Source organism: Eubalaena glacialis, chromosome 18 (assembly GCF_028564815.1).
Source record: "Eubalaena glacialis isolate mEubGla1 chromosome 18, mEubGla1.1.hap2.+ XY, whole genome shotgun sequence".
NCBI lineage: Eukaryota > Metazoa > Chordata > Mammalia > Artiodactyla > Balaenidae > Eubalaena > Eubalaena glacialis.
This window is the reverse complement of record NC_083733.1, coordinates 58,113,086-58,181,549: the sequence shown is the minus strand read 5'-3', so window position 1 is coordinate 58,181,549 and position 68,464 is coordinate 58,113,086. Positions and strand designations below refer to the sequence as shown.

The window sequence follows — 68,464 nt, the reverse complement described above, 5'->3', positions numbered from 1 at the left end:
CCCTGCACACAGTCAGTCCGTCCTGCACGCCTCTCTCAATGCCCGTAGGCCGTGTACACATGCACATGGCCGCCATGGTCTGACTGTACACTCCAGCCCCTCACTGCGCACTGACACCACACTCTCCCTTCCTGCCCTGGGGGAGGGGGCAAATTCGCCTTGCAGGATGGTAAGAGGCTAAAAGCTACTGAGTTAAGCGTCTCATTGGGTCTTTCCCTAAATCCAGGACCAGCTCCCTAACTCTGCAGGCCTCAGGATGGAGGGAAAGAGCGGGGAGTGGTCAGCAGGCCAGAGGCTTTCTCTTTGGATCTCTTACCTGGGGCGCAAAAGCTCTGAGGACCCTCTCAGCTGGACCCCCGCACAAACTGCCTCCCCTTTTCACTTCCCACTAGCCATCCGTGTCATTTTCTTCTCCGTCCACACCCTTCTCTCTCAGCGGGGCTGAGTCCAGAACCATGAGCCCTCACTTAAAGTCTTCCCCTCCCCCTGCCATGGCCCCAGTGAGCATCCAGCAGGACTTCTCCAGGAGGCCAGAGGAAATAGGGGGATGGCGCTAGAGCCCCCCCACCCGGGGCAGACCCAAGGCCCCAGCAGGGATAAAAGAGGGTAGAAATACATGGGTCTGCGGAATAAGGCTTAGGCTCTGGTGGGAACTTGGGGGAGTCCTGTCTTTGCACAGAGCCCCTCTCCCTGGCACGCTCGCTGTTCAAGCCGAATGCTACAAAAGTGATGAATAAATGAAACTGAGGGAGGGGGTAGAAAGGACGGGGCAACAGGGGAAATGAGTGGCAGGGAGGGAGACAGGGGGAAGGGGGAAAAGAGAGAAAAAGAAAGGGAGGGTGGAGAAAAGGAAGATGGCAAAAAAAGAAAACCTGAGGGGGTGGGGGGTAGTTTTTGTGGAGAGGAGGAAGAGACAGAGAAACTGGAAAACAGGGAGAAAGAGACACCAGCAAAGGAGATGGAGAAAAAGGAGCCCGAGGTAGGACATGAGAGGAAGAAAAGAGAAGGGAGCAAAGAGGCAGGAGGAGGCGGCCGAGGGGGTTCCCCAAGTTACAGACTTTGCCCAGAGAACTGAGGGGCGCACCCTGGCTCCCCAACATCGCTCCGGGGCCCTGGAGCTCCGCTGCCCACCTCTCCGGCCAGAGATGTCGATGCCTCTTGGAGCCCCGATCCCGGCTTCCACCCTTCTGGCAGTCCGAGGCACCCCGTTTCTTTCTCTTGCCCCTCATTCCCACCCCCAGCCCTTTCTCGTTCCCCGTGCCCTCTTACCTCTCCCCCCCATGCACCCTGCTTGCTTCCGAGCTTCAGACAGCATCACCAACCAATATCCTCACCATCATCACACTACACGGGCCCCCACACCCCCAGGAAAGGGAGGAAAAAAAAAACAAAACAGGCGGCACCGCCACCAGCCCTGACCCCCTCTCGCCTCATTTTCTCCACAGTCGCCCGTTCCCCAAATGCAGGGTCCAAAATGGGGATCCCGCCCAGCCCGGGGAGCCTCTCCAAAGCGCCGAACGAAGCCAGTCGGGCGCAGATGCCACCTTGTCTCTCCTCTCGCTCCTTTTTGTATATGATGGCCCCAGCCGCGATGTGGTTTATTTTCGTCTTTTTATTGGTGTTATTTTTTTCCTCTTTTTCTTTATATTTTTGGCCTGGGGGCGGCAGCGATGAAAGCGCCCACCGCCCCTCTCCTCCGCCAGCTCCCGGCCGGCCGCTCTTTCTCTAGTCTGCGCTCCTGGGCCTCCCTCCTTTCTCTTCTCTGTCTCCGCTCTGCTCCTCCGTCCTTTCAGCTCTGTCCCCAGTCGACTGCTCTCTCCTCTCTCTACTGCCTCCCCCTCCACGCCTCTCCTTTCCCCTTCCTTCTTGCCCCTTCTCCCCTTTTTCTCTCCCTCTTCACCTCCTCTGCGTCCCCATTTCTTCCCATCCCTCCCCCCCCAACCACGCACATCTCTCCTTTGGTTCCCTCGCTGCCACCAACAGTAAGCCGACCCCACACACACACCTCGCCCCCAAATAATAAAAATACCCAGCCAGGGGGCAAAGCCCCGACGCCGAGCGCCGGGAGGGAGGCGAGAGGGCCGGGGCCGCAGCGGCGGCGGGCAGCCCGAGCGCGGTGCGGAGCGAGCGGCGCCCGCCCGGCTCCCGCCCGGAGAGCTCTCTGCAATAGGCCGAGCCGGCTGCATTAAGCTTCTTGCAATCAATAAAGCGCGGGTCAGATTATGCAAAGCGCAGATATTAATATGCAAAGTTTTAAAGATTTTTAAATGGAAGGGCGAGCGCGGCGCGGGCGGGCAGGCAGGGGCTGCGAGGGGAGAGGGAGGAAGGGAGGGCGGGCGGGCGGCGCGCAGGCGAGCTGGGGAGAGGAGGAGGCTGCCCGCCGCCCGCCCGCCCGCCCGGCTGCGCCGCGCCGCCTTGCCTTACCGCTGCTCCCATCGGTAGGCGCCGCTGTCTTCGCCATGCGCGTCAGCTGCACGGCTCCGAGGGGATGGCCGAGGAGGAGCCGCCGCCGCCAACGCTACCCCCGCTCCCGCTCCCGCTCCCGCGCCCGCTCGCTGCCTGCTGCTGGCGCTGCTCTGGCCGCTGCTCCTCGCCTGAGCTGCCGGCGCGAGCCCAGGCGCGCGCCATCCCCGGCTCCCACCTTGTCCCCATGGCAACCCCGGGCCCAAGGATGCTCAGAGAGAGAGCGCGAGCGAGAGAGCGAGGGGGGAGAGAGGGAGAGGGAGAGGGCGGGGAGCGCAGGGGACACGGAGGCAGGGAGAGGCCCCAGACTCACAGAGACACAGAGATTCACAGAGACAGAGACACGCAGAGACACGCAGAGATAGGCTGAAACAGATAGAGATGCAGTAACAGAAAGAGGGGAGAGGCGTAGGGAATAGAGGGGGACACAGAGACAAGGAAAAGCACAGAGACCTACAGAGACACACAGAGATACACAGAGACATACAGAAAGAGACAGAGGGGAAAGGGAGGGGCAGGGAGCAGAGGGGGACTCAAAAGCAGGGAGGTGCCCTGAGGCCTGGAGACTCACAGAAACACCCAGAGACACAGAGACATCCAGAGACAGAGACAAGGGGGAAAAGGGAGAGGGAATAGGCAGGGAGCACAGAGGACTCAGAGGCAGGGAAAGACTCATAGAGACAAAGAGATGCCCAGAGACAGAGACATAGAGTCAGAGAGACACAGAGACACACAGAAACATATAAACACAGAGACAGAGCGAGAGGGGTGGGGAACAGAGGGGGACTCAAAGGCAGGGAGATGTCCTAAGACCCAGAGACTCAAAGAGACACCAGAGACACAGAATACAGGAAGGAAAGGGAGAGGGGAGAGGGTGGGAGTACAGGGGATACGGAGGCAGGGTGAGACTAACAGAAGCAGAGAGATGCCAGAGACACACAGAAACATGTAGACACAGGCATGGGCGGGTGGTAAGGAGAGAGGTGGGGAGAGCAGATGGGGACATGAAAGCAAAGAGAGGCACTTAGAACCAGAGACACTCAGAGACAAAGAGATAAGGAGAAGAGATCCATGCAGAGAGAGAGATGAAGAGTCAGAAAAACAGCCACAAAGAAGCAGACAGACAGCAGATGTGAATAGTCATAGAGAGAGACAGAGACAGAGACACGGATAAGAGAGAGAGACACGCAAGAATCAGAGATAGGAGAAAGAGCCACACTCAGAGAAAGAGGGAGGAAGAGGCAAGACAGAGCTGGAGAGATAGAGAGATAGGAAGACACAGAGACAGAGACAGGCACAGAGAGATAGACACAGAGATAAGAGAGACATGCAGAGTCAGAGAGATATGAAGAAAGAGCCAGAGAGAGGCAAAGCCAGAAAGACACTGACAGAGACCAAAAGATACAGAGACTGAGATAGAGAAAGAGAAAGAGGCGCAGAGAGAGAGGGGCAGAGGCAGACAAGGAGATAGATGACTAGTGAGATGTAGACAGAAACATAGAGAAACATAGGGATTCTGAGAGGGAACCTAAGAGACAGAGAGAAAGAAATGTGCAAAGAGAGACACAGAGGCCAAGATGGAAAAAGAGACAAGAAGAAATACAGACAGTGAGAGACAGAAAGCAAAGACAGAGATTTACAGAGGCAAAGTGATGATGCAGAGAAACACAGAGATAGAGACCTGGACAGAGACTGCAAGAGACAGAGGAGACATCTAAAGAGACAGAGAGAGATATGGTCGATGGAGACAGACAGACACTGGAAGAGGTGCCCTGGTGGACAGAAATCCATAGGGAGGTACAAGACAGAGACACCAAGAGATAAATGGAGAGTCCGAAATACAGAATGAGACTGGAAAAGGTGTGTGTGGTAGGGTGGGGGACAAAGAGGCAGAGCCTAGGGAAAGCAGAAAGGTGCAGGCTGGGGTGAGAGCAGAGACCAGGAGAGGGACAAGGGGGTCTAGGGGAGCGGAGGGGGAGAGAACAGGAGAGCAGGTTGGGGGAGACAAAAATAGCAGGGAGGGGAGGGAAGCAAGGAGGGCAGGACACGGTCACTGAACACCTCCCCTGTGCCCGACACAGTAAGGCTGGGGAGGGAGAGGAAGGAAAGGGAAGCTGAAGGGGAAGGGACCCTGGGCCCCGGGCAAAGTCCGCTCCGAGTCTGAGGAGGACACGTGGCCGCCAGCCCCGGCCGGCGGGGGCGCTGCGGTGCGGGGAGGAGGATGGGGCTGCGAGCGGTACCCAGACCGGGAAGGGGTTTGGGGAAGGAGGGCGCGGGCGCGCCGCGCGGTCTGGGCTCGGCAACAGCCTGTCGCTTTGTTACCCGTCATCCGGCTGCCCCGTGCCGACTGAATGGGCACACAGGATCGTCGCGTTGGGTGCGTGAGAGAAACATGAGAATCGCCAACTGCCCACGTGTACCGAGAGGGCTCCCGGGACCTACAATGCAAGTGCGTAACAGAAATAAATACAGGAAACACCTACCCCGCGGGCGTACAAAGTAAGTACACGGGACCGTGCAGCGTGCTTAACAGACACGGAAGTACCTACTACCCCGTGTGCGCAGCAGCCTCTTGGGACCCACACTGTGTGCACAAAACAAATAAATGCAAGAAATACTCACCGCGTGTGCATACAAAGTAGGTACAGGGACTTTCGCAGCCCGTGCATAAGAGACATGGAACCACTTAATACATCCTACACATCGCAGGCCCTCAGGCCCTCAGGCCCCACCCACACTGACTGTGCAGGACACAAATAAATACAGGAAATGCCTGCCCCACCTGCACACAGACTAGGCACACAAGACCTACAGGGAGGGCATGGCCATAGGAACCACATACCAAGCAGCTTGCCAGAATCCACACTGTGTATGCACAGCGCAAATGAACGCAGGGAGTACTGTTTGGCCTGTGCCTATAACGCAGGCGCATGACCTAATGGGCCTCCCTAGTGTCAACGTGAGAGAGGCCCATGAGCAGGTTCTGGAGACCCACAACATGAGTAGAACACAAGTTACTATAAGAAACTCCCACTCCGTTTGCAGACAAAGGCACATGGGTCCCGCTAGTAAGAAGGAAACCCAAAAAAGGTGTGTGTGTAATGACAACACAGGAATGGCCCACCCTGGAAAGAGCAAGAAGGAACACGGACCCTGCAATGAACGTACCCAACAGACCCCGGTGTGTGTGTGCACAACAGACAGAGGATGACTGCCAGAAGGGAGGTTCCAGGCCAGGGCTGGGGCCAAGGACAAGGATGGGCTGTGCTCTGCCTCACCCCCCAGCACCTAAAAGGACGGCATGTGGTGAGGGCTCATCCCTTCTAAGAATGACCAAGTATGCGATAATTACGTGTATGATGAATACACACTAAGGACACGAGTACCAGTGTTAAGGATCCAAAAACATTGATTTGCTACGTGGGAAGTCCATTTCAGATGCTCACTAGACAGGATGTTGAGTGGCCCACGTAGGATAGGTATCCCCTAATTATCCAGAATATCCATATCAAGCAGAAGCTGACATTCCTCATGTACGTACCAGAAGCAGATGCGGGAGGACAGCCCTGGGGGCAGGTTGTCCTAAATGCTCTCGAGGGCTCCACCCAGCCCTGAGTCATAACCCTGGGAGGGTTGAGGCAGCCACCAGGCACGTTCGAAGATGTATGGGGGACATGGCACACAACGCTGGGAAAATGTGCGTGCTCTCCCTGCTTCTGAAAGAGCCCTGATTCCAGAAGTGTGGATTCCTCTGAAGAGTGTGTGTGTGGGGGGGGGTCTGAGTGAGGGCCGTGTCTGGGTACAGATATGCATGCACGCAGTTCTTCCCCTGTGAGTGAACTTGTGTGCTTAGCTCTCACCCTTCCTCGTTCGGCCCATTCACATTTCAGAAACTTGTGTAAAAATAACGGTACCTGGTGTTATAAATGCAATATGTTGTAAGCTATGGATACTTACAATTGTGTCTGCATATCTGAACGCACCTCTGGATAGAGGCACATGCTCGCTAATGCAACGTGTCTGTTCACGCATCTGTGGCCACGTGTGTGTGTGTGTGTGTCTATCTTTGTGTCTGGCTCCCAAGTCTTGGGTCTCCCTTACACCCCTGAGGGTAAAGGGGGTAAGATATGGGAAATGGAGGCACATGGGGTGGAGGAAGGAAACTGGGAGAAGGAGGAGAGAAGTGGTACAAGAAGAAGGGGGGGAAAAAGAGAAGTAGAAGTGGAATGGGACCTCGGGAGAAAGGAAGGAGGAAGGAAGGAAGGAGGCCGTGGGGACAGAGGCAGACGGGAGACAGTGGATGAGAAAGGGGGGAGCACAGGGACAGCAGGTAAATGGATGGAGAGAATGGAGGGGAGACTGGAGGAGAAAGGAGGTAAGTGGGGCGGACAGGAGACCAGCGAGAAGAGAGTGGGCTAAGGGTGTCAAGAAGAGGGACCTAGACTGGGGAGAGGAGAAACGAGATGAGAGATGGAGGGAAGGAGGAGAGGGAAAGAAATCAGAGAGACAGAGGTTTTTCTGGCCAGTACAAAATTCAGAGATTCCCCCAAGGTCCTCCCATGGGAAGGTGTTTGAGTGGGGCATGAAGGGGGTGGCAGGAAGTAGAAGAGAGGAGGGAAGAGAAATCGTAACTCAGCATCCCGGGATGGGGCAGAGAGCTGCCTCCAGCATCCCAAAAGGAGCTCAGAGAGAAGGGCTCCTGGGGCACAGAGAATGGTACCCAAAGCCAGCCCGAGGTGTGGAGGCAGCTGCAGGGGGAGGGTCCAGGAGGCAGTGGGAGGAGGAGCTGGCAGACTCAAGGAGGTGAGGGCTCCGTGGTACAGAGGTTTCCAAAGGCCAGAAGGGCGGGCAAGAGTGGAGAACCAAGGACCAGGTAGAGGGAAGAAGCTTAGAAAGGAGCAGAGGAGCGAGAGCCTGCTGGCTAGAAATAGCCAGGGCAAATGGAGGAGCGGCTGGAGGGCGACGTGAAGGCCACTGGGCATCTTGCAGATGGGCCTAGTGTTATGCACTTCCAAGGATCAAGAAGCTCTTCTAGGTTGTCTCTCCCAGAGCATATGATTCAGTCCCATTTAAGAAACATTCAATGAGTGCTAGTATGCGCTAGGACCGTGCTATGAGCTGAAAACACAAAGGTGACCCTCACAGAGACCCTGTTGTGGGGTGGAAAAAGACAATAAATACGCAGTTACTGATACACTCAGCAACGCAGATGAACCCGAAAAGCAAAGTGAACAAGGCTTGTCACAGGAGACTACATACGGTAGGATTCCATTTACACGAAATTCTAGACAGAGCGAAACTCTAGTGACAGAAAAGTAGCTCAGTGGTGGAAAGGAGATGGGATTGGGAGGAGGGACTGTAGCAAAGGGACAGGAGGGAACTTTGGGGGGTAACGGAAATGTTTTGCATCATGACTGTGGTGGTAGTTACATGACCCTGTGTGTGTGAAGAACCATCACACTGTACACTTACAGTTGGTGAATGATTGTATTTAAATTATACTGCAATAAAGCTGACCAAAAATACATAAATAAACAAAAAATTATGCGCCAGAACGTTAAGGCTCAAGATAGGGGAAACTGTGCTCTGTAGGAACCAAGAGGAGGTGGAGGGGGCAGTGAGGGAGGGCTTCCAGGAGGAGGTGATGCCTGAGATAAGACCTTAAGGATGGGGGTGGGGGTAAGGCGTTTCCATGGAAGAAGGACTTTCACATGGTAGCAGATGAGGACTGAAAAAAGTTCAGTATGCCTCAAACACAGAACGCAAAGTAGGGCTATCAAGTAATGAGAGTAGAGAAAATCAAGGTCCAAAATACAAACCTCATGACCATTGGGAGTACTGGGTTGAATAAACCCCACCTGCACCCCCAAAGGCCCCAAAGAGGGAAACTGCAAGCAAGACAGGACAGGGAATTGCTCATCTGCCCTCGGCCGCCCCACAGATAGGGGTTCCTTCCCCTGTCCTTCCAGAACTTCTTCCCTGCTCCCTTCACGTGGGAACGTCCCTCCCCACCAGGCAACAGCCTCTGAAGTGGGCCATCCCCCCGCCCCCCCAGTCCCTGCCCACAGCCCACATCTACCTGCAAGCTTGCTGGCCCCAGTGGATCCCTCCGGCCTGGATTCCATGTGGCCACTGCCCCCTGGTGGCTGGAGCCATGCATTACTGAGGATAAAGGGACAGTGTCAAGGCCAGGGCCTAGTCTCTGCCCCACCAGAGCCCACTCCGGGCCACTCCCATCAAGGTTCCCCCTCGCAGATGGCCTCTTCCTTGCTAAATCCAACAGGCGCTTTTCAGTCCTACGGGACTTGCCTTCTCTGCGGCACACGGTCACAACCATCTTTTAAAAATCCTCTTTACATCTAAGAAAGTTCACTCCTTTGGTTCTCCTGCTGTCTCGCCTGCTCTCCCAGAGTGAATCATCCCTACCCCAAACTGTCTTCTCTCTGCTGGTAACCCCAAATTTGTCTCCAGCTTATCCCTCTCTCCTAAGCTTCAGACCGGATATCCAGCCACCTCCTGGAGGTCCCAAAGGCACCTCAGAATCAACAAGTCTAACCTGAAATGCCTCTTCCCCATCATGCCCCCGCAACACACACACACACTTGAGGTCCCTCCCCCCATAGTAGCACCTCCATCCTATCTGGCAATCAAGTCAAGAAAAATGGCCCCCAGCCTGACAGCCTCTTCCTCACATTCATATCCAAATCAGGCTTGAAATCCAATTCAGTTCATTTACCTCCTTAATATTAAGATGAAACGGTGGGGAGGGATAGATTGGGAGTTTGAGACTGACATGTACACACTGCTATATTTAATAGATAACCAACAAGGACCTACTGTGTAGCACAGGGAACTCTGCTCAGTATTCTGTAATAACCTGAATGGGAAAAGAATTTGAAAAAGAATAGATACATGTATATGTATAGCTGAATCACTGTGCTGTACACCTGAAACTAACACAACATTGTTAATCAACTATACTCCAATATAAAATAAAAATTTAAAAATAAATAAAATGTAGAAACCAACTGAAAAAAACAATAAAATTATTTTTTTAAAAAGATGAACCGTATGAAAATTACCAATCGTCAATCAGCTTTTTTTTTTTACAAAAGAGCAGTTTCAAAGAATTCAACCTAATATTTCTCAAATTCATCTCCTCTTCTTTTCCCTGCCCCCAGTGTCCTGGTTCATGCCTCCACACTTCCTGCTTGGCCCGATGCACCTGCTTCCTACCTGGCCTCCCAGTTTCCATTCTGGCCACTGGGGTGATCGTTCCACAACATGCCTCTGATGAAGTCACTCCCTGCTTCAAACTCTCTCAGGGCTCCCTGTTGCCAACAGGACAAAAGCCAAACCCTTTAGCCAGCTTTTCAGGCCCTTTGCAATATCTGGCTCCCCTCCCCCTCCAGTCCCTGCCCACCACACATCCTATCCTCCGACCACACTGGACCACCACTACTTCCTTGAATGCCTCCTCTTACCTCCTGGCCTTGGTACATGCAGTTCCCTATAACTGGAATGTCCTTTCCACTCTTCTCCCCCTGGCTAACCTATTAGACTTCAAGAACCAGCTCCCAGAGGCAGGGGCGGGCATGCTTCGTGACCCCCGCCTCCCGGATCCCCTCCTCTTCGGCCCAAATCCAGAGGAGGGGAGAAGGGGCGTAGATGGGTGAGGGAGAGAGCCGGGGTCGGGAGAAGGACGGTCCCTTTGGGGGAGGGGCACGTGTACCCGAGTGTTTATGCGTGTGTGTGTGTGTGTGTGTGTGTGTGTGTGTGTGTCTGGGCCTGGTGCATTTATCGGGTGTCCAGTGTGAGCAGTGATGAGATCTGGCTCTGAGCTGAGGCTAAGACAGAGGGTGCCTTCTTGGCCCCTGGGCACCCTCCTGGTCCTCCTCCAAGGCATCCTCTGCCTGGCCACATTGCCAACGGGAAGAGGCCATGCCACTGCCACTTTTGCTTGTCCTCTGGGTCACTGGTATCCTTGGCAAGGCTGCCAGCTGGACCTAAGCCCTTGTTCCAACTCTGGTTGAGGGCCTGCGTGATTGCCTGTGCCCAGGCGGATGGGGCTCTCTGTCCAGGTGTGCCTGGAGGTCATCCAGCATCTAAGCGTGGCGTGGCCTGTCAGCTTGGGGCAGCTCTGTGCCCCACACCGGTGCTCCTCAGCACCATGTACAGCAGGCATGGGGCATGCCTGGTTGGGAGGGCCCTGCAGGTCCTGGATCTCCTCCCATGCTATGCAGCTTTGTTCCCTCAGGGAAAATTTAGGACCCTGCTAGCTGCAGAGAACCAACCTGCCCTTTGCACAGGAACTCACCCCTGGCCCAGCAGCGCTGGCCAAGCACAAACCAGTACCCTTTGCTGCACACCTCTCTGCCCCAGCCCCCTCTGGGGCATCATAGGTTATACATTGGACCTTCTCCACTTCTTCACTTGGCACTAGACTTCCCCACTGGCCTGGGCCCTGGTGGTGCCAGCACCTGGTGTTAGCACAAGAAAGGGGAAGAATGGGAGGTGAGAAGTCTGGTGCGTCCAGGCCTGCATGTAGCTATGCCTTGTTTTCTTACAGTGTGAGCACTTTAAACACGTCTTCCGGGGAGGGGGTGAGCAAGGGCCCCAGGGTCCTGTCTGGGGCTTCCCCAAGTCTGGCCTTTTCATGATTCACTGTGAGTGCCCTGAGCCCTCGGGGTTGACGGGTTCCCGCTCAAAGTATCTACCCCGCTGTGGGACCCCAGCCCTGACTACCCCATCAGCAGGACCCTGACTGCCCCATCAGCAGGAAGCTGTTCTTCCTGTCCCATCCTCTGTTCTTTAGGGGATGGCCATAGTGGCACATAACTTGACAGTGCTGGAAACCTTAGGGGGACATGGAAAAAGGAGGGAGATCACATATCCCAAAACAAGCCAAGAACACTTTTGAAAAGCAACGTGGAAAAGATTGCAAATTAACAGAGTGCAAAGTGTATTTCTCCCTTCTTGATATCTTGTTTTGTAATTTTTCTCACGTTACTGCCGAGGACAGTGCTGAGCACGTGGTAGATTCTCAATAAACTTGACTGAGTGAAAAAAAAAAAAAAAAAGAACCAGCTCCCATACCCTATGTTACTGTAAATCTCCAGTTTATACATTCACCCATTCCATACACAAGCTGAGGTACCTATATAAGTGTGACTTCCATGGAAGGTGCTAGGGATGCAAAGCAGGAGAGGATATAATTCCTGCTGTCAAGAGCTCAAATTCTCTTGAGTTTTCAAGGGGAAATCATTCTCTCGAAATTGCAGGGGGCATTAAACTCAGAGAGGACAGTATGAACAGAAAAAAACGGGCACATGAGGAAGAGCAGGGTGTGTGCAGACAGGCGGGGGGGTTGCTAGAGCACAAGCTGTGAGAGAAAGATGCTGCTGGAGAGGCTGGATGGGGCCCAGTCATTAAGCATCTTTTGATCTCAGAGGCCATGGGAGTTTCATCAAGGGCAGTTTTGAGTGGGGGCCAGAAAAATCAGGAAGCTGTTGCAATAGCCTAGGCAAGAGGTACTGAAAGCTAGGATTACGACGTTGGTATCAGGGACACAGAGGAGGGCACAGGCTGGAAAAACCTTGAGGTAAATCCAGTCAGCAAGGCTTTACACTTGGATATGAGGGTAAGGGAGAGAGTGGTGCCAAGGGCACGCTCCTCAGCTGGATGCCAGGGTAGGTGGAGGTCCCATTTGCTGAGCTGGGAGAGAATAGGAGGTGGCACAGAACTTATTCAATGCAGTTCTTTTTTTGTTGTTGTGTTTGTTTGTTTTTGGCTGCGCTGTGAGGCTTGCGGGATCCTAGCTCCCCAACCAGGGACTGAACCTGGGCCCTCAGCAGTGAAAGCAAAGAGTCCTAATCACTGGACTGCCAGGAAATTCCCCAGTGAAGTTTTTACGGAACTTTTCTTTTTAATATAAATTTATTTATTTATTTATTTTTGGTTGCGTTGGGTCTTTGTTGCTGCACATGGGCTTCCTCTAGCTGCAGCGAGCGGGGGCTACACTTCGTTACGGTGTGCAGGCTTCTCATTGCAGTGGCTTCTCGTTGCGGAGCACGGGCTCTAGGTGCGCGGGCTTCAGTAGTTGTGGCACGCGGGCTCAGTAGTTGTGGCTCACGGGCTCTAGAGTGCAGGATCAGTAGTTGTGGCACATGGGCTTAGTTGCTCCACGGCATGTGGGATCTTTCCAGACCAGGGCTCAAACCCGTGTCCCCTGCTTTGGCAGGCAGATTCTTAACCACTGCGCCACCAGGCAAGTCCCTTTATGGAACTTCTTATGTCTGCGGTGCTCATGGGACGTGCCCTGGGTCCAAGAGTTTATTATATTGGCTCTGCAGTCAATATTTGGACATATTTACGTGCAGTATCATGGTGACAGGTCTGCACTGAAGATTTGGGCATCATCAGCGTACAGGTGATAGCTCAAATCATGAGGGTGGATGACATCTCTCAGGAAGAATATGAAGGATGAGAGAGCTATGGGCCAAGGAAGGAGCACAGGGGAAGAGCCATATTTCAAAGGCAGGGTAGAGTAAGAGGAGCCCCTACAAGGACCAGAGAAGCTGTCAGGGAGGAAGGAGAACCATGAATGTGCTATGTTATGGAAGCTGAGGTAGGCAGCCCCTAAGAGGCCCCCGGTGACCCCTGCCTCCTGATACTCATGTGCTTGTGTGATCCCTTCCCCATGAATGTGGGCTGGACCTAGTGACTCACTTCTAATAAACAGAATATGGCAGAAGTGATGGGATGTCACTTCCAAGATTAGGTTATAAAAAGGACCACACTGGGAATTCCCTGGCAATCCAGTGGTTAGGACTTCATGCTCTCACTGCCGAGGGCCCAGGGTTCAGTCCCTGGTTGGGGAACTAAGATCCTGCAAGCCAAAAAAACCCAAACCAAAATAAAACAAAAAACACCACAGCTTCCTTGCCTGTGTAGTGCATGTCTTTCTTTTCCCCCATCTCTCCTGTCTCTCTCCTTCCTCTCTCTCTCTCTCTCTCTCTCTCTCTCTCCCTCCCTCTACTGGATCACTCACACTGGGGGAAACTAGGTCATGCTATCCATCCACACACACACAACCCAAGCCTTCAGAAGAGACCACAACCCCTCAGCTAGGCCGCTCATGGATTTCTGACCTGCAGAAACTATGAGATAATAAATGTTTGTTATTTTAAGATGTTAAGTCTTGGGTTGATTTGTTATGCAGAAGCCAAGGGAGGAAAGATTTTCAAAAGAGAGGCACTGGTCAATGGAGTTAAAAACTGCAGATAAAGACTGAAAAATGTCCTTGGATGTGGCAAGAGGAGGTCATTAACAAGCTCGGTGCAAATGGTTTCAGTGAGTTGAGGACTCAGATGGGAGATGAAGGCTGGGGCTGACTGACGAGCAGGCGTGCACGGACATCTGTTGTTTCTGCCTGCCCAGCATCCATTTCCCCACCGTCTATGACAGCTCCCTGATTTTTCTCTGAGTAACCACCCATGGCCTACCGGATACGTACGATTCCATGAGACTGTGTCCGCCAGGGTGCCCAGCTGGCCACAGGCCAAAGGGAGGTCACATGATTCAAACTGCACCAATCAGAAGCTCTCCCTGGAATTTGAATTGTGAGCTTACGTGACAGGACGCCAGAACCTGGTTGGAGCTGATTCATGCAGCAGCCAGGGCCCTGAGGAAACCGCCATTCCTTCCTGCTCTCTCGATTCCCGCCCCTGCCCTGGCTCCAGTCTTTTCTGAAGCCGGGTTCTTCGGTCGTTCCTTCCACTGTGTGTGCCACCTTTACTTCCTTCTAACAAATTCCTTGCTTGCTTAAGCTAGCAAGTCAGTCTCTGTTGCTTGCAGCCGAAGAACCCTAACTCATACTTACTTTCAAGAATTTTGGGTGGGATGAGGAGAAAGACAAAGGGCAGGCGCTAGAGGGAGCGCAGAGTAAAGGGAGGTGGAGGTTTTTTGTTAGTTTTTTGTTTTTGTTTTTGTTTTTTTATTTAGGCTGTGCCGGGTCTTAGTTGCAGCACGCGGGATCTTTAGTTGCAGCATGTGGGATCTAGTTCCCCAACCAGGGATGGAACCCAGGGCTCCTGTATTGGGAGCCCAGAGCCTTACCCACTGGACCACCAGCAAAGTCCTTGTTAGTTGTTAAAGTGGTAGAAATTTGCATATATGTATAGGCTAAGAAGAAGGAGCGAGAAGGAAGGACTGTTGAAACAGAGAAGGGGGGCTTCCCTGGTGGTGCAGTGGTTGAGAATCTGCCTGCTAATGCAGGGGACATGGGTTCGAGCCCTGGTCTGGGAAGATCTCACGTGCCGTGGAGCAACTAGGCCCGTGAGCCACAGCTACTGAGCTTGCGCGTCTGGAGCCTGTGCTCCGCAACAGGAGAGGCCGCGATAGTGAGTGGCCCACGCACCGCGATGAAGAGTGGCCCCCGCTTGCCGCAACTGGAGAAAGCCCTCGCACAGAGACGAAGACCCAACACAGCCATAAATAAATAAATAAATAAAAATTAATTAATTAAAAAAAAAAAGAAAGAAAGAAACAGAGAAGGGAAGAATGATGGAGTAATATTCTGGGAGTCATAATGATAGGCGATGCATGGGTGCAGAGGCTGGACTATGGAGAAGGGAAGTAAAGGTGGGTGTGAATTCCTATAGGTGTGTATAGGAAGCTGAAAGAAATGAATGACTGATTAGCCTTAGTTTTATTTGTTGAGACTGAAAGGGTAGGGTTGGGGGATGTTCATGGGAGCGTGGTGACTGAGAGAGGGGGTTGACCAAGAAGTCGGAGTGGCACCTATATGTACCACTTTGCCACCATTCTTCTCTGAGCCGATCTCAACCACCTGAACCAGGGTTACGGATGTGCTGATAGATGAGGCAGAGGCCAGGGTGCACAGGAATCCAGGGCATGCTCCTCATTTTCCATTTGCCCCTCGAGGTCCACCTCCACCCTTCTCTGCCTGTATGAACAGCATCATCCAGGCTCCCTTGCCCTCTGACATCTAACTGGGTCATTCTGGATATTTCATCTCCTACTCCCAGCTCTGGATCAGTACCGTGGTTTGTTTGTTTGTTTGTTTGTTTCTTGGCCATGCCACGTGGCTTGCAGGATCTTAGTTCCCCAACTAGGGATCGAACCTGGGCCCCTGGCAGTGGAAGCACGGAATCCTAACCACTGGACCGCCAAGGAATTCCCACTACCATGGTTTTTTGTCCCTTTTCTTTTTTGGGGGGAAGCCACGTGGCACGTGGATCTTAGTTCCCTGACCAGGGACAAAACCTGCGCTCCCTGCATTGGACGCGCGGAGTCTTAACCACTGGACCGCCAGGGAAGTCAGAGTACCGTAGTTCTGAGAGTGGCTGCACCCTCCACAACGCTGATACTGCTCAGGTATGTTCCACGGTCTCACCAGGCTCCAGTAATATCATTTCCTCTCCTGACCCCTGCAGACCTCAGAGTGGTCCCAACTTCCCACTGCCTTCACCTCCCTTGCTGGTTCTCTCAACCTGACCCACACTCTCTGCAAAAAGTCCCTTCATTAAATGATCTTTGAAATGCCAGCTGTGGTGCCCTCTGTTTCCCACTGGGACCCTGACTATTAGAGAGCTAGCCAGAGAGATCAGATGGTCCAATGTGAGGCTCTGGCTGGGCAGGGAAGGGAGAGGAGCCAGGAGGGGTCTGGCCAACTGGCAGAAAACAGAGGGGTCAAGGGAGTGGAGCTCTCTCTATGAGTTGATGCTACAGGTGTGATGGCAGCGGAGGCCTGCCGGGCCTGGAAGGAAGGTGCTGGGATCAGAGCAGAGGATACTGGATTTTGAACATGGAAGATAGTATGGGGTTGTGGTTAAAACCAGGGATTTTTAATTTGGGACCCAGAGAGTGCTCTGTTACAATCTTGGCTCTGTCCCTTTACTAAATGTGTCACCCAGGGAAGTGACTTCACCTTCCAGAGTGTGTATCCTCATCTTTAAAATACCAACCCTACAGGTTTTTGGGACGGGTAAACATGTAAACCGTTTGGCACAGTGCCTGGCATGTGGTATAAGTGCTCAGTAAATGTTCACTAGGTGCACTGCCCTTCCGGGTCACGACTAAGTCCAAGGTGTGGTCATGGGAGTGGATGGCTGACGTGGGAGGAAGGTCACCAAGGATGAGGTGGAAAGAGACCAAGAGGCTAGATAACTAGAAGGATGGGTCACCACACGGAGGTTACGTATCCCAGCAGAACGGCAGGGGCTGGGGTGGAGAGGAAGTCTGTGAGGATGTGCTAGAGTCTTCAGGAATGAGGGGGAGTAAGCAAGGAGTCAACAGATGTCAATGAGGAAGTGGAACAGAGGGTGATAGAACCCGAGGACCTAAGGCTCAAGGAAGCCTGGGTTCTGTGAAGCCAGATTAGAGTTGGTGTCTGCCTCATCTGAGTTCCCACAGCCCCTCGTACATTCCTTTGAGATGCCCTCAGTGATCACATCCCCCACAAAGCCAGAGCATGTCAAGAGAGGGATTGGATCTGACCCATCCTATAGTAGCTAGAAGTATACATTGGTAAATGATTGTTGAATGATTTGGGAGTGAGGGAAGGAGAAAAGTCATGGGTAACATTCAGTAAAGGGGCAGAGCCAGGATTATAACACAGGACTCTCTGGGTCCCAAATTTAAAATCCCTGGTTTTACAGAAACAGACTCATAGACATAGAGAACAGACTTGTGGTTGCCAAGGGGGGCTTGGTGGGAGAGGGGAGGATTGGGAGTTTTGGGTTAGCAGATGCAAATTATTATGTATAGAATGGATAAACAACAAGGCCCTACTGTATAGAATATGGAACTATATTCAGTATCCTGTGATAAACTATAATGGAAAAGAATATAAAAAAGAATGTATATATATATATATATAACTGAATCACTTTGCTGTACAGCAGAAATTAACACAACATTGTAAATCAACTGTACTTCAATTTAAAAAATAAATTAAAAAAATTTAAAATCCATGGTTTAAACCACAACCCAGTACTGTCTTCCATGTTCAAAATCCAGTATCCTGCGCTCTGACCCCGGAACCTGCCTTCCAGGGCTGGCAGGCCTCTGCTGCCATCACACCTGTAGCATCAACTCATAGAGAGAGCTCCACTCCCTTGATCCTTCTGTTTTCTGCCAGTTGGCCAGACCCCTTCCTGGCTCCTCTCCCTTCCTGCCCAACCAGAGCCTCATATTGGACCATCTTATTTACCCTTGACTTTGTTCTATTTATCTCTCTGCATACTCTTTACTTTTAATAACTTAATGCTTAAAAAAAAAAAAAAGCAACCTCTTACTCAGTTTAAACAAATGTTTCCTGAGACCTTTCATACATGGTATTCCACCTGTCTGGAATACCCTTGCCCATTCTATCCACCCAAAGATCTCCTACTCCTCATTCAAGAATGAGCAGAAATTAATCATGAGGGAGAAGAAAGATAAACCACAATGATATCCTACCACAAAATTAAAAGTGTCTGACAATACCAGGTATTGGCAAGGATGTGAGGCAAAGAGAACTCTCACTCAGTGCTGGTGGGACAGTAAATCGGTATAAACAATTTAGAAAAGAAGTTTGTCAGTGTAGTAGGCTGAAAAACGTCCCCCAAGGAAATTCCCTGGCAGGGTTAGGACTTTGTCCTTTCACTGCAGGGGGCACGGGTTCGATCCCTGGTCAGGGAACTAAGATCCTGCAAGCCATGCAGCACAGCCAAAAAAAACGTCCATGGCTTAATGTCTGGAATCTGTGAATGTTATTTTACGTGGCAAAAAGAACTTTGCAGATGTGATTAAAGATTTTGAGATGAGGAGACTATTCTGGATTATTCGAGTGAGCCCTAAGTGCAATCACAAGTATCCTTATAAGAAAGAGGCAAAGGGAGATTTGACACTGACAGAGAGGAGGCAATGTAACTACAGAGGCAGAAATTGGAGTAATGCAGCCACAGACCAAGGAATACTGGCAGCCACCAGAAGCCGGAGTAGGCAAGGAACAAATTCTCACGTAGAGCCTCCAAGGGGAGTACGGGCCTGCCAACACCTTAACTTCGGCCCAGTGAAACTAATTTTAGACTTCTGGCCTCCAGAACTGTGAGAGAATACATTTATGTTGTGTTAATCCACTAGGTTTGTGGTAATTTGTTACAGCACTCATAGGAAACTAATTAGGCAGTATTGACCAAACCTGAACATACTCTTGCCCATGTCCAGGAATTCTCCAATTCTCCTTCCAGGTATATCCCAACAGAAATGTAAGCATTGGGCTTCCCTGGTGGCACAGTGGACAAGAATCTGCCTGCCAATGCAGGGGACACAGGTTTGATCCCTGGTCCGGGAAGATCCCACATGCCACGGAGCAATTAAGCCCATGCACCACAACTACTGAGCCTACGCTCCAGAGCCCACGAGCCACAACTACTGAAGCCCGCGTGCCTAGAGCCCGTGCTCCGCAACAAGAGAAGCCACCGCAATGAGAAGCCCGCACACCGCAATGAAGAGAAGCCCCCACTCGCCGCAACTAGAGAAAGCCCACACGCAGCAACGAAGACCCAATGCAACCAAAAATAAATTTAAAAAAAGAAAAAAGTAAGCATTTGTTCACACACACACACACCACACACACACACACACACACGTAAGAATGTTCACAGCAACATTATACAGTACAGCTCCAAACTGCTAACAACCCAATGTCCATCAACAGTGCAATGCATGAACTACCTGTGGGATGGTCATACAATGAATACCACGCAGCAATAAAAATGAGTCAACTACAAATAAACAGAACGTGGAAGAATCTCACAGACACAAGGCTGAACAAAAGAAACTAGACACAACAGAAAACATATTGTATGACTCCATTTATATCAAATTCAAAAAGAGATAAAATTAACTATTTCACTGAGTGACATAAAACTAGAAAGTTAAAGAAAAGCAAGGAATTATTACTGTAAAAGAAAGAGTAGTGTTCCTAGCTAGGGGAAGAGGAGAGTTGTGATCAGGAGGGCGCACATGACAGAAAGGGGGTGGGGGGAATTCTGGGGTGCTGCTAATGTATGTCTTATCATGGGAGGCACGGGTGTTTTACAACAGCTTACTAACTGTACATTTATGTTTTATGCACTTTTCTGAATGTTGTATTTCACAATTATATGTTATATTGTGATATTTGTTATATTTCACAAAAGTATCTTGTTGGGACTTCCCCGGCGGTCCAGTGGTTATGACTAGGCGCTTCCACTGCAGGGGCCGCGGATTCGATCCCTGGTCGGGGAACTAAGATCCCTCATGCCGCATGGCCAAAAAAAAAAAAAAAAGTACCTTGGTGGCGGCGGTGGTGGTGATAATTTTTAATAAAATGAACAGGGAGCTTCCCAATCCATGAAGCTTTCCTGGGTCCCTCCATCCAGGGTCATCTGAGCACCCCCAGCCTCTGCTGCTTGTTCAGTCACTGACCACTCTGGGCTGTGACCCACGGTGTCCCAGTCTGGCTCACCCACCAGAACAGGAGCTGTCCAGAGCCAGCGCCCAGGCTAGAGTCCTCTCAGGATCCCCAGCAGGGGCCAGCCAGCCCAGGGCCGGGCAACCGGGAGGCCTCTCGGAACATGTGCTGCTGTGCAGGCACACTGGGCCTGCCTCACTTACCACCTCACGTTGCCATTGTCAGGGCCCCTGTGTGTCTGCTAGCAGTGTGGTAGGAGATGACTGCTGACCGAAAGAGGGCGTGGCTGACTCTGCATTGCCTCTTACCTTTGACTCAGTCCATCCGTCTCTCTACATCCCATTCAGGAATGTTCCCTAAGGCCTCCTCGAGGAATGTTCTCTGCCTGGAATGGCCCCTCTCTGTCATTCTGCTGAACTCCTACTCATCCTTCAAGAGCCAGCTCCAGGCTCCTCTCCTCTGTGAAACCATGGCCCGCCTTCCTCTGAGCTCCCACAGGCCCCTATTTCCCTTGGCTGCAGCCCGTCCATGTCCTGCCCCATAGAATCTTTCTCGACTTCTGAAGCTCTCTGATCTCCCTGGGTTGTCCTCTTAGCCTGGGTCTGACCCACTTAATAGGCCTCCTCAGGACACTGTCAAACACCCAACACGGGCTCTGGCGAGGCCAGGCGAGCTCCCTAGCTCATGCGCTCAGGGAGGGTCTGGAAGCGCAAGACACTGCCTCGAGGTTCCCGCCACCGCCGACTCTTGGCACACACTGCGCCCGCACAGGCTCCCGCGGCCTCCGGCTCCGCGGCCTCAAAGTTAGGCTCCCTTACTTCCGGCATGCACTTGCCACGAAAGACGCACCCCACTCCCCACCCCCGGCTGAAAAGGGTGGAGCGGGCGCGGCCTAAGGCATGGGGCGGAGCTTGTAGGAGGGAGGGCCTAAGGAATAGGGCGGGGCTGAGGCAGGGGGCCGGGGCGGGGGGGGGGGCTTCAGCAAGGAACTGAAGCAGGGATGGGAGTGGAGGTGGGGGGAGGGCCAGGGCCTGAATCTTGTCCGCTAAAGAGGCTGGGCCCACCATTCGCAACCTGGAGGTTGGTGGGGAGACGCCCCAGGGCCTGAGGGAGAGGCGGACGCTGAAGTTTAGCTCAGGGTAGGTGAGGACAAGCAGCAACCCCCACCCCACAAGCACAGGAAGCCCCAGGTAGAGGAAGGCCCCAGATGTTGACAGGTCGTGAAAAGCAAGCCTATGTCCCATACCAGCCAAGGAGACTCCCCTAGTTGAGGGAAGGAGAAAGCACGTGGAAGCACCCACCTGCCTTCCCAACCTGACGGCATCCACCAGCAGAGAGCAGTTTGCCACCTCAGTGCTTCTCTACTCCTGAGGCAAGTCACTTCCAAAATCCCTACTTCACACAGCTGGCTAAGTATTAAATAGATCTTATCTAGGTGCCCAGCAGACATTACCTCCCTCCCAGAAAAGGTAAATGGAGACAGTCTGGGATCACACAGCAACTAGATGGGTCAGGTCTGGACTCCTGGACAGGATTCAACTCCTAGACTTGCCACTGTATCCCTGTATATCAACACAGGTCAGGGGTCCAGGACAGGTTCCCAGGCGTGGATAGCTGCATCCTTTCCCCCAAGAAAAGCCAGCAGTTGGGAATCCCTGCCCTCCCCCTCCCCAACTCCCAACCCAGGTCCCCTTCTCGCCCAGGAAGGAAAGCCCCCAGTATTGTGTAAGAAACTTGAGTTCCTACACTCTTAAAACAAGGAGTAGGGAAAGAGCAAGAGGCCACAACCTCAGCTGTAGCCACGGGGCAGCAGGAAGTAGCATTTGGCCTCAGGAGGAGAAACAACAGAGATCCCGATTTAAGATAAGTAACTGTCCAGAAGATGTGAGGGGTGAAGAGCACCTGGAGAGGCTTCTAGGCAGAGAGCACTGGCTGCTGGTCCATTTGGTTTCCAAACCCTTGGGCTCTGTCGGTCTTGGAGATAGACAGCTGGCCCACCTCACCGAACTAGTTAAAAAATACCAGCACTCCCAAGGACATACAGGAGCGAAGCACTTGTGAATGAGGTTGGGAGAGTCTATGACTCCAAGGCAGTATTTCCTCCTTCAACAGATGAGGAAACTGAAGCCAAAAGGAGGGCAAGCCCATGGCAGCAGCCGGCACATGATGGTACAGCATCCTGCCCACCCTCCAGCCAGATACCAGGCGAGGAACTCCGGGATTGGTACTGGGCCCAGGCTCTAATCAGCTCCTTCCTCCAGCCCATAAAGAAAGAGTACAGCCTTGATGCCCACCTATGCCCTATCCAGGGCAGTTTTATTGGTGTCACTCATAAAAGGCCTTTCCCATCAGCCCCAAGCCTTTGCCTTCCCTTTCTGAGAAAGAAGTTGGTTCCTGGTCCTGGCCTCCTGGGAAACAGCACACTTGGTCTGATGCCGCTGCAACACGTGTGTGACACTCGGTGCAGATCCATGTGCAAATCTGTGTCCAGCTTGAGGGAGCAGGAGAAGGGGGAGAGCCAGGTCTGTGTGTGGAAGCTGGGCAGAGCCCGGCTGGCTGTAGAGATGTGCGGGCAAGGTGAGCAGGCCCCAGATGCACCCCAGCTCCAGTGCCCACTGGCGTGGCTGAAGCTCAGGGTTCGGGGGCGGTATAATCAGAGATCCTGAGAGAGAAGCCCTTAGGCCAAAGCAGTAAGTGGAACAGGCCAGGGCAGGAGCCCAGGAGAGATTTCAGAGGGGGCAGCGTGCGTGCATGCACACAGCCCAGGGTCAGGAATACGATGTGAAAGGGGCCTTTGGTGTGTGGCTATGCCTCCCTTCCTTTCGGATCTGCAGGCCTGAGACCCTGGCCTCCTGAAGGGAACGCACCTAATGGGCGGGGGGGGGGGGGCGGGGGGGGTGTTGGAAAGGAACCTCAGCTGGAAGTGGTTTAGGCCTCAAAGCCCACATCCTGTGGGAGGGTCTATCAAGGGGCCTGGCTGTCACAGTCCTCAGAGCTAGTGGAGTGACAGTCCTCTAGGAGTAGAGATGGTCGACATCCTCCAGGCGAGAAGGTGGCCCAGAGGCTAGGAGGTGGGGTCAGTCCTGCCAGATCCAGGATCAGGAGGCCTCAGGCGAGCGCCTTCCCCCCTCCTCCTCCATCAGCAGCAGGCGGCGCCGGCCAGCCTCGTAATCGGCCTCGTCCACACTGACCAGCAGGCGGACAGCCTCCCGGCCCACGGCTTCACGCAGAGCCTCAGTCAGGAACACGCCCCGCAGGGCCTGCAGCAGGGCACCACTCAGGTAGTCACCCCAGAAGGCGTCCAGATAGGAGAGCTCTGAGAACTTGATGTCACAGACCACAGAGCCCAGGTCCCGTGAGCGCAGCACCGCCGTGGCCTGCCCAAACACGTCCAGCTGCCGTGCCAGGGCCTGGGGCCGCCGGGATGCCACGCCCTGCTCCAAGGCCGGCCCATGCTCGCAGTACTCTGCTCGCACCCTGAGCCGGATGTCTGCGGAGAAGGAGGGACTGGTCAGGGAGGGGCCGACACCCGACACATGGCGCAGGGGGGCCAGGGGGAAGAGGGGGACCGCCACCCTCCCTCGCTCCCTCCAGCCTCCTCCTGCTGCCCTCACTGTGGGTTGCACTGCACCAGCCCCACATCCTTCCCCCTTCTGGTAACCACACCCAAGTACGGGTGACACCCTCACTCGGCTTCTCTCTTGTGGTCTGACCTGTTACCTCCTGACCTGGTGGCCTTGCTCTTCCCCTCACGTGCCCCACTCCAGCCTCACCACCTCCTCGCTGCTCCCCCAACCAGCAGGCAGGTTCTGCCCGGCCCTGCCTCTCCTTCAGCCCGGGGTGTTCTCTCCCCAGCATCCACAGGACTTACTCCCTCACTTCCTACAGGCCTTTGCTCAGAGGCCACCTCCCCAGTGAACCTACCTCGACCACCCTGTTTACCACCACCACCCGGCCCCAGGATTCCCAGCTCCCCTTTCCTTGCTGCATTTCTTCCCAAGGCACTTATCACCTTCTAACCTACTCTAAGCTCTCCCTTACCGTCAGGCTTATCACCTGTCTCCCCCCAACGTGAGCTCCCTGAAGGAAGGGATTTTTGTCTGTCTTGTTCACTAGTGTAGCCCCGTGACATACAGTAGGTACCCAATACACATTTGTGAAAGAACCAATGCACGAATGAATGGACTTGCTTTTAAGTAAGCAGCTTTACCCCTCTTGCATCCTCGAACAGGGAGATTCATGTGGGGCCAGTCATATCCTCAGCCCCCCAACCACCAAGCAAGCACCAGGCCCAGGAGGCTCAAGGCTGGAACTGGGCTGGCTCTACTGCAAGCAGCAGCTCTCTTTCCACAGAGGCTGCCAAGAAGGTGGGCTGTTAAGCCCATAGCTGCTGGGGGCCGTTTTGCCACCAGGAGGGGAGAGAATGAAACCTACAGAAGGCCAAGGATAGAGAGGAAAAGACTCCTGAGGTTCATCACGTGTGCCTGGAGCACCTGGATCTTCAGCTATAATCAAGTTCCTTTTTGCTTAAGCCAGTCTGAGTTGTGTTTGTCACTTATAACCCTGCCTACATCCACCCAAATGTGGTGGCAGTTCTGTGCAGGGGATAGGACATGGAACTTCCAAGGCTATCCCTGTAAATGTGACCTCAGGCATATCACCCCCCTGTGGGATTACTGAACTCCCACCTGTGAATCGGGCTACTAACAGAACTTCCTCTCCACTCACAACAAAGGCTATCCTGAGGATCTGCTACAAGCTGGAAATGACAAGCAGCAGAATCACACGAACTCATTTAATTCACAAACGACCCTGTGAGGCAGGCCCTACTGTCATCCCAACTTACAGATGGGGAAATGGAGGCAAGGAGAAATGATTTGCCCAAGGTCGCACGGCCAGGGAGTAGCAAGGCATGACAGAGGGCACTGACACTCCCACGCCCCACAGAGCAGCTTCAGGTCAGTGGAGCTGATTCTAATCCAGGAGCCTTCAGGCGCTAGCTATGTGACCTGGGACAAGTCACCACCTCTCTGAGCCCAGGTTCCAGCCTAAACCAGGGGACAATCCCTACTGGAAAGCCTGTTCAGATGATGGTCCACCAATGGGTGCTAAAAAATGGCAGCCACCAGCAGCTCTGATGTGCCAAACGCTTTGCCCTTGGAGAGTCAGCCTGATCAGCCCTGTGGGGCAGCGGCCACAATGAACCCATCTGACAGATGAGGTAACTGAAGCTCTGGGAGGGGAAGTGTCGTACCCCTGACTCCTTTCACCTTTCAAAGATGTGTCACCACAGAGCAGAAAGTAGAAGGCAGGTCCCTGCTTCCCCAGGCGACTTCTCAGCACCACCCACTTCCTCCTCCCACCCCAAACCCCAAATGCTTCCTTTTTCTGCCTTGAGGGGAAGCTCACCCTCTCTGCTTGAGGCCCAGGAAAACCCACCTGGCCTTAGCCCCCAGGACTTCCCACAACACTCAGACCTGGCTCCCCCCACCCTAAGGATCAGATAAGACCTCTGGGCCCCCACCCTGGGCTCCTCTGAGTGTCTAGCCGTGCCCTCCATGAGCATGAGCCGGGAGGCAGGGGGCTGGGAGGGGCAGCACCTGTCCAAGGCCGCACGGGGCTGCTCAGTGGCAGAGGCACAGAGCCTGGTGGCGGAGAACGACAGACCTTGAGGCGAGTCCCGGCTCCGCCACTCTCTAGCTGTGGGGCCTTGGGCATGTGACCTCACCTCTCTGAGCCTCCGTTTCCCCATCTGAAAAACAAACAGACAAACAAGAGGTCCCTGCTGCACGATGGGGTCATGAGGATTAAATTAGGCAACTCATGAAGCATTTGACCCAGGGCCTAGACGCCGAAGGCACCCCAAAACAGGAACTGTGATTTCAACACTCACCTCTCTACCGCCATAGCCCCTGCCTAGGCCTCACCCTCGCTCACCTGGGCCCCTGAGCCAACCTCCTCCCCTCCCCTCCTTCAATCCCAGCTACATCCTCCCATACCCTGCCCTCCAGTCACAAGGGAAGTGGTCCCAGTACAAGCCTTACTCACAAAATGACCTGTCCACCTCTTCTGCCCAGAATGCCCATCACCCACCAAGGCCCGGCTCACGGGACCTGTGGCCCGCCAGGTGAATCACCTCCCAGATGGCCTTTCTCCTCAGCACGGACTGCTACTAGACCTGCGGTGGAAACTGTCTATTCACCCAGAGCCCACCAGGCGTGGTGGGGGTGGAAGGAGGACAGGATCAGGGGGGATCCTCATGTGTCCCATTCATCCTTCCATTCAACAGACATTTACTAAGTGCCAGGGACGGTGGGGAGACACGAGCACCCCGCCACAAGTGGGACTGGAAGACATGTGAGCCCCAGTCGAGGAGCACTTTGCATAGGCCAGGCCCTACCCCGGTGCTTTCCCTGTCTTAACCCTGGAGTCCTCACAGCACTTCCATTATCCCAAATACAGCTGAAGACATGGCCCAACCTCTGGTCTGGAACACAAGAGGACAGTACACAGAAGGGGAGGACAGGGAAGCCCCACTGGAGAAAAGGAGAGATGTGCGTTACCTGAGCCACCACTCCACCCCGGCCCTGAATCACGGGCATCACGCACAATCTCTCTTCATTCCTCGTCAAAATAACTTAACCGTAGGTAACACTTATATAGTACTTACTGTACTACCTTTACACATTTCACATCTATTGACCTTTTTGATCATGCCTGCAACCTTATGAGGCAGTGCTATTGTCCCCATTTTGTAGATGAGGAAACTAAGGCACAGAGGATGAGTCACCTGCCCAAGGCCACACAGGCAGGAAGTGGCAGAGCTGGAATTCCAACCGAGATGCCTGGCTCCAGAGCCCAAGCTCTTTTAACTATCGCTATCCTGTTTGCTGCCTCTCATACAACCATACACAGAAGTCCATAATTAAAAGACATTCCAAAGGTCAGGAGAGGAAATTATAGAGAACGATTCAGATCAAAACAATCAGAGAGGACCTCTCCGGGAAATGACATAGGAAGTAAAATGTGCAAGAGGACAAGTAAGTCGAGACAGGAAAGCAGTGAAAAGAGAAGAACGACTTTCCCAGAAGAGATCCGTGTGTGTGAAAGTCCAGAGGCAAAAAATGAACTTGGGGCATTCACAGGCTGGGGGCCAGCATGGTGGAAAAGGGTACAAGGGGACAACTGGAGGCGCGGGGCTGACCGCGCCCTGGCAGGCTGGGGCGGGGAGTCTGGGGCCTCCTGAGCTGACCACACTTCTCTGCACCTCGGTGGCCTCCTCCATAGAACCACCTCACCCCAGTACCTGTTCTCATGGGGCCACTGTGAGGATTACATGGCTGGATTCAGGTAAAGGGCTGAGGCCAGTGTCTGGCACTCCTCTGAGTGCAGCAGGAAGGAAGTGGCCTCAGGACACCAAGCCAACTCCAGCTGCTCTGCAGAAGCAGCAGGGCGGTCAGAAAAAGAGCCAGGGCAGCACTCAGGGAAGGCTAAAGGTAGCTGAATAGTTTCCTCCGGCCAGGAACACACCACGCATTTGTCAACAGTCCCTCTCCAATGGTAGGGAGATGCTCCCTGCCCCCAGGGCGGAGGGTGGGGCCCCGTCTTCCAAGAGGAGAGCTGCTCCCGCTTCCTGCACTCAGGCGGGCCCCAACACTTTTTTTTAAATAAATTTATTTATTTATTTATTTTTGGCTGCATTAGGTCCTCGTTGCTGCACACGGGCTTTCTCTAGTTGCGGAGAGCGGGGGCTACTCTTCGTTGCGGTGCGCGGGTTTCTCATTGCGGTGGCTTCTCTTGTTGCAGAGCACGGGCTCTAGGCACGTGCGGGCTTCAGTAGTTGTGGCACACAGGCTCAGCAGTTGTGGCTCGTGGGCTCCAGAGCACAGGCTCAGTAGTTGTGGTGCCCAGGCTTAGTTACTCGCAGCATGTGGAATCTTCCTGGACCAGGGCTCGAACCCGTGTCCCCTGAATTGGCAGGCGGATTCTTAACCACTGCGCCACCAGGGAAGCCCCCCAACACTCTCTTGTCCCTCTACCCGACACCTCATCAGTCTCTCCTCTGGGACAGAATGGGCAGCAGAGGGAAACGGGAGGGGCTTTCCAGTGGGGGATCAGGAAAGGCATGAGGGACAGGCCCAGGTGAGCAGGTGAGCAGCCTTCCATGCCAGACCCTGTGCTGGGTGTGGTTGGAGGCCAGGGATAACTCTCACTCAAGTCTCCCCTCCGGGAGTTACTAATAGGAAAGGCTGGGGACACAGAGGACCTGTGCCCAGCAGAGAGAATCAGCCAGTAAGCTCTAAGGAAAAGACTCCGCCCTCCAATGCCACACCAATACCAGCACCTCCTCTGGACTAAAGCCGGCCCCCTCTCCTGCTCCAGTCTTTTCCCCAAGGCACAGCCAGAGTCACGGTGTCACTGTAAAGTTCTTCAACCTTTCCTGAACTAATGGATGGAGGCAGTGAGCAGCTGCTGCCACCAAGGGCAGTAAGAGACAAGCAGCCTCTGCCTGCTTCCTAAAGGAAGAGCACAATACCACCTAGGAGGTGAGCTTGAAAAAAAACAGAAGGGGGGGCTTCCCTGGTGGCGCAGTGGTTAAGAATCCGCCTGTCAATGCAGCGGACACAGGTTTGATCCCTGGTCCGGGAAGATCCCACATGCCGCGGAGCACCTAAGCCCGTGCGCCACAACTACTGAGCCTGTGCTCTAGAGCCCTCGAGCCACAACTACTGAAGCCCATGCAACAAGAGAAGCCACCGCAATGAGAAGCCCATGCGCAGCAACGAAGACCCAATGCAGCCCCCAAAATTAATTAATTAATTAATTAAAATAATTTAAAAAAAAAAAAAAGAAGGGCATTTCCTGGCGGTCCAGAGGTTAGGATGCTGCACTTTCGTTGCCAAGGGCGGGGGTTCGATCCCTGGTCAGGAAACTAAGATCCTGCAAGCCACACAGCGTGGCCAAAATAAGAAAACAAAAAAACAAAACCATCAAACCAGAATCTGATCAAGCCTCTTCAGGCCCAACTACCAATTTTCAGGAAATACAGACGACAGGGGAACACGTTCTGTCAATCCTACCGCAGAATGCAATCTGTAACATCCAGTCTTTGGGAAACACTACGGGACAACTACTTTCAACAAATACAATGCAAGGGTGGTGGGGGAGAAATCAGAGGTGGTGGGGGAATCCTATAAATTAGGAGAGACTTAAAAGAACCAATATTTATAAGAATTAGAAATTTAAGCACTGAGCAGACACATGAGAGTAAGAAGTTATTGTTATTTTTTTGGTGTGATTTTTTTTTTTTAAGAATTCTTATCCTTTTTTTTTTGGCTGCGCAGGTTGCAGGATCTAAGTTTCCCAACCAGGGACTGAACCCGGGCCACGGCAGTGAAAGCGCCAAGTCCAAGTCCTAACCACTGGACCGTCAGGGAACTCCCCAATTCTTATCTTCTAGAAATACACAGTGAAAAATCTACCAGTGAAATAAAAGGACACCTGGAACTGACTCCAAAACAACGTGGCTAATGAAACAAGATCAGCCACGACCTGACAACTGCTGAGGTTGGGTGCCAGGGAGCCAGGATTCGTTATGCTAATCTGTATGCTTCTATTTCTTCTCCACAGGAAACACTGAAGGGAAAAAACGCAAAGCTCAGCCTGTCATTCAAGTCCTCCAACTGCTTTCCATCATTTAAAAAAATGCAAAGCCTGGCCCGTGGCTCCCAGGCTCTGCAGGATGGGCCCCTGGTCACCTCTGCTGCCCTCACCTCCTGGCAGCCTCCCGCACCCCCTCTGCTCCAGCCCTGCCAGCTTCCTCTCGATCCCAGCACCACCACTGCCATGTCCCCACACAGGCCTCTGCTCCTGCTGTCCCCTCAATCTGAAACACCCTGCCTCACCCATCCACACACTCCTACCTCTCTTCCTGTCTTCTGAGAGGCCTTCCTAGACCACCCTACCTTGAAAATCCACCTAGAACTGCATTTTCCATCATTCTCTACCCCCTCCCCCTGCTTGTTTCTCCTCACAGCTGACATCTGAAGTTTCTCTTCCTTCCCTGAGCCTTCTCCTCCCACCAGAACACAAGCTCCATGAGGGCAGGGGCCTCCAGTCCCTTCTGCGGGATGTAAGCAGGTAGTCAATGCTCTATAAACACACGTGGAACAACCAGATGAGCAAACCCGAGCTCCAGCCCAGCCCTGCCACTCCGCACAGTGGGGGACGGCACCCGTACCCCAAGGGCCGTCTTGAGAACTCAAGGTGAGGTGAGGAGCACGCTCAGCACAGAGCGCAGTGGACGGCCCTGAGAGGGGTGTGCAAACTCAGAGGTCCTGTGTCTGAGCCCAGGATCTCCCATGGCCCCTGCCTCACACTCTTGGGGCCTCAGGAGTTCAGTCTGGTTCTATCCCTCAGTGGAAGGCAGCTGCCTGGGGGTCGACCCCCATAGCTATCACAGGGGAGGAGGCGGCAAGAATGGCAGACCCGTTCCTCACTCAGGTCTGGAGGGACCTCCTTCCACCCCTGGGACTAGGCCATCGCCATCTTCAGGGCAGAAAACCAGGGGCCTACCGGGGAAAGCCTCCCTCCGGCCCCACCCTGCCTGGTGAGTCAGCAGTCAGACCTGCACAGCCATGCCCCACAGCAAGAGACCGCCACACCAGAGTTCACAACCTCCCCACCCTCAGAGAAGAGACGGAGGCCTCCAGCAGCAAGACCCTGCCGGCCTCAGCCTGGTCTGCTCCCTAGGGAGGCAGTGACTCTCTAGGCCACCCAGCCAGGGGGTGGCTCTGGTAATGAACTCCTGACTCTGGGGAGAGGCACGACCAAACAGCCACCCCCTCAAGTGCGGGCTGTCTGAGGACTCTGGCTGGCTCCACTGGCCTGTTTCCCCTGAAAGCAGCCAGCACAGGCGTCTACAGCCTCATCTAGGGAGCGGCTAGGACCACCAGGGCCCGGGGGGCCGCAATGGGCACCGGGAGGAGGCAGGCTCATGCGCTCTGGGGGCTGGAGGCTCTGCAGATGGCAGGAGGAAGCGCCCCGAGGCCAAGGTCTCCTGGGGGATGCAGAGCTGCCGCCACCTGCCCCTCAACCTTCCCTCCTGTAATTCCACCCCCACCCATCCAGCCTGAGCCACTCACCAGCTGATACCCTCTGTGACCAGAGCCTTGCCCAACTCAGAGGAGGGGGTACCAGAGGGGCGTGCGGGAGTGTGTGAGAGAGCGTGTGGCCTCCCCGTGCCTGTGTCCTCCCCTCAGGACCAGTGAGAATTTCTCAAGGGCAAGGTCTGCATGAGTCTGCATAGCAGAGTCCCCTAACCCACCCAACCCACCTGTCTGCAGGTACAGTCAACCCTATATCCAAAATGTTTCTTTATTTCCTTAAGTCCACCTCCTTCTCACCCTCTCCAACGCCACTACCCCAGGCCAGACCTCTGCCTCATCCTTGTTGGACTGTGAAGCCCCTCCACTCATTTCCCTGCTTCCACTTTGTTGGATTTATTTCATGTGCACCTACAGAGCATGTGCTACATGTCCAGCCCTGTTCTAAGCACTCTGCAAATTGTAACTCATTTATTAACTGATTTTCCAGATGAAATCGGAGTTCCTTTAAAAACTGGTATCAGATCACTTCACTCCCCTGCTAAAAACCCTTGGAAAGCACTTGACTCATAGAATAAAATCTAACTCCCATCTGCTCTGAGGCCTGCCAGGCCCAGCTGCTCAGCCCCTGCCTGGCTCCTCCAACAAAAAATGACATTGAGGGCAGGGGACTGTCAGGAAAGGCTTCCTGGAGGAGGCGGCACACAACATAATCCTTCAACTCTGGGCAGAATGTAGACAAGCGAGTAGGCAACAGAAAGGACAGGGATTCCACTGTGCTGTACAGATGCATGGAGCTGCTGCCCACCCACTGGGTGTCACACCCCAGATGAGGGCCCACTTCTCCCACCCTTCAGCTCCACTGGCTGCCACAGGCACTGCACATGCACTCCCAAGGCACACACAGACACCTACCACAGGTCACTTTGCCTTCTGAGGTGGGCCCGGCTGGCTCCTGCTGCTGCTGGGGGGTGGCTGGACCCCCTCTCTGCCGCCGTCTGGCGCCACCACTGGGACGGCCCCGACTCCGCCGCTGCCGTTTAGTTGGGGGAGAACCTGAGGAGAGAAAGATGGTGTAGGTTGAAGACCAGATGATGGGTTGAGCGCCAAGGTGGGTGCCCAAGGAAGCGCTCAAGGCTGGACTCCATGCTGTCAGACCCTGGGTGAGCCTCTCTGCTTCCTGGGCCATAAGATGGCGAATAAGTACAAGTTAGCATCATCTAGAAGGACAGATGAGCACACCCCACCACCTGGCAGTCCCACTCTCAGGTGTGACCCCAGAGAAAGGACAGATGAGCACACCCCACCACCTGGCAGTCCCACGCTCAGGTGTGACCCCAGAGAAACCTTGACTACTCACACCAGGAAACAGGCAGGACAACAGTAGCTGGAGCTTTGTTTATAGTTCCTAACCACATAAACCTGAGAACAATGTAAATGTCTGGCAAAAAGTACACAGAGTAATTTCCACAATAGATTGCTTAGTGAAATAAAGCAAGTGAAAAACAAATATCTACAATTTGCTATGTTTTGTATAAAAAAGGAGGGGAAACAAGAATATATACATTATTTGCTATTTTTGCAAGATGAAACACTGTAAGGCTATGTCAGAAATGAATAAAATTGATTATCTATTGGGAGGGAGAAAGACACCAATGGGAATGATACTTCTAAAAACATCTTTTTTACATACTTCAGTTTTGACTTTCGAATCATGTAACTGTTTTACAACATACTCAAAAAATTAACAAGAAACAAAAAAAAACATAAAATTAAACAGAAACAGAAACAAATGGATCTAGCTACATATAAAATCAGTAACAAGCAGCAGGAAAAAGAAGGATCTTAAGTAACTAGCAAGAACATTCTGACGTAAACTCTCAGTAGGATATACTCTGAAAACAATCAGAACCACAAAAATATCTTATGTTTCATTCAGTAGACACAGCAGTGGTACTGACATTATAAATTTGAAGCTATTTCATTATTGTTGTAAAATAAACCAAAATAAGTCCACGTCTTAATGTTACCAAGAACCAAGATTTTCAGTGTAAGACAAAAAAGTCCTCGTAGGACTACTGAGCCCGTGTGCCGCAACTACTGAAGCCCGCGCACCCTAGAGACGGGCTCCGCAACAAAGAGAAGCCACCGCAATGAGAAGCCCGCGTACCACAACGAAGAACAGCCCCCGCTCGCCGCAACTAGAGAAAGCCCACACACAGCAACGAAGACCCAACGCAGCCAAAAATAAATTAATTAAAAAAAAAGTCCTTGTAGGGAATTCCCTGGTGGTCCAGTGGTTACGACCCCACAATTTCACTGCTGAGGGCGCAGGTTCAATCCCTGGTCAGGGAACTAACATCCCCGCAAGCAGCGCAGCCAAAAAAAAAAAATCCTTATAATGTTATGTTTGAATTGAAAATGCTAATATGAACTTTTATGAAAAGCAGTTTCTAGTTCTGTTCCCTGTAAGCGCCTAAAAACAATGCACATACTCAGCACCCAGATCTTGGTCTCCACATACCGCTGCCTCTAAGAGAAACCAGGCTTCTGGAAACAGCTGATTCCAGGGCTGGGGAAGGGAAAATACAAGTGAATCCAGGACATCTTGCAGTCCATCTTGCAGTCCTACAAAGCAGGAAGCACCCAAAGAATGATGGAGACACATCAAAAGGACACAGGACCTAGCCAATTTGAACATCAGGAAGAATAACTAATTGATTATAACAGTAAATAAATAAAAATACCTGAGTCTATGGTGACACCCCTCACTAAGTAAAAAGAGGGAGGGAGGGATGGAGGGAAGGAGAAAAGTAAAACTCCTCTTGAGAAAATGCCAGCTAATAGACATAGGAAAGAATTAGAAAAACACCACTTCAGGAACACCAATATAATAACTGGTTCAGGCAGAGATCACCAATGGCTGCTAAACCCACTGGGGATGCTGCTGGGGAACACGACATGCCAAAGTGTCATCCCATAGATTATTTACTAACCAGAAGGGGAAAAAATATCTCTATACGAAGGACAAATACAGCAGACACCACCTTAACCAAGTGATCAAACTTGCTCACTCACAACAGGAAAACCAGGCCTCCTGACGTGCTCTAATGTGAAGACCACGGCATCAACCACGGAGCATTCCAGCCAAAAACACGTAACCTGAATCTAACCAACTCTCCAAACCCGATTCCCAAACTACAGGGGACAGGTGGATAAGTTAAATGATACCATCAAGAAATTATCAGGCATATCCGGAAACAATCAGGACATTGTACAAAACAAGTGGCCTGGTCAATGTCATGGGGGAAAAAAGAAAAAGGTACGGGGTGGGGGTGGGGGGGGTTCCATAATAAGAGATTAAGGAGACTAATAACTGAATGTACAGCAACACAACTGTGAGTGGGTCCTGAAAGTGCAGACAATATTGAGAAGATGTGAAAATGAACCATTAGGATATCAGAGAATTAGTACTTATGTCCTTCCTTAGGTATGACAGTAGTCTTAAAGTGGTATCAGACAATCTTCTGATTCTCAGGAGATGCCTGCCAATTTAGGGGTAAAATGTCTTGATGCCTATAATTTACTTTCAAAGAGTTCAACAAAGAAAAACAGAATTAGGGACTTCCCTGGTGGTCCAGTGGTTGAGAATCCACCTTCCAATGCAGGGGACGCAGGTCCGATCCCTGGTCGGGGAACTAAAATCTCACATGCCACGAGGCAATTGAGCCCGCGAGTGCCACAACTAGAGAGAAGCCTGCACACTGCAACGAAAAATCCCAAGTGCCGAAACTAAGACCCGATGAAGCCAAAAACAAACAAACGAATAAATATTTTTTTAAAAAACCCAGAATTACATATACACGCACATAAAGCAAAACTGGCAAAACGTTAAAATTACTGAGTCTAGGTGGAAGATACAAACACATTCACTGTACTAATCTTTCAACTTCTCAGTATATTTGAAATACGTTTGAATGATTAAAAACTTGGGGGAGGGGAGGAGAGTGGATAAATTGCCATGGCAATTAAACAAAACCAATTAGAAACCTAACATGAATAAATCTCAGAAACACGTCCAACAAAGACAGCCATGTGAAGAATGACACCCATGATGTGGTGCCACTTAAATGACATATAAAACCACAAGAAACAATTCCATAAGTTGTTTCTGGACACGTGCTTTTGCAACAACAAACAAACACACACACATACACACACACACAAACACAAAGCAAAAATGAGACAGAATCACCCCACGGGCTCCTTCCTTGATGCATCAGGATGGGGTAGGTTCATCAGGGTTCAGAAGGAAGAGAGAGAGACTGCTGGCACGCCCACAGGGCTGGGCTCACCTGTCTCCCACTGACCCTGCTCAGCATTTGAAGAACTCCTTGACTGCTGACTGCGACGGCAGCCGCCCTCCGTCCTCTTTGAAGAAGAGCTGGACGTGCCATAGCTGGAGCGTTCTGGAGATACTGTGGGAAGAGAAGAATGGAAAGAAGTATTCAAAGCCTGCGACTTCTCCCAGGCCCAGCCTCCAATTCCCACCCCCTTACCCCCACCCCAGAAGAAAGCCTGCCCCACAGGGTGCCTGAGTTCCCCAGAACTCAAAGCCTAGATACCCACTCCCTCTCAAACACCTGCAGCCCAGTAATTGTTCGGGGCCTCCCGGGGTAAAAGACTCATCACCTTCTGGGGCCACCCAATCCATGTCTACAGCAGCTCCAACTGTCAGTTATCCTGTACGCTGAGTTATGGTCAGGATTCCTGCAATGCTGCCTGCCCCCATCCGTCAACTGCCCCCGGCTCTCCCTGAGGCCCCAAAGAGTAAGCAGGCCTCTGCAGGGTCCCCAAATCTTCTCTTCCAGAGCCTGACCTCCAGACATATTTTTCCAAAAATGCTGTCAGTTCTGCACAAGGGATGCCTTTCTCCTGGTTACCCAAATCCCATGGGCTTACCCTGGGCAGGGAAGTTCACAAAACCCCTCCCTAAACTAGCCACAGCACCTCTAGTAATCCCGCCAAGGGCTCAAAAGCTCAAAGCCTATGCACACAAGGGGCTCTTCACCTTCTCAGGACTGCTGTCCTATAGGAGCACTTCCCTTACAAGGATTAAGGGCACCAACTCTGGAGACAAACCAGCAAGGTTTAAATCCTAGCTCCCACTTTCTAGCTGTGTTATCTGCAAGCTCCTATGTGACATGGCTTCTCACCTACCTCTCTGCCCTTACTTTGACCTCTGCTCCTGCCACACTGGCCTCTGACAATGCCAAACTCAGTCCTACCTCAGGACTTAAAAGCTTGTCTTTCCCTCTGCCTGGAATTTCCTACTCTGAGATCTATGCACCAGAGTGGCAGTGCAGCCTCAGTTCAAATGCCACCTTCTCAGAAAGGTCTTGACTGGTTATGGAATCTTACAGGGGCCTCCTTTCACTCTGAAGCATTCCACTCCCCACCTTCTCTCTCTGCTCCATGACTCTGTTTCAGTCCTTCCATAACTACATCTAAAAGTAAATCGTTCAAATAAAATCATCTTCATATACAGAATTTAAAAAAGTAAATTGTTCATCTGTCTTATAGTCTTGATACTCTCCCCAAATGTTTGTTCCTCATGGAACACTTTGTCAGTCCCGTCAAGCTGTAACTCCTGTTCCCTATTCCCCGGACACACAGGATTCAGCTGTTATATGTGGGCAATCTGCCTAACTTCTCCAACCTACTGCTTTCCCTGTACAGTGGGGACGGTGACAGGACTTCCTCTTAGGATTACCGGGAGGATATAGGGTAACAGTACATATGAAGAAGGGCTTACTGCTGTGCCTGGCAAGAAGTAAGCCCTCTGTAAACAGACGCCACAAACATGACTATTGATGTAGCCAAATTCCACAAGCTCACCCCTCCCAATGCCATGCCTCCTCCCTCTTGTGTTTCTCAGTGATACCCTGGGAGGAGGAAAGAGTGCGATGGGACACATAACTGAGATGGCACTCTCCATATCAGACACCGTGGAGGCCCAGCGAAAGCAAGGCCCTCTCCCCACCGGAAGTCTGTCACCCTCCCATTCCACCATACCTGGCCAGCGCCTCTTGCGCGCCAGGTGTGGCAGCAAATCGTGACGGGACAGCACGCGCAGGAGTTGCCCCAGCAGCCGCAGGTTGCTCTCGTCGCACTGCCCGCGGCGCTCCAGCTCCAGCAGCAGCTCCAGGCCGCTGCGGGCGCGGGCCAGGCCGCCGGCGGCGCCGGGGACCTCGTCCAGCAGGAAGGCTAGCAGCTCCAACTCGCACTCGGTCAGTTGCCCGCCCACCACCTCGAACATACGGTGAAGCGACAGCATCCCGTAGTAGTCCAGGCACTCATCCTCCTCCCAGCTCGGGGCCGGGGTCGACCCGGACAGCGCCATACCCGGGGGAGGGGGGCGGAATAAGCTCAGAACGAGGACCTAGAACACACACAACAGGGAGGGGGAAGTGGTCAGCGACGCGGGGACCCGGACCTCACCCCCGCCAGTGCGTGTCCCCCTCCGCGTGCCGCCGGGCAGGGCCACCCTCACGTCCCAGCCGTTTTAGCCTTCCCCTTCTCCCTCAAGAGAATGGTATCGCCCGAGGTCCCCTAGTAACAGGTCCAGACGCCAGACCCCGCTCGTCCTCCGACCAGTCGGGCAGGCCCAGCCCGAATGCCCCTCCCCAGGTGGTATGTTCCGAACAAACCTCCCACCCGACTAAGTGACTCAGTCCGAACAAGCCTGGGGGCCCAACGCGGGGCACCCCGCCAAGTGCCCTTTGACTATGGGTACTACTGTCCAGACATGTTCCCTGGCTGCGTCCAGAGGTACTGTCCGATCAGCCCCACAGCTCCACCTAAGTGGTACAGTCCTAAAGTGACCCTCTGCCCCCTGCAATGGGACCGACCAAAGCAGCCCTTCGCTCCACACAGGTGGCGCTGTGCGAATCCGACCCCCTCGCCCTGTAAGGGTGGTACCGCCCTCCCCCCAGCACCCAGGTGGTCCGGTCTACCCGCCACCAGTAGCTTGTAGGCCTCTCCACATCCTCACCGAATTCCGGCGCCTCACGACTCCTGGGCTACGGCCGCAGCCACTTGTTTTGGATCTTTCTGGCACCTTCTCTATTATTACGCCTGCGTCACCTCGCTCCTCCTCCTTCCCCCAACTCGCGCAGGTGCGACCGCCACGCCCCTTAGGCGCAAGCGCAGAGAGGCTTCCAAGCCCCTCCCTCCGGGCCCGCCCCCAACCGTAACGTCCTGCCGCCCTGTACTGCGCCTGCGCAGAGCGAGAGCGGTTCTGCGTCTGGGCTGAATATGGTACCATTTTGCCGGATCGCTTCTGCCGGTGACATAAGCTACAGGGTCCTTGTTGCCCTCACGACCTGTTGAAACTACTCATGTCACAGACTACAGCCCCCTCCTAATCACGACCTAAACGCCCACATTACCACTGCTCCCAGCTGCCCATGGCAAAGGACCACAATCACCACCGCACTGGCTCCGAGTAGCACCCAGGTCCCTTATGATCCGGACTTGGACTCCCCTCTATTAGACTGCCCCTTACTTCTTTTGGCGACCTACATTTCATCTGTGCCATCTCATGATCTCGACTGCAATCCCTCCTCATCCAGCAGAAATCCCCCATCTATAAGTTCCTTCCCCGATCAAGACCAAGACTCCCTCATCTCATCTTAGGAATCAATACCTCCTTCCTGATTACAATAGGTCCCTCCATCTCCACTGTGCACCTCCTGATGGCGTCCATCATGACTCCCCCATTACAGTCAGACTCCCCCGTCAAGGAACTCTAATGCCCCCCATAACCCCTTCCAATCTCTGCCCTCCAAGGTCACGGGGACTCCCAATAGCCCTTCTTTAACCTGCACCTGCCAGTTTCACTCTGGCAAGAGCAGGTCTCTATCAGGAGATTTGGCATCGAGGCTGCATGTCTGAGCACCGCCACCCTGCCCCCCACCTAGGTGACTCAAGGTCAGGGCCCGCTCGTGCCTTGAGACAAGGCCCCTTCCCGGACCTGTTCCCACCCCCGGAATTATCACCCCTTGGGAGGCGGAAGGCCTGGGTCCTGCCTGGCACTGGTTCAGCACTAGCTCTGCTTGGGCTGAGGCAGTGACCTCCGAAGAGTCCCTTCCCCTCTCCCTGATGGCAGTTGTCACCTATTGAAACCCAATCCTGGGCCGGACACACAGTAGGCGCCCAATAAGTGAATATCATTAAATCAACCAAAGAGGGTGAGGGAAGGGAAAGCAATTTTACAAACAGGGAAGGACTATCTATGTCCATGTTAGATGGGTTAAAGTGAGCATCCACGGTGTTTCAGGCCCTGTGCTGACTGCTTTTACCTGTTTGATTTCATCCAATCCCCTCAACAGCCTTTGAGGTGGATGTGATTCAAGCCCATTTTACATAGGAGTAAAAGTGAGGCCGAGAGAGGGGAAGTACCCCAAGTGTGTTTGACTCCAAAGCTGTGCTCTCAGAGATGCTCTGTGTCTTTAGCTATGAAATGACAGTTCTGTCAAGGTCTCCCGCCACCCAGTCCACTCCATGACCCTTGCTTTCCAGTGATGTTCACTTCTCTCCACTTAACTCAGACTTGGCAGAGGAGCGGCCCGGGAGAACTGCGCAGGCGCTTCTCCGAGCCCGGAGCCCCGCCCACAGGGCGCAGTTGTGTGCGTGGAGAAACTCGCCGAGCCCCGCCTAAGCGTCCATACGCAGGCGCAGGAGAGCGTGCCCGCCGCTTTCGGCTCTGATTGGCCGTCGCGGGTAAGGGCGGTGCCCAATGGGAGGCGTGGATAGTGAGGGGTCCCACACGCCTGGGCAGAGGGTCTGTGTCAAGAGCGGCGGGGGCTGCAGGAGGCAAGAGAGACGGGTGAGGGCGCCGCGGGGCGGGCCGGGGAAGAGAACGCCGGGCTTACGGAGAGGGCGGAGGGAGAACGAGGGGGACCCCGGGGGTCGAGGAGCTTTGGGGCCTGCGCTAGGGCGGGAGCGACGCGGAGTGGAAAGAGAGTGCTGCTTCCTCTGTGCCCTGGAGCGTTGATAGAGCGCCTGAGGTGTGCAGGACCCTACGCTTGACTGAGCTCGCCCGGCCCCCACCGTTTGCAGGGAACTCTCAGGTTGCGTAGTTGATAAGTCTGGTCAGAGAAAAGGGATGTGTCTCAGGAAAGTTGAACTTCCAGGCCCCTGGTGGGCTCTTTCCTGGAAGGACTTTTATTGGTCTACTGTATAAAAAAACCCCATCCTTCCCCCCAATAATTCACAGTCCAGGATTGGGAAATGGGGAATGCAGACTAGGAAAGTCCAAATATCAGGTCCTTCGGGCCATTTTCTAGACATTTACGGGGTGCCTACTTTGTGTAAGCCTTGCACCAGGCACTGGGCCTCGCTGGAGGGGAGTTCTCTGTTGGGAGTGGGGCTGTAAACGATGCAAAGTTGAACTGTCAGGCCCCTGGTTGACTGTTTCTAGGAAGGTCCGTTATTGAATGGCTTTTGTGTGCCAGGGCCCGGGCAACTCAAAAATTAGTGAGGGAGTTGGAAAGTTTAGCTCTTGGGCTTTTAGTGAATCATTTACTTAAGGAGCATTTATTGGAAAGCAGCTGATAGCAAGTCCCTGTGCTGGGCCTTGTTATTGTGGGAATTCACAGTCTAATAGGAGGGCTGGTCTGGTGGGAAAAGTGGAATGTGCACAAGGACAGTTAAACTCTCGGGGCCACACTTCCTGGAGGGAGCTTAATTCGTTCACCAAATCTACTCAGTGCTTATTATGGTGAGACCTCTGGGAGCTTAACATGAGCAACTTTGTGTGCAGAGCTGTAAGCTGAACTCCACCTGCCCTCTGGCACTAACAGATGAGTTGAAGAAGAAATGGAGATGGTGGGGATTATATTTGGAAAATTACTGCTTAGGCGTGCATGGGCGGCAGTCATTTGCTGTAGGGACTCTGAGCCCCTGTTGTGTGAAGGGGCCTGGGTTGGGTTGAGCCCACACCTGTAGAGGGAGAGATGGGGCATGTAGAGGGAAGTTCAAAAGTTAAAATCCCTGTCCTTGGTCAGTGGCTTTGTTGGTGACAGCAGCCCTTACAATAAATCAGACCTGCCCTGCCGGCAAGCTCAGTCTGGTGAGGAGCACAGACTCTATCCCAAGTTCATGATATTTGCTATGATGGAGGTGGCACAGGATACCATAAGAAACCCAAGGAGGAGGGAGTGGCCACCACCCTGTGGATGTAGAGTTTGCTAGAAAAGAAGAGAGAACTTTGTTGGCAGAAGGAATAGCAGCATCAAAGACTTAGGGTCCAAAAACAACATTTCTGGAGAATTACAAGTAATGGTTCTATCTAAGCTTTACAAAGTACCAGGGACTTTGTGGTCAGTACTACTTTTAGTCCATTTCACAGATGAGAAAACAATCTCTGAGAGATGAAGTAAGTGGTGGAGCTCAGATTCGAGCCAAGGGCAGTCTGGTCCAGAGCCTATGCTCTTAAACACCTTGCTACATCTCTCTGTGTGTAAGTAGATAGAGGAAAGATGCTGCACAGAGAGGAACCTGCACAGGCCAAGGCCAAGAGACCCCAAAAGACACATTCTGTTCTTGCAAAGGGTGTGACCAGTCCTCTGGGTAAGGAGGGTAGCATCAGAGGCCAGACTGAGAAGGGCTGTCTCTTTTCTGCAGATACCTGGCCGCCATGGGGTGCAGTTCAGCTACAGGGTCACAGACTCACTGAAGACTGAGATATAAATATTGGATCCAGACTTGCTGATTGTTAGAGGCTGGTCAGTGATGGGATGGGCAAGGGAACTCCTGAGACATCCCCCCTCCCCTTGAGTTCCTGGTCTCACTAGGCACCCCCTTCTTTCTCCAGGTACTGCCTTCCGCACAATGGCAGAGGTGGCGGCTGAGGCAGCTGAAGTGGCTGAGATGCCAACACAGATGTCACCAGGGGCAGTGGAGATGTCAACACCGATGTTAGGGGAGAAAATGGAGATGTTAACGGAGGTGACTGAGATGACACCTGGGGAGGCCCTTGCCTCATCCCTCTTCTTCCAGTTCATGTGCTCTGAATGTGGCAGCCTCTACAACACACTGGAAGAAGTCCTCTCACACCAGGAGCAGCATGTGCCCACTGTCACAGAGGAGGAGGCGCTGACCACCCAGGACACTGGCCTGGAGCCGGAGCTGGTGCCAGGCACTGAGGATGGGCCTTTCCAGTGCGGTGAGTGCAGCCAGCTCATCCTCTCCCCCAGCGAGCTCCTGGCCCACCAGGATGCCCACCTGCGGGAGTCTGCAAGCCAGATCCAGTACCAGTGTGGAGACTGCCAGGAGCTGTTTCCCTCACCTGAGCTGTGGGTGGCTCATCGGAAGGCCCAGCACCTTTCTGCTGCTGCAGCAGCTAAACCTCCGGTGCCGCCTCCTCTGCCTCCCCTCCCCTCCCCACCTCCACCCCCTGCTCCACCCGAAGTCAGGATGGAGCCCTATGAGTGTCCTGAGTGCTCTGCCCTGTGTACCACCCCTGAGGAGTTCTTGGAGCACCAGGGCACCCACTTTGACTCCCTAGAGAAAGAAGAGCGCAACGGGCTAGAGGAGGAGGAGGAGGAGGAGGATGAAGAAGATGACGACGAAGAGACAGAGGACGAGGAAGAGGCAGCAGCAGAGGCTGGTGATGATGCTAAGGGAGCTGACAAGTCCACAGCCGGCCAGGCCCAGGGCTGTGGGGATTGTCCTCAACACTGCACCTCAGCAGGGGCACGCCGGCGACACCGGCGGGCGTCCCGTGGCCCAGCGTCAGCGGCTCACCCCTTCCACTGCAGCCAGTGCCAGCGCAGCTTCAGCTCGGCAAACCGGCTTCTGGCTCACGGGCGGGCCCATGTTGGTGGCACACACGAATGTACGACCTGCTCCAAGGTCTTCAAGAAAGCAGCCTCACTGGAGCAGCACCTGCGGCTGCACCGTGGCGAAGCCCGCTACCTCTGCGTGGACTGCGGCCGTGGCTTCAGCACAGAGCTCACGTTGGTGGCCCACCGGCGGGCCCACACCGCCAACCCACTGCACCGCTGCCGCTGCGGCAAAACGTTCAGCAACATGACCAAGTTCCTCTACCACCGGCGCACTCACGCCGGCAAGAGCGGGGCACCTCCCACGGCGGCGGCGGCGGCGGCGGCTGCCTCCCCGGCTCCTGCCGAGTCCACGCCCCCGCCGCTGCCCCCTGCACCACCCGCCCAGCTGCCCTGCCCGCAGTGCTCTAAGTCCTTTGCCTCCGCCTCCCGGCTCTCCCGGCACCGGCGTGCGGTCCACGGGCCCCCTGAGCGGCGACACCGCTGCGGTGTCTGTGGCAAGGGCTTCAAGAAGCTGGTCCACGTGCGCAACCATCTGCGGACGCACACGGGCGAGAGGCCCTTCCAGTGCCATTCCTGTGGCAAGACTTTTGCTTCTCTGGCCAACCTCAGCCGCCACCAGCTGACCCACACGGGTGTGCGTCCCTACCAGTGCCTGGACTGTGGCAAGCGCTTCACGCAGAGCTCCAACCTGCAGCAGCACCGGAGGCTGCACCTGCGGCCAGTCGCCTTTGCCCGTGCGCCCCGCCTCCCCATCACCGGTCTCTACAACAAGAGCCCCTACTACTGCGGGACCTGCGGCCGCTGGTTCCGTGCCATGGCGGGCCTGCGACTGCATCAGCGGGTCCACGCCCAAGCTCGGACGATGACACTGCAGCCTCCCAGATCACCCCCTCCTGCCCCGCCCCCACCCCCCGAGCCTCAGCAGACTATCATGTGCACTGAGCTCGGGGAGACCATTGCCATCATCGAGACGTCCCAGCCACTGGCACTTGTGGACACGCTGCAGCTGTGCCAGGCGGCACTGGGGGCCACTGAAGCGAGCGGGCTGTTGCAATTGGACACGGCCTTTGTGTGACACAGCTGAAGAGCAACAATAAAAGAGTTTGGTTGCAGAATCAAGTGTGGGCACCTCTGGGGAGAAAGGGGGCCACGCCCTGGCAAGCCACTCTGGCACCCACCGGGTGCCAGCATTCACCCTGGCCTCTTACCCACTGACTCCTCAGAATGGCCCCACCAGGCGTCACCTTTCTCTGCCTGAGGGGACGCTGAAGCTCTGAGACACGATATGATCTGTCCCGGTCACCCCACTGCGTTGCAAAGCGGGGTTCTCCAAGGCTCTTTGCTCTGCATCACCCTGGTGCCCAGCAACATCAGGTAACCTTTCGTGAGCCCCAACCGTGTGCCAGCTCTGTGCTGGGCCCTGTCACATACCTCTTCACGTCCTCTGCTTTTCCCCCCGGCCCTAGCCTTCCCTGGACTCTGGGCTCCCAGGATTTGGCTCTGCCTGGTGGAAGAAGGCACCTGACTTCTCTGGGCTTCCTTGATCTCACTTTTGACAACGTGGAGGGCAATCTATAGGTACCCCGGTATTCAGCTGCAGGTGGGTGATGTTGGAAACCCAGGAATGAGTCAGACATGGGCTCTGCCCCAGGAGCCACGCAGTGTGGTAGGAGGAACACCCACAAATACAGATGGCCTTGCTCTCTGAATGTCTTGTTGATTTATTCAGCCTGAGTGTCCTAAGGCCTCCCTCCTGTGTGCTGGGGGCCAGAGACGAATCAGGCCTCTGCCCTGCCCAGGTGGGATCCCAGGGCTCAGCCCTGGGATCTCAGCCCCAGGACCCTCAGTGTTGCAGCGGGGATGTGCAGGGACAGTAGGATCCCAGAGCAGGGAACAAACCTCCATGGTAGATCAGGAGTCAGAGGCTTCCTAGAGGAGTTAATCTTTGAAGAAAAAGTAGAAATCTGCTAGTGGAAGACGAAGAAAATATTCCAGGCAGGCAGCACCGCAAGGAGGGTGAGTTCTTGGTATACTTGGAGGTCGTCCAGTTATTGACGGACAACCAATAACAGCAAACATTTGACTGCCCGGCCATGGCAGGCACTGCGGTTAGCACTATACACGTATAATGATCTCAGCAGGCCTGTGAGGTGATCTCAGTATTATCCCAAGTGAGAAAACAGGGACAGAGACTCGCCCAAGATCTCATAGCTGGGCAGAGGCGTTGGCCAAGACCTTTTAGCCCATATCTGTAACTGATACAGCTGTGGACTGATTGGGACCTGAAACAACTGCAGGGGCGGGGGTTCAGAGGAGGAGTCATGGTAACTGGAGGAAAAGTGAGCCATTGTCACAGAGCAATTGGAGTTTAAGGGGCCTCAAAAGATAAAAAGTCTTGGGAACAGGAAGGAATCCCCAACCTTTTCAAAGGTTACCTGGGCTGACAATCCTTCCCTCTCCAAATGAAAGTAGATGATTTATGGCAGGTCCATTGGGAAGGCTTGTCTCAGGCCTCTGCAGACCAGGGTGCTCAGACAGGTGCAGCAGGACATGGCTGCGGCTGAGCTGTCTGGGAGGGAGGCTGGGCAGAGGAGGGGCGACAAGGCAGGGAAGGAGGGAAGCCTAGACCTGGGAAGGCCTTGAAAGCCAGGCTAAGAAGTTGGGGCACTGTGGGGGATGGGATGGGGTGAGGGTCATAGGTGGGGTTAGGGCTCCCTGGCATCAGGGTGGGGCAGGGGAAACTGGAGATGGTCCAGGAAGTAGAGGATGGGGCCAGACCTGGGCAGAGGCCATGGGGGTGGGAGGAGGGTGTAGGACACCCTCAGTGACCTCATAGCCCACTGGGTGTGAGCAGCCGGAAGGGGTCCCCAGGAGCCCGAGGTTAGCCCCTTGTCCGGACCAGCCCTCCTTCCCTTACCCAGTCCACTTGCTCTATGTGTTCATCCTACAAACAAGGTGACATCTGGATGGTGTTGAGCAGGGAGGGCCAGGGTTTGCTCTGGGCAGTATACAGATGCCCCTGGGGCTCGCCTAAGCAGACAGCGGAGCCCAGATGCTACAGGAACAGTCCCTGAACACCCTCTGGGATATGTTCAAAACTCTTCTCCCTTTTTCTTCACAAATGGAGTCCAGTGGAGGACATGTCAGTTGCTCCTGTCCAGGCTCCCTTTTACTTCTAGGGCCTCCTGCCCTCGCCTACCATTGGGACCATGTGGAGCAGATGCCATTTTCCTCTGCCCATGGCCCCACCACCTGGCCCCAGCATGTTTTCAAAGCAAGGGAAAAAGCCACACTCTCTGCGACAGCCTTCCCAGGGTTGTCACTTCCCAGCATCCCTAAAGAGGTGGGCCAGGTGGGGCCCTGTTTAAGGTGGAAATGAAGGCTTGGGGAACTGCTAGGGTTTGGGCAGCTCCTCTGCCCCCATCTATGCCCACTAAGAGTCTATACCAAGGTTGTCTTGGCCTGAGTGACCCACCCCCCCCATCATCCTGTGTCCCCCTGAAGTGGCAGGTAGCTCAGGCTATGAGATAGGGAGCCCTTTGTTCAAACCTTGACTTTGCCACCTGTACTCTGTGGCCTTGACCTATCTGATGGCCAGTTCTCTCACCAGTCACCTGGGAATGACAGTGCTTCCCTCCCTCAGTGGAAGCAGATGATTTGTGCTGCAGCGGATAAGCCAGAGCTAGCTCATCACATGTGCAGAGGAGGGCTGGAGCACAGGAAGCTTGGGCGCCTGAGCCAGGGCCAGCCTGGGTTCATCCCACCGTTCCCCTGCCTGAGATGCAGCCCACTCCTGTCCCAGGACAGCCCCCCAGGCACCTCCCTCACCTCTGTGAAAACAGGTGTCCAGACAGCAAGCAGGTTTTCATGCCAATAATTTATTGAACGGAGGTCTGTACACAGGCAAACCTTACTGTGAAAACTAAGACATCAGGAGCTCCCCCACTGCCCCTGCCCTCCAGGATGGGGCGAGGAGGGAGGAGGCCTTAGGGGCAGAGGACAGGATGGGGGGACACAGCTGTTGGAGGGGAAAGGGCCAGGTTGGACGGTGCGAATCGACATTTTCTTTAAGAAAAAAATTATAACAATCTATTTACACCCGGGGGCCAGGGAAGGGAAGAGGAGGAGAAGGGCTGGTCTGGTTCTATTTACAAGGGATACAGGAGGGGAGGGGGGTTGGAGGAGGTGGAGACCTGGGGGGAGGGGAAGGAGCTGAGGGGGTAGGAGGTCCTCATGCCGCCCGCCCCCCCCCCCAATCCCCGGTCCTTCCTTCTCTTCCCTCCCCACAACCAGTTAAAATCCTCTTAAAAAGCCCACCACAGGGGTGAGGCTGGTGAGGGAGGGACTGGAGGTGGGGATAGGGACTCATTTACCTCTGCCCTCTAGTCTAGGGGCCCGGTCAGGGCAGGAGCTTGACAGGCTATGGCCCCCCTTCCCAGCCCCAGCAGGGGCTCCCAGATGGAAGGGCAGTTGGTGGCGCCCTCAGGAAGAGTTAGTGAGGGGAGCTGTGGCATCGGTCGACTGCCAGTCCGGGCCGGTCTGAGCCTCACTTAAAGCTGAGGGGGAAGGAAGGAGCGGACAGTTAGCCTTTGCCTTTTAGCCCCCCACCCCCACCCCCAAGAGCAGGAAGCTGGTGTGAGATGCTACATTAGAAATGGAAAGCTGTCACTTTAGGTCTAGGGTTGCAAACTCAAATGCCAAAGGGCCAGGTTGGTCATTGAGTGACTCACCAGAAAGCCAGGCCCCACAGAACGGGGGCAGCTGGAACTCAGCTCCAGCTGCTAATACTGCCCTGAGCAGAGGCAGGCCCACTGCTGCCCAGTCTTATTTTCTTCCCCAAGAGAAACAGGAAATCTGGATTTGTACATAAAATGGCCCCCGTTTTTTAACGTGAGCAACAAATTTAACTTTTTGTTTGTTTGTGCAGGCTAAACTTATGTCTTTGGTTTTCCAGTTTGCATTTAAACACAAATACAGGCAATAATGCCTCACAAAGGTGGCCATTCACATGTAAAATATGCTTTCTGTCAGAATGTCAACAATTTTGCAGGAAACGCAGGGGTTGTGAGAACAGAGAACAGACCCGTCCCCACCCCGGGCTGAGAAATGCAGCTTTAATGCTCAGAAGATGGCCCCCAACTTACCTTGTGAGGATGGGGTGAGGGAGGCAGTGCCCGCCGGGGACCTCAAGTGAGGAGGGATGAGAATGGCGTTGAGAGATGGTTGGATGGTGAGTTCTAGAGACAGGAATGGACATGCCTAGTCAGGGGACAGGGCACCTGGAGACCCAGTCGGGGTTAGAAAGGGGCACCAAAAAGGGACCCAGCTCTGGGCAAGGCCAGTTGCCTGGGGACACACGTAGCCACTGAACACTTTAAATGAAAAACTGGCAAGAGCCTAACACAGGAGATCGCAGAGTGCAGATGAAGTCGGTTTGGGTCTCCCGGAATCAGGGGCATTTCCTGAGCCCTAGGACTGCCTTGCAGCCCACCCTCAGCTCCCCACTCCTGTCTTCAACACCAGGCTCTTCACAATCTTTGGCTGCCCCTCCAACAACCCAGATCCCAGGCTGTGCCCTCACCGCCAGGACTGAAATTGAAGAGGGGGGGAAGCGGGCGGTTGTTGGGGAGCTGGGTTCCAGGACATCGCAGTTCATCAAAGAAGCTGTGGGCACAGGCCTCCAGCGGGGAGAGCCTCGAGGACGGTGTGTACTCCAGCAGGCTAGAGCAGAGCGCGATGGCCTCAGGTGGCGTTCGGGATTTGAACACCTTGGGGGGTGGAGGGGGCAGAGGTGACAAGGGTGAGACGCCCTGGGCCCTGGTATACTCCTGCCCACCTCCCACAAGCCCACTTTCCACATGAGGCAACTAAGGCCCAGCCTCTGAGGGGAGGTCAGTTTGTATCAGATGAGCAACCCGCTCAGGTCCCATGACTGTATGGGCCCTGCTGTGAGCGTGTTTCCCCACCAGAAAAACAGGACTCTTGCATTTACTGTGTGTCCTCAACTTTTAGAGTATGGGAGATTCCATAAACTTTGAAATGTGATGAAAGTTACTGACCCACTACTGAGCCATGACTCTAGCCAGGTCCCCAGACCGGTTGGCCTCCAATGGGGACCTCAGCCATGCTGCCTGAGCCCCTAGCCCTGCCCCACCTTTGTCCAGGGGTGAGCTTTAATCTGGGGGAACTTGAACTCCGTGTAGTTGGGGTTCATCTCTCGAATCTGTTCCCGGGTTGGTGTTCCCAGCACCTGTAGGGAAAGGGAGGGGTCTGAGCCAAGGCCCTTAGCGCTTAGCCCAATCCCTGCCCACCCTGGCCCTGCCCTCACCTTGATGATCTCCACCAGCTGGTCTACCCCACTGTCCCCAGGGAAGATGGGCTGGCCCAGGAGGAGCTCAGCCAGTACGCAGCCAGCTGACCACACATCTGAAGAGGAATGGGGCAGGGTCAGAGCTACCATGCCCATCCCCTGGCATACATTCCTATCCTTCATGGTCATCCTGAGAGATGCCAGGGAGCCCCATTTTCTCGGCTCAGAGAGGAAGTGCCTTGCTCAAGGTCACACACAGCTTAGGAACATAGGAGCCTGACTTTGAACCTCCAAGTCTACCTGACTGCACTGTACTCTCCAACCTAGATGTTTCCATTGCCTCTCTCCACTTTGTGACCCCAATAAGCCTTTTCTCTGCCTCTAGCTTCAGAGGACAGATCAACAGGCCAAGAACAGGTACCTGTGTTCTTTGGGCCTCAGGAAGGTAAAGCATTAAGTGGGCTGCCTTACTCACTTCTGGCCTCTATCCTGCCCTTGGGAATAGCTAGAGGCCGGGAGTCACCCCTCCCTGGTCTGAACCTTGACCGCCACAGCACAAGTTCACATCTAGGGACCATGAAGTTTCCTCACACTGCTGATGACTGTTCTCTTCCAAACACTTTCACACCCTCTCCTAATCCCTGGAAGTTGGCCCTGTCATCCCCAGCAACAGGGAAGGACATGGAGGCCCTGTGAGCAGGTCACACCCTCATGATGGCAAAGCCTTACCTCCCGATTCCCCCAAGGTCGCCGTCAGCCCCTCCCCCTGCCTGAGAAGAGAGGACTGACTGGGAGGTTCCAGAGCTGGTATGGACTCTGGAGTCAGGTCAGCTTTCAAAGCCCAGCCCTGCCCAGTCCCAGCAGTGTGACTGCGGGCAGGTGGCCTCTCCACTCTAAGCTTCAGACTGCTCAACTGTAAAATGCACGTATGACAGCGTCACCTTCCTGAATCTGAGGACTGGCTAAAAGAACAGATGTTAAGCTTTCATCACCGAGCCTGGCAGACACACAGGAAGAACTCAAAAACTGCCATGACTGCTATTCCCACCCCCACCCTCCCTCAAATCTGACCGATGGATGAGGTGTAATCAGTGGCTCCGAAGATCAGCTCTGGGGCCCGGTAGTAGCGAGAACAGATGTAGGAGACATTGGGCTCTCCTCGGACCAGCTGCTTTGCACTGTGGGAAGATATGGGTAGGCAGGAGTCAACACAAGCCAAGGCTCGGGATCCCTCCTCGCCCCTTCAGCCACCCAGCACACCCCGGGTCTGGCCCACCTGCCAAAATCGCAGAGCTTGAGGACAGCGGTGTCGGGGTCCACCAGCAGGTTCTGGGGCTTGATGTCGCGGTGACACACACCCTGGGAGTGGATGTAGGCCAAGCTCCGGAAGAGCTGGTACATGTACACCTGGGGCAGGCAGGGGACAGCAGAACTCCAGCCCAGCTCTCCCCGCAGAGCACACCCCTGCTCCACCATCTTGGCCTGAAGAGCCCTTCCACCCACTCTCCCTGACTTGAAAACAGTTCGCTGCCCCTTGGTTCTCGAACTTTAGTGAGCACCAGAATCACTTGGCGGCCTTGTTAAAACAGGGACTGCGGACTGCTGGGCCCCACGCTCAGAGTTTCTGATTCAGTAGTTCAGGATGAGGCATTTGCAACAAGCCCCCTAGTGCTGGTGCTGGTCCATACTTTGGAAACCATTGCTTCAAGCACACACTTCAGCAGAAGCCTGATGAATAAGACAGATACATCAGGAAGGCCTTCTTTTAAAGCAGGCTGGGGAGCCTCACCAAAACCACTGGCTATAGGAAAGGCTCAGCCTCCTTTGCCCACCAGTCAAAACCACCCACGAGCCAGCCCCTCTCCAGCTGGATTTTCCTGCCACCCTCTTCCCTACTGACTAGGATGTAAGTGCCAAAAGAGCAGGGATCTTTGTGGTTCCATCACTGCTGCATCCCCCAGGGCCTAGACCAGTGCCTGGCACATAGTATCTGCTCAGGGATGCTTCCTGGGCCCCCTCCTCCTCTGTTACCAGTGCCCTCGGCCAGAGATGCCACTTCCTTGCCCTGTGCCTGGTCTCCTCCCAAAAGACTTCCTTGATCCTTCTCACTCCCAAAGCAGGCAGGGCCTCCTGTTTCCAGAATCCCCTGTGCTCCTTCCAGTACGGCAGTTGCTAGTGGTTTTACAGTTCTCTGTGATGACACCTGTCTACCCTGTTAAACTGAGAGCTCTTCAGGAGCAAGGCCTGGGTCTCAGTCAACTGGGCCTCTAGAACTGCTCAGTGCTGGCCCCGGAACACAGGCAGCCACAGGACACATTCAACAAACCACACCACTGCCTCCCAGGAAGCGAGGTCCCACAGCTCCCACCACTGGTAGAGCCCCAGGGCTCACCTAGGCCTGGGGTACTTAAAGCCAGCGGGAGGAAAAACGGGGCCCCATGCAACCTCCAACAAACTCGCACCCAACCTCCGCCTCCCAATGCAGCTGGCTGCTCCAGCCTTGTTCTCCACAGCATCCCTAGGCCCATTCACTTATCCATTCGTTCAAACACCTCCTTACGGATAGTAACATACAGGGCACAGCACCAAGCACTGGGGAATAAGCCTGCACAGGTGATGAATGAAGACTCATGCGTTCTTGGCTCTGTGAACACTAACCTTCCCGCAACCCTGCCTCCTTCCCATCAACCCTCTGCCAAGGCTCCAAAGGCCAGGACTCTGACCTCATCGTCTCCCCTCTGCATTCTAGGTCCCCACCTCGATTCTGAGCTAACTCCACCAACACTAACCGGTACCAGTGGGCTCCCAGTATGGACCCAAGCGGCCTCACCAGCCTGGTCAGCCTGCCTCCCTGATTGAGTCAGGCCTTGGGTTGGGCTGCCCTGCCTTTGGCGCGCTCCATCTCGGGGGGTATAGGGACAAGGGCAGGGAACGTGAGGCCTCCAGAGACCAACGAAAAACTTGGAGATGAGGGAAACCACAGAGGCAGGAGTGTCTGTCCGGAGCTCCTGGCTTTGTGGGCCTGGGCCCCAGCAGCCTGCCTGCCTGCCTACCTTGACATAGATGATAGGGATAGTCAACTTGGCCTTGGTAAAATGGCGGGCCACCCGGTACACCGTCTCGGGCACATATTCCAGCACCAGATTTAGATAAAGCTCGTCTTTCTGCAGAGAGCAAAGGAGAGGTGTGGGGCATTGTGAGAAAAGAGCAAGGAATGGGGGGAGGAAAGGTCTGTGAGGAATAACGGGGGAAGAGACCAGCAGTCATGAGGAAGGAAGGCAGGCAGGCAAACGGGTGGAGTCAAAGTGGAGGACTCCTCCACACACTGAGGTCTCACCTTCTCCCCACTGGAGTAGAAAAAGTATCTCAGCCTCACGATATTGCAGTGGTCCAGCTTACGCATAATCTGCAGCTCTCGGTTCTTGGGGGCAAAAGAAGGCAGCCTCAGAAAACCACCAGCTCTCCCTGCCTCCCCTCCCTAGCACCCCTCACCACAGCTCTACTCCCCCACTCCTGCCAACAGAGCCAAGCAGCTACTCCCTGTGTCCCAGCTCCAAGGCCCCATGGCGCAGCCCCTAATTCCTCACCCCCAGCCCACTCCCCTCTCACACAAGCTGTGGGCTAAACTCAGACCACTTCTATGTGCTTTCTGCAGTCTACTTTTTAAAGATGTTTGATTTTTTTGCTGAGATTTACAAATCAAATGACTTCACATATAATCTAAGTTTTCCAGCTTCTCTTGAAAAATCAGATGACGTGGCCACATGAGGCCCACCTCCCTGCCTGGCGCAAGCAATGACAGACAGGAAGTGGCCATCCAGTTCACCCTGGTCCCCACTCCTCCCCACTGCTTTCACTAGAGGCATCTGAGCCCTTGGACCCCGGCTTGGTTCCAGAGTCCCAGACTCCAGGCTTCCAATCCTCATCTTCCCAGGGGGATCCAGCCTCAACCTCTTCCCAGGAGACCCAGTCTCAGCATTCTTCTCTATTCTCTGTTCCCCTCAGGGCCTCAGAGCTCCCTATCCTCAGATCCCTCTCACTCCTGGGACTCAACTATCATCAAATTCTGAGCAGCACCCTGGAGCTCCCCTGAGAGTCCTCACTGCCCGGGACCTAGGCTCTGACCTGGTTCCCTTCAGCCTAGGCTCAGTTCTCCTACATCCAGAGTAGCCTAGGATCCAAAGGGCCTCTACTAGCTCACAGGGCACCTCTGTATGAATGAGGAAAGGGTCTCAGACCCTGTCCCTTCCTCAGACGGGACAGAGCCCCAAACCAAGGCATGTGCAGCACAGGCAGGATGTCTCCCTGCACCTGTCAAACCCTTGGGGCAGAGCTTGACCTTCGCAAATATACTCATTAGCCCCACCAGCTTCCTTTCTCCTCTGGGCAGGGGTGTAACTTAGTGGTTAAGGTGAAGGGCTTGGGAATCAGATTCTAGTCTTGACCTTGGGCAATTCTCTCATCTGAGTCTCAGTTTCCAGTTTCTGCTTACTTAGAATGGGAATAACAACAGTACCTACTCTCAGAGAATCTTTCCACAAGTTAAACTCACCTATAAAGCACTTACAGCAAAAGCCCAATAAAAGTCAGCTCTGGGCTCTCCTGGAATCCACATTCCCATCTTCCACACAACTTGCTCCCTTCTCCTCTGGCCCATGCTCATGTCCCCTGTGGAAGCCCAAGCCCAGCACTCTTGCTGGAGTTCTCTCACCAGTCATGTGCAGTCAAACCTCCTTGTCCCCGTTCCCCCCAAGCTACCTTGAACCTCTTGTCCTGGAGAACCTTCTTGATGGCCACCAATTCCCTCGTGTCTGCCAGCCGTGCCTGGTACACGACCCCAAATGAGCCACTGCCAATCACTTTGATGTCTGTGTAAGCCACCTCCTGGGAGCGCTCTGGGCCTTGGCCTAGAGTGGCTACCACTGTGGTCACCTTCCCACTGTCACCTGGGGAGCAAAGGGAACACAAGATCTACTGACCTTTCCCCTCTGGCCACCACCCCATCCTGGGGCCGTGAGAGGGAGGGGAGTCACTATAGGAAGCTCACTGGGGGGGTTCTTTGTCCCTTCCCCAATCTTCAAAGATGGCTACTGGATGCCTCCCAGTGCCCTTTCCCCTCTACCCTTCATGGAACCCCAAATCCTGACTCCTCCCATAGGGGAGGATACTGACACATAAAACCTCTTGCTATTCAAGGGTTGGTGACCCCTAATTTCCACTTCTAGTAAGCAGCAAATCACTGGTCCCTCCTGATTTGAGGAGGCACCAACACTGCCAGATGTTGAATCCATCCACTATGAGCTAACTGCCTTCTGGTCCCTCCTCACTGGGGAAAGCCTGACCTAACCTCTTCTGCTTGAGAGCGGTAACCCTGAGGTAATTCTACTTTAGGAAAGCACTAACCTTTCTCACAACTCAGGGTATAGTGATCTCTTAAGTCCTCCCTAAGTGGAACTGGTAACTTCACCACTGGTTTCTGGTGACAGAAATGAATGACTCCTCCAGTAATGAGTGCTAGTGCCCTAACTCTCACGTTGGGGGGACAATTAGCTCTTACCCAAATACTTTGGAGCTAGAAAAAAGCACTGACCTGACCTCATCTGTGAGGTCCAGAGCCCCAGACCCCATCCTGTGTGTAACTGGTCCCTAATGAACAAGCACTTAATAGTGAGAATGGTGAACCTGATCTCTATCATCAGGGAGCTATCCCAGCCTCAGTGCTTTAAAGGAAAGCTATAATTCCCAACTCCATTCTGTAAATGGCAACAAAATTTGGCGGCATTCTTGGGGGATAGTGATCCCTCTTCTTTGGGTAACTGATGAAAGGTTCCCCAAAGAAAAGGGGTCAATGATGAATCAGATCCATTCTGAGGGGCCAGTGACACCATCTTTTGGAGGGAGATGATCCTACATTGCTATTTTTCCAGAGCCAGTGACATCATTTCTCAGAATAATGAAATAGGTATAACTTCACATCCCTATTCTATGGGGTGGAACTGGGACCCTCCCCTGCCCTCATTCCATTTCTGTGAAAGGAGACCCACTGACCCATCTTTTTTGAATAATACTGACTATGGACTTGGTCTGAAAAGTATGCTGACTTCCAATCTATCCTCAAGAAGCAGCAATCATTAATTTCTACCATTGGGGGTACAATTCTACATATTATGGACAGGTAATGATAGTAGGCCTATTCTTTTAAAACGGAAGGTGACTATGTACCAGGTTTGGAAAGCCCTGGCCCTGTTCTTTGGGGATACAGCAAACGCAAATCCCTGCTTCTAAGTGATATTCACTCCAAATCCCCATGCTCTGAAGGGAAGCACATTCAGATCCCTCCTTCTGGATGGTGATGATCTTATTCTTCTTCTCTTGGGAAACAATAACCCTTGAGCCCCATTTGCAAGCGACAATGACCCCTGATCCTTTTCTCGAATGGATGGCAACATCGGATCCCTGTTTTGAAGGCTCTCGGACCCAAGACTTCGGTACTGGAAGAACAGAAACCTGTGACCCTTGTCTCTTAGAGAATTACTAAATCTAATTCTAAACTCCAAGTGATGGTAACCCCCCCAAATCCCTTTCTCTGGGATGGGGGAGAGCTCAGATCCCAGTTTGGGGAGGCACAGTGACCTCGAGCTCCTCTCTAAGCATAAAAAAAAACCTGATCGACGTCTAAGTGACTTCAGGAATCCGATCTCCACCCGCCACGGGCGACGCTAGTACTCACGGCCCAGCTTCACTCCGGGCGGCGGGAAGCTGGTGCCCGCGCCGGGGCCGCCGCTGCCTCCTCCGCCGCTGCCGCTGGGGCCACCCCCGGAGCTCGAGGCCCCCACGCCCCCGCCCATGGCTCCGACTGACGTCTTCCCGCCGCCACTGCCGCCTGGGCCAGAAGCCGAACCCCCGGGGCCGCCACCGCCGCCGCCGCCGCCGCCGCCTGGCTCCGCGAATGAGCTGGTCCGCGCCCGGCCCGAGCCCCCAGGGCCGCTCCCCGAAGGCGCGCCACCGCTCATGGCGCCGAGCGCAGGCCCAGGTCGCGGGGCTCGGGCTGCCCGGGTTGCCCCCGCCGCTGCCGCTGCCGCCGCCTCCCCCGGGCTCCGGCCTCTTCCAGGCCGCGCCGCTCGGGCTCCGGCTCCGGCTCCGGCCCAGCGCCCGCCGCGGGGCACGCCGGGAGATGCAGTCCGCCGATCCTGCGCGCCGCCGTCGCCGCTGTCGGCCCTCACAGAGAGCCGCGCGGCACGCCGGGAAATGGAGTCCGCAAAGACCTCAGAGTGGACCGCGGGGATGATAGGTCTCTCTGCACCTCGGGAAACACAGTCCTGGGCAATAAGTTGGCCGACTGTGCCCACAGCGGACCCTGAAGCACTTTCGGAAGTAGGATCAGAGTCGCACACTCACTCCATTGCGGCAACCGCGCGTCCCTAGGTGTGGCTCAGAAATGTAGTACTCCATCAATGAGCTGTGTAGACCTGATGCAATCCGGGAAACGGAGTCCAGTCGCGCACTTAGTATATTGGCTGTATGCCGACCAGCGCCAGGTGCACTCTGGGAAATTGAGTCAGAACCCGCGGACCCGCCGCAATCGGGCCGTGAGGCAAGCCGGGAAATGGAGTCATCGCCACGCCCTCACCGCATTGCAGGTGTGAAGCTACTCCCAAAGCACGCCGGGAAATGGAGTCCCATGTGATCCCTAAGCCCCAAGTGGATACTGCAGTTCCGGAGATAGGCTAGGAAATGGAATAGCATTCCTCCTCCCTCGTTCGCTAGGCCGCAGTCCCCGCTAGAAAATGTAGTCAACACCGAGGCTTCAGAGCAGTTGCTACAGCGAGCCCTTGTGTCTTCTGGGAAATGGAGTTCAAGGCAGCCTTCCCACTGACTGAAGGGGAGGGATCTACCATGGTCCTGAAGCATGCTGGGGAATAGTCCAGACCGGATCCCGACCCTTTGTGAGACGAGACTGCAGAGGCTTGCCGGGAAGTGTAGTCTAATAGGTACCTTCGGGAGAGCGTGAGCGACAGGTGAAAGACAGTAGTCTCCTAGGGAAGACTGAAGAAAGTTTCAACGCCTCCTGCCCCGCCGCCAGGTCCCAAGAAAGAGCCGAAGTCTATCAGGGGCTGCTGGAAAATGGAGTGCAAACACTCCAAGTTCCAAGTTTCCACAAATCCGGAAGGAAAACCCTCCCCGCAAACGATTTAGGAAACAAAGTTTCCGGTGGTTTCTCAGGACAATACAGTCTTCGGATACTGTCTAGCTTTTTCTAGCAATGTAGGTTGCACCAGCAGGCTGAGCCGAAGTTTGAAAGAAATGAAAATAGAATTTTTCTTGAACCCCCATTAAGCTTTTTGCATCCTCACGCTTCCTAAATCACAGGATCCTGAAAGGCCCAAAAGAAGGAAGCCGGCTGCTAGGAGTATCGCCCCACTTATCGATTCATACCCGGAAGGACAGTAGGCCCAAAGCGCGCTGGGAAACAGAGTTCGTGTGTGTGTGTGTGTGTGTGTGTGTGTGTGTGTGTGTGTGTGTCCCGGAAACAGAGTGTGTGTGTGTGTGTGTGTGTGTGTGTGTGTGTGTGTGTGTGTGTGTGTGTGTGTGTGTGTGTGTGTGTGTGTGTGTGTGTGTGTGTGTGTGTGTGTGTGTCCCGGAAGTACTTGGAACTAGAATGAAATCACCCTCCGCCCCTCCTGCCTTGTGGAATGATGGGAAATGGAGTCAGCGCTAAAGCCTTTTCAAACTGCATTAACCAGAAGGCAAAGCGCAGTCACACTTCCGCTCTCTTCTCAATGAAGGAGGCTGCATCACGCACAGCCCAGAGCGGGTACTTCTGGGAATTGTAGTAGTTTCTCAGTCAAACAGTGTCTGCTGCCCTCTGGCGGCGGCTCGGAGTCCACAAGCAAAAATCCGAGTCAAGCCCCAAAGCCTAGGGAATCCTAAACTGGACCAAGAAGGTCTGCAAGGGCAGAAGAGCAGGGCGGAAGAGCGGCGGTTACTTAACGGCCAGAACCCGTGGGACATGCGCAGTGGGCCGCGCGTGGGCAACCGCCAGAGGGGATTGGGGTCCGTCGGAGTCTGAGGGTGTCAGTCTGAGGAAATCTTACCCGAATGTCTGTACGAGCTGAGAACGTTTGGTTGAGGGGTGCTAGAGCGGGTTGTAAGTGGCTATGAGGGGCCTATGGGTGTCTGGAGGTGCTCAGGGGAGTCTTTGGAGAGGTGAACTGGTCTTCCTGGAGACCAGTGAAGTCAGAGAGGACTTGGGGTGTCTGTAAAAGGTCTGTGGGAAACTGTGAGAAACTACTGGTGACTGAGGGGATCTCTGAGGGATGGTTGAGAAGCATAAGGAAGGACCTTTGGGGGACTGTGGGAGTACTGGAGATTATCTGTAAGAAGAGGGTCTCTCATGGGATGAATTAATTGATGAAGTGTCTTGAGATCTATAAAGGGCTTTATACTTGGTTATCAGAGATCCCGGAGGATGTGGACGGGAGCAAGGGTATGGTCTTGCAGAAACTGTGAATAGATTTAGGTGGGTCATTAAAGATTAGAGGAGCCTCTGGAATTTTCAAGACCAGATGCCACCTGTGACATCCCACTCAGCCAGAATTTGGGGCAGGACGTCTGCTTGGGCTGTGGAATAACCTGGAGAGCAGTTCTGGAGCTGAGTGCTTTTGAGTCCACGATAGACCCGGTTTAGAGGTGCTTTGAAGGCACTAGAATCAGGTGCTGAGACTACTAGTCAGGGTCCTCCCTCCTGCCTCCAATGATGACAGCCCTCTTTCTCCATCACACCACCACCACCACCAACTCAGCTGCATCTATGTTGCCAGGAGACAGGCCTCATCCCAACTTCCAGAAATAGCCCAGTGGCCCCCACCCTAAGGGAGTGACTTACATCACCCAGGAGAGGGAGCAGTTGCCCATAGGCCGCCACGGGAGCCTCAGTTTCCTGCCAGTACCCCAGCCCTGGATCCTCTCTTCGCTGCCAGCGGGCATCATTTGGGACCACCCACCCTGGGCTGGCATGAAATGAGGATGAAATGAGAGTGGGTAGGAGTTTCCAGCTCCTTCCCCCTTAGAGTTACACAGGGTGATGTTTCACGGTGAAGCCAGTCCAACAGGCCCTGAGCCCTCAATTCTCACTCTCTCTCTTAGCAGCTGTGTGGCCTTGGGGAACTCCTTCCCCTCTCTGGGCCTCCAGCACCTCACCTGCACTGAACGAGTTGCGCTGTCTCTAAGGGCACCTCCAGCTTGGATTCCTCCTCCTGATTCTTTCATCTCTGATTCAAGCTCTCCAACTTGGGCTTCTAGCCTTATGAGCTCACCTCTCAGATCCTATGATCTTGAGATCCTGGTCTAGATCCAACGTCCTGGCTTTAGGAGGAGAACTCAGTTGTTGAAAGAACATGGGCTTCAGAGACAGACTTCATTTAAAGTCCTAGCTGGGCTTAAGGTCTTGGGCAAGTGATTTAAGTGAGCCGCTTGCCCCTACCTTGCTGGATGTTGGAGATAAAGCGCTGCAGCTCCCAACTAGGTACCTGGCATACAGTAGGTCAATCAATAGCAACTATGATGAAGCCAGTCCCTTCTTAACTTGCTGGCGGAGAGTGTTTCCATGGTTTGATGAGAAGATCACTAAGGTACCTTGCAAGGTCTACATTTCAACAGCCAGCAAGCCTGTTGCCAAAGGACTCCCAGATTAGCTCATAAGCGCGTCTAAGGAGAGTGACGTGTGGGAGAACACCAGAGGTGCGCAAAAGGAGCTCCATGGAGGCATGGCTAGGAATTCAGAGAGGAAAGACATTGTAGGCAGGAGAGCAAGGGCCATGGCGTGGTGTTGAAGAGCCTAAGGGGCTCCCAAGGAGGAGCAGATCCCCCATGGAAGAGGGGAGCAGTCAGAGGGCCAGAGCATGCCTGAGACCTTCATCATCAGGCCCAGGGGTTAAGTGCCGCCCAAGGTCAGGAGTTCATTTCCCAGGCCTGGATTTGCCCCGTTCAGATGGGGTTAGGCCCTCTGGCCATAGGTCCATTTGGGGGTCCAGTCTAGGTCCCTGTCCTTAAGAACCAAGCAAAGGCTGTTGCCCTGCAGTGGCTGCACCCAGCACGCAGGACAGATCACTGCATCCAAAGGTCCAAAGTTTTATTGTTTTGAATACATTCTCCAGCAGCCCCCAACTTCCCTCCCCCCAACCCTCCGTCCCCAATACAGAATAAGGCTTGACCACAGACCCCCAGCCCAGGGGCCCCAGCTGGGAGGCAGAGGGGGCTTCCAGTTTGGTTTCAGGGCACCCCCTTCCCACCTGCCTGCCTACGGGCTAGTCCTAGGAGCAGCTGGGGGTGAAGGGGTTGGACTGGCGCTGGGGTGGGAAGTAGGAGAGGGATAGCAGGCACTTGTAGAGATTTGTGGCCTATGGGCGGCACCCCTCACCCTCTTCCACCCCCAACCCCCCCCCCACAGAATTTTTGGTTCATCATAAAACGTTCCTCCCTCCTCTGCTGCAACCCTGTGGGGGGGTATGAGAAACCCAGGCACTCATGGCCCCTGGAGGGGCAGGGAAGGCAGGACCGGGGCTGAGGATGGCCGGGGGTGGAAAGGGAGAGAGGTACAGGAGGCAGAGAACAGGGAGGGAGACAAGGCTTTACTTCCTAAGCGATTGTAATAAAAAAGTTCCTGGGCTTTGAGGCCAGAGCCTCAGTTCAAATATAAATTCCCCAGAATGGAGGTGGCCCCCTTAACTCCCCCCTCCCCCCTACCACTCTGCCCGGAGCTTAGAAACCCATAGAGACAGGGGACAGCCCCCAGCCCTGGGCACCCACCCACCCTCACCATTAAAAAAAAAAAAAAGAAATTAAAAGTTTCATACAAAACATGGGGGAGGGGAAAGGGAGGAGGCAGGGAAGAGATGAGAAAGCTGCCCTCACCTCCAGGGAATGGGGGGGGGTTAAGGCAGCAAAAGAGGCGGGGGGGGGAGTGGAGGGAACGGGGGTCCCCTGCCCACAGCCCTCAGGAATCTCGATGCTCCAGAGAGAGCTGGGCGGTAGCGTGCTGGAGGTCAGAACTCACCCGCCTTGGGGTGAGGGGCCCCCCGGCCTCCCCAGGCCCCTCCCCACGCACCTTCTTGTCCTCTCCCTCATCCTCGAGGCCCCCAGTGGGGCCCCCACCCCCCTCCAGGCGACAGTCTTCACTCCAGCGCCGTTTAAAGCGCAACTTGAGGGGCATGCATTGGGCTGCCCCGGGTGCCTCGCCGGGGTCGGGCTTCGGGGGTGCAGGGGGGGCACGAGGCGTCTTGAACACTTCCCCGTCTTCCTCATCCTCGTCGCTGATGTCAGTCACCTCCACCTCCTCTGACTCGCCTTCCGAGATAGGCTCCACCTTGATCTGGGGAGGGGGCGGTGGGGGGGCGGGGGGGGCCAGCGCCCCAGCCCCCTCGGCCAGCCCGCCTGTGCTGCCACCGCCACCGAGGGCACCGCCACTGCCCTTGTCAGCGCCCACCAGAGCCTTCTCCCCAGCCGCCCGCTGCCGGCGTCCCAGTGGGGGCGGCTGGAGCTTAAACTTGAATGGAGAGGAGGAGGAAGAAGAGGAGGACGAGGCTGAGGAGGGGACTGGCGGGGTCTCGGGTGCCATGGGTGGCAGCGGGCACTTGTCAGCGCGCTGGGGCTGCGGCACCACCAGCCCAGGGTAGTGCAGGAAGGCGCGGGGGCTGAGGTGGTAGTTGTAGACGCTTTGGGTGTGGGCCTGCAGGTACCGTTTCATGTCCTCAGGGCTGAAGGAGAAGTGGGAGCCTCCCCCCGAGCCGCTGGGGCCCCCGCCACCACTGGGGTACATAGGGCTCAGCGTGGGTGAGGGAGTGTAGGCCAGGTGGGTGGGTGTCATGGGCAGAGCCGGTGAGAGCTGAGGGGGCAGCAGGGAGCCAGGCCCGGCTAGAGGCGACACAGGGAAAGGGCTGAGGGGCTCAGGCCCACCCCGGGGCCGGGGGTAGACACGGAAGACACCAGGGTCATGGGGCAGGCGGGCCAGCGGGGGCCCGCGGAAGGCACCCAGCTCCGGGGGGCCAGGCGGTCGGGCCCGGGGGTCCTCTCCCAGTGGCTCTTCCAGCTCTGACGTGCCATCGCTACAGTCACTGACAGAGCCTCGGCCCAGGCGTCGGGCCACCACAGCCGAGAAGAGGGAGGATGAGGACGAAGAGCAGGCCGGTGGTGAGCGGGGGTCCTCGGTGGGAGACAGCACCTCGGAGGGCGTCGAGGGAGGGAAGCGGAAGTGGCTGCCGCCTGTCGGCACTGGCGGAGCGCTCTGGGGCACCGCACCCCCTGGCGGGAGAGGGGAGACACGATGTCAAGGCCCCCAGCCTCGCCTGGACATTCAGACAGACCCTGTCCTCCCTCTGAGGCCATGCTTACCAGCCCTTGTACTCACCAGCCAACCCCACATCGATGAAAGGGTAATTAACCAGCACCAGTTTGTTGAAGTTGAACTTGTAGGTGAACCGTTTCCCCTTAGTCTTATGCAGAATACGTTTGTTGTAATAATAGCTGTGGATGTAGAAACACCATCGGACGGTCAGTCACACGGGACCCAAGTCCAGACCCCGTACCTTGACACGTGTGAGAGCTGCTCGCAAAGGGTGACCGAGAAACATGGGCCACCCGAGAGAAATCAAGGTCCAGAGGGTGGAGACCAGCTCTCCCCTCAGTTCTGGGGCCAGACTAGAGGCCACGTCCCTGGCTGTATTCTCTCCTCAGGACACCTCGGTGTGACAAATGGTCTCAGAGAGGGGCTGGGACTTGCCCAAGGTCACACAGCTGCGATTTGGACCCGGAAGGCAAACCCAAAGCCTATTCCCATGGGCCAGGGGCTCCCAACCAGTGGGGGGCTGTCCACATCTGCCCAGGGGCCTCTGCCCTCCTCACCGCAGGGCCCGGCTCAGCTTGTCATAATTCATCTGGGGCTTGCACTTGCGGACACCCCAGAGCCGAGCCACCTCGTCGGGGTCCTTGATGACGAATTCCCCGTAGTCCCCCTGCCAGGCGATGACACCCTGGTACTCCTCCTTCCGCAGCAGCTCCAGGATAAAGTGCCACAGCTGGATCTGCCTCGAGCCGGGGGATGACTCCGGCTTGTAGGCCCAATCCGGGAAGGCAAACCCTGGGGACAGGAGGCAGGGGTGCGGCCCCGGGTCAGGGCGCCAAGTCTGGGGCCCTGGGGCCCATCCCAGGGTCCACCCCCTACCCCGCCCTTAACGTGGGGAAATCCGTCTCCCCCTGCCAAGCCAGGACCTGGTTAGAGGGAGACAGTGTGTGTCTGTGTGTGAGGGGGGCTAGACAGGAGCTGGGGGGAGGGGAAGCTGGAGCCTGCTCCAGCGACACCGGGAGAAACAGGAAACCGTCGGCGGCGGGTCCCGGGGCCAGTGCCAGGGGGCCAGGCACCAAGCCAGGCCGGCGGGCAAGGCTGCCAGTGGGGGAGGGGCAGGAAGGGGCACACGTGGCCAGACGGGTTGGGGCTAGCCCCCCCCAGCCCACCCGCACTCCCGTTCAGGGTCAGTCACTACCACGCCGCCCCCCGCCCTTCCCCCCCCCCCCCCCGACCTTCTCTGTTCCCCTCCTAGGAACGTACACTGTCTCCCTCCCAAGACCTACCGGAGCCCTTACTCCCACCCTAGGCCCCGAGAGGAGGATTTTTTTTTTTCTTAAAAGGACCAGGAGGGGTGGGGTGGCTGGTTGACGATGAGGTCAGCGCTTGCACACACAGAGGCTTCTGTCTTCCCTGGAGAGTGAAACCCAGACTGTCTGAGAGAGCGCCCCCCCGCCCCCCCATCAAGCCCTGGACCCTCTGTGCTGCACTGCCCTACCCAGACCCGGGCGCACAGACCCATCCTGGCTGGAGGGCCTCAAGACTGAACAGGCACCGCTCGCTGTAGCCTGCTCCCCCTCCTGCCTTCTCATCCTCAGCTTCTTCCCTGCCCACCTACCTACCTGCCCCCAGCATTAACCTTGGGTAGAGGTTGGTGGTGGGCTGGCTGGTCCCTAGAGGTGGTGGGCAGCCTGGGGGGAAGAGTTGGGGGGGGGCTGCGGTTGTTGTCATTTCCCAAACCCCCGGGTAATCAGGGGTCATCAATAATTCAGCACTAGGCAGCCGGTAATGGAGGGGCGGGAGGAGGGAAAGGGAGGAAGAGAAGGGGGGAGGCAAAACAGAAGTCCTGGTGCCACTAGAGGGAGAAGGCCAAGGTGGACAGCTAAGGATGGGCGGGGTCCCAAGTCTCAGTCAGGCTGCAAGGGTCAGCCTCCCTCCCCTGGCCCTGGCTCACACCCCAGCTCAAGCAGGTACCAACCAGGCCTGGGGCAACATGGTACCTCCCCCAAAGACTCCACCCAAGTCTGGAATCCAACAGGGGATCCTTCCCCATGGGGACACAGGGGATCAGCAGTTCCTATTCCCACAGGGGCCACTCCCTCTAAATCAGAGCCGACTCTAACCTCTACTGGGACCCAGCTCCCTGACCCCTGGCCTTGGGGAGACTGGGATGGCCAGCATTCCCCACCTGGTCCCTGCCTCATTCAGAAATTCCAGCCTCAAACTAGCCCCTCAGGGCTCCAGGGGTATGACCATATGACCTCCAGCTGGTCACAGACCCAGGGTACTGTACCAGCAGCCCCTGCTCCATTCAGAAGTGACAGCCCCTGACAACACCTTCCATGGACCCCAGCATCCACAGCCCCATCCCTCTCTTGGGAATCCAGGCATTCACCCCTTTACGCTCACCCTGCCAGAGAACCCAGGTCCCAGGGTCTTGTTGAGGGCCCAGAGGTCCTTGGGAACCCAAGAGTCCGCCCGCTCCGTGTACCCTCCAACCTCCTCCAAACTCCTGTCTCCCTTCAGGGCACCAAGCTTCGCGCTCCCCCCTATCTAAACCCCAATCTGGCTCTCTGACTCGGGGTGGGGGCCGAAGCCCCTGAGACATCAGTCTAGAGCTGGGGTGTGTACTGATTTCCACCCTCCCCCCAAAATTAAAGCCACCCTTCCCAGCCCACCCGCCCCAGCCTCCTTGTCCCGGTAACCAGGCAACGTGTGTGCAGCGACAGTCCTGGGAGCGGGGGAGCAGGAGGCTAAAAATAAACTTTGCAGAAGAGAAGGAGTGAGAGAGACTACATGCAACACAAAGGGAAGGGAGGTGGGGGGCTCTGGAAAGGCCTCAAGCTGCATTCCGGGGGCTGACCCAGGCCCCCTAGTTAAGCCCCCTCCCTGAACAAACCCCCTCCCGGGCCAGAACCCTGGCTCCCACTCGTGGCAAGGGCCCTCCCTATTCCCAGGCCCACCCCAAAGCCAGCTTTCCTCATCGGACATGGCATACATGAGGGCCTGTTCCCAGCTTTGGGGGGAGAAGGAAGATGAGGGGTGACGTCAGGGTGTCTCAATGGGGCTCTGTTCCCCAGGCTTTGGAGCCAGGAGCCAGGCACGGGCAAGGGGAGCATGTGTGAGTGTGTGTTGTGTATGGGTCCACGTGCTTAAAACAGGGAACCACCCGGCCCGCACCAAGAAAGCTTGGGGGTGCAGGACCTCTGGAGCATGGGGGGACAGCGAGGCAGAGACAGAGCAGCTGACACTGAGAGAAGAGCTGAGAACATTGCCAGACAGGGTGGAGAAGAGGCAGCAGACAGGAAGGGCTGGGATGGCGGGGTCCCAGAAGGCACACCTGGGTCCCACGGAGGCGGGGTAGGGAATCTCCCAGACAGACTGTGGAAACCTGGGAGGGGGGGTTTGCAGAATTCTTGGGCGCCCCTCAAATTCACGTAACTGCCCAAACTTTTTTTAAAAGGACTCTGGGGGTCGGAAGGGAGGGGTAGTGATAGAGGAAGAACACGCCGGCCTCCTGGGGGGCCCCGCCACCTCCCCCAGTCCAGGCAGCCTTCGGTGGCGCCAGAGCCGGGAAGAAAACAGGAAGTGGGAAACAGCCGCGGCAGAGGAGAGAGGGGCCGGGATGGAGGATCGGATGGAGGGGCGCGCAGCGGCCAGCCAGGAGGCAGATGGACCCATGGACCGACTGGGAGACCAGTACAGGCTCCCGCACCTTCCCCCAGCCAGAGAACCCACACGGCGCGGCCCCAAGACTGGGTTGGGGGAGCGGCCCAGCCGGTCCCACCAGGCGAAGGCCCGTAGCAGGGAGGGAAGACGAGGCGGGGTTGTCTGGGTGCCTCGGCCCCCTCCTCCGGCGAGGGGAGGCTCCTGCTGCCCCCAAGGCCCAGCGGCCCTGGAGCCTTTGGGAGCCAGAGAGTATGTGGGAGGCACGTGACTGACCCTACTGCACTCCGAACCCCTGCCCCACGCCCAGCCCCCTCCTCGGCCCCAATCCCCAGGCGCCGGAGCCCGGCTCGGAGCCCTTTAAGAGCCGCCCCAACCCGCCGAGCGACGGGGGGGCGGGGTGGGTGGGCCGGTCGGGGCACACACCCTCACACAGGAGCCCTAGCCGCGGCTGCCGCCGGGGGAAGGAAACAAGTTTGAACAGCGGCGCCCGGCCCCCTTCCCCCTCCCCCGTCCCCGCCCCGGGCCGGATTCCGACGGGGTAGACGGGCAGGGGGCGGCTGGGACCCCTCCCCCAGCGCGCTCGGGCGCAAAGTCCAGCCAGCGAGAGCCCGGGGGCGGCGGGGGAGGGGAAGGGGGAAAGTCCGAGGGGGGGGGGTTAATCCTGCTGCCCCCCGCCCGCCGACCGGGGCGGGGGAGGGGAACCTTGGCCCCTTAAGGAGGAGCAAGTTGGCGGGGAAGAGGGGGGCGGAGGGAAGAGACGGCCGGTTGAAAGAGAAGAGCTGGATGAGGGAGGGGGGCGGGGGGGAGCCTCCGCGTCCACCCCCACCTTCCCCACCCTCCCCAACCCCGGGTCCCCGGAGGCGAGGGAGGAGGGTTCCCAGGTCTCTCCCGAGCGACCTTAAAGCCGCGCGTTCTAAGGTCGGAAACAAAAAGTTCCTTTTTCGAACGTTCGGGCTGCGCTTTGGAACTTTGCGACTCGGCGCGGGCGGGGGAGCGAGGAGCCGGCGGAGACGGGCGGGGGAGGGGCGGTGCAGCCCGGTCCCCGAGTCCCGGGCTCCCCACTCACGCCCTCCTCCTAGAGGCCATCCTGTATCCCCCTCTAAGCCGGTGCGGGGCACGCATCGCGGTGAAGGTCACGGGCCGGACCGCGCAGCGCGGAACCTGGGATAGCGGGCCCTGTGGACAGCCCCCCCGCACACACACACCCCGCACACGTCCCGGCCCCCAGAGTGCAACGTGACAGAGCGGCGGGGAGGAACCCAGCCACCCCCGTGATCCCGGGAGTAAGGGAGAGCCCAGCTTTCGGGGTCCAGGCAAGGAGAGAACCAGGACTCGCAGCACCCATACCACTGCGCCCAGAGCCAGGAATTGGGGGTCCGGTGCACACCCCCGCTCGCGCCGCAAGAAGCAACAGGTCTGGAGTGCTTGGGGGTCCCCCGGAACTGGGGATCACTCGGGCTCCCCCAGAACCCTTCAGCCCCCCCAAAGTTTCTCCGCCTGGTTTCCCGGGGCAACAAGTCTCCCCCACACGTGCTGCCCCCGCCCCCACCTGTGTCCGCCGGGGTCTTCATGCTGGGGGGCCCGGGGCGAGGCGCCCCGACTCCGGGCCGCAGCTCCCGGCGCCCGCGCTGCCCCGTCCCGTCCCGAGCCCGTCGGGCCGCCCTCGCCGATTCACCCGGCCTCGCCTCTCAGAGCCTCTCCCCTCCCCGCCGCCGCCTCCCGGGTTAATATCGCACTCCGGGGCCGGGACGCCCACGCCCCCCGGCCGGCGACGTCACCGCCGCGTCGCCATGGAGACACTGCGCCCGCCCCCTCCCCGCGCACTCACACACACACACACGCACGCACACACACACACACACACACTCGTCGGCGCGCAGCCACTGAGGACCGGCCGGCTCTAGGCTTAAAGGGGCCGCGCGACGGGGGAGGAGGGAAGGAGGGGGTTGGGGTGGGATGGGGTCCGGGGGGTCATGACCCTTCTCTGAGGCTCCAAGTCTGAAGATAACTTAAGTCCTCAGGACTCGCGACCTGCCGCCCCTCCTCCTCTCCTGCCCACTGCGGGGTCCAGATTTTCTTTGGAAGCATGTAAGAGGGGTTGGGGGGTACCTTCTGATGAGTGTCAGAAACTTTTGTGAGGAGGAGTATGGACCTTTTGGGAGGAGGCAGAATTTTCTCTGCAGGGGGGCCGGGTCAGGACCTTGGAGGATGATCCAGACCACAGCATTTCCTAGGCTGGGCTCACCATGTCCCCTCACCAAC

The 68,464-nt window shown here is 55.2% G+C and overlaps 4 protein-coding genes across 5 annotated transcripts; 1 reads left to right on the top strand and 3 right to left on the bottom strand.

Moving 5' to 3' along the window:
- Nucleotides 1–22,214: 22,214 nt before the first annotated feature.
- On the bottom strand, nucleotides 22,215–38,222 carry DEDD2 (death effector domain containing 2). Its single transcript, XM_061173600.1, has 5 exons — nucleotides 38,087–38,222; nucleotides 37,108–37,474; nucleotides 35,388–35,510; nucleotides 31,948–32,088; nucleotides 22,215–23,417 (listed from the first exon to the last, which is right to left on the bottom strand). Exons 2-5 carry the CDS (start codon nucleotides 37,433–37,435, stop codon nucleotides 23,026–23,028), a joined length of 984 nt encoding a protein of 327 aa, XP_061029583.1. The 5' UTR covers nucleotides 37,436–37,474; nucleotides 38,087–38,222; the 3' UTR covers nucleotides 22,215–23,025.
- A 1,619-nt stretch (nucleotides 38,223–39,841) lies between these two features.
- On the top strand, nucleotides 39,842–44,575 carry ZNF526 (zinc finger protein 526). 2 transcript variants are annotated; one of them, XM_061173083.1, is made up of 3 exons: nucleotides 39,850–39,922; nucleotides 41,722–41,822; nucleotides 41,912–44,575. In XM_061173083.1, the coding sequence occupies exon 3, from the start codon at nucleotides 41,929–41,931 to the stop codon at nucleotides 43,957–43,959; it is 2,031 nt and encodes a 676-aa protein (XP_061029066.1). In that variant the 5' UTR covers nucleotides 39,850–39,922; nucleotides 41,722–41,822; nucleotides 41,912–41,928; the 3' UTR covers nucleotides 43,960–44,575. The 2 variants fall into 2 exon arrangements, with proteins under 2 accessions (XP_061029065.1, XP_061029066.1); XM_061173082.1 differs by lacking the exon at nucleotides 41,722–41,822 and having other exon boundaries at nucleotides 39,842–39,922.
- Nucleotides 44,576–46,746: 2,171 nt separating this feature from the next.
- Nucleotides 46,747–56,451, bottom strand: GSK3A (glycogen synthase kinase 3 alpha). The gene is made up of 11 exons (XM_061172707.1): nucleotides 55,925–56,451; nucleotides 53,953–54,140; nucleotides 52,532–52,615; nucleotides 52,248–52,358; nucleotides 50,471–50,601; nucleotides 50,266–50,372; nucleotides 49,213–49,310; nucleotides 49,039–49,134; nucleotides 48,466–48,652; nucleotides 48,029–48,121; nucleotides 46,747–47,440 (listed from the first exon to the last, which is right to left on the bottom strand). The coding sequence occupies exons 1-11, from the start codon at nucleotides 56,205–56,207 to the stop codon at nucleotides 47,367–47,369; spliced, it is 1,452 nt and encodes a 483-aa protein (XP_061028690.1). The 5' UTR covers nucleotides 56,208–56,451; the 3' UTR covers nucleotides 46,747–47,366.
- Nucleotides 56,452–60,995: 4,544 nt separating this feature from the next.
- On the bottom strand, nucleotides 60,996–67,899 carry ERF (ETS2 repressor factor). The gene is made up of 4 exons (XM_061173432.1): nucleotides 67,752–67,899; nucleotides 63,094–63,328; nucleotides 62,600–62,715; nucleotides 60,996–62,493 (listed from the first exon to the last, which is right to left on the bottom strand). Exons 1-4 carry the CDS (start codon nucleotides 67,771–67,773, stop codon nucleotides 61,190–61,192), a joined length of 1,677 nt encoding a protein of 558 aa, XP_061029415.1. The 5' UTR covers nucleotides 67,774–67,899; the 3' UTR covers nucleotides 60,996–61,189.
- Nucleotides 67,900–68,464: the final 565 nt, after the last annotated feature.

What these genes read in the sequence shown, in the direction of transcription:
- DEDD2 (XM_061173600.1), bottom strand. Translation starts at nt 37,435, where the DNA reads ATGGCGCTGTCCGGGTCGACCCCGGCCCCGAGCTGGGAGGAGGATGAG. An exon ending in GCGCAAGAGGCGCTGGCCAG is followed by an intron (nt 35,511 to 37,107) that starts GTATGGTGGAAT and finishes CTCTTCCCACAG; the next exon opens with TATCTCCAGAACGCTCCAGC. An exon ending in GCAGGGTCAGTGGGAGACAG is followed by an intron (nt 32,089 to 35,387) that starts GTGAGCCCAGCC and finishes TTCTCTCCTCAG; the next exon opens with GTTCTCCCCCAACTAAACGG.
- ZNF526 (XM_061173082.1), top strand. Translation starts at nt 41,929, where the DNA reads ATGGCAGAGGTGGCGGCTGAGGCAGCTGAAGTGGCTGAGATGCCAACA.
- GSK3A (XM_061172707.1), bottom strand. Translation starts at nt 56,207, where the DNA reads ATGAGCGGTGGCGCGCCTTCGGGGAGCGGCCCTGGGGGCTCGGGCCGG. An exon ending in TCCAGGACAAGAGGTTCAAG is followed by an intron (nt 52,616 to 53,952) that starts GTAGCTTGGGGG and finishes TTTGCCCCCAAG; the next exon opens with AACCGAGAGCTGCAGATTAT. An exon ending in TCTACTCCAGTGGGGAGAAG is followed by an intron (nt 52,359 to 52,531) that starts GTGAGACCTCAG and finishes TGCTCTCTGCAG; the next exon opens with AAAGACGAGCTTTATCTAAA.
- ERF (XM_061173432.1), bottom strand. Translation starts at nt 67,773, where the DNA reads ATGAAGACCCCGGCGGACACAG. An exon ending in GAAGACCCCGGCGGACACAG is followed by an intron (nt 63,329 to 67,751) that starts GTGGGGGCGGGG and finishes TCCTGTCCCCAG; the next exon opens with GGTTTGCCTTCCCGGATTGG. An exon ending in CATCGATGTGGGGTTGGCTG is followed by an intron (nt 62,494 to 62,599) that starts GTGAGTACAAGG and finishes CTCTCCCGCCAG; the next exon opens with GGGGTGCGGTGCCCCAGAGC.